General features: G+C 37.0%; 1 protein-coding gene across 1 annotated transcript; it reads right to left on the reverse strand.

Moving 5' to 3' along the window:
• Positions 1-1,070: 1,070 nt before the first annotated feature.
• Positions 1,071-38,310, reverse strand: LRRC63 (leucine rich repeat containing 63; the record flags this gene model as incomplete). The annotated part of the gene is made up of 10 exons (XM_084234888.1): positions 1,071-1,230; positions 5,300-5,539; positions 8,269-8,352; positions 9,893-10,029; positions 22,584-22,682; positions 27,992-28,152; positions 30,213-30,269; positions 30,725-31,021; positions 31,361-31,450; positions 38,223-38,310. The coding sequence occupies 10 exons, from the start codon at positions 38,308-38,310 to the stop codon at positions 1,071-1,073; spliced, it is 1,413 nt and encodes a 470-aa protein (XP_084091014.1).
• Between the last annotated feature and the right edge of the window lie 26,834 nt (positions 38,311-65,144).

Consider the following 65,144-nt stretch of genomic DNA (forward strand, 5'->3'; position numbering starts at 1 on the left):
ATACAGTATATACTCTTGGAAAGGATTTTCTATTTTTGCTTAAACTCGAAGTCTCAAGAAGAATATAAGCAGCTCAAATTTATTGAAATCAGTAGTCAGAAAATTTTTCTTCCTGGTTTGTTTTATCTTGGCTTTAACTAATAATACAAAATGATAAAGCCTGACATAAGGTACATTTTCTGATATTCTCTACTGATAAATTTAAACCCTTTTATTTCATTCAGGTAAATTAGCAATTACATTTTGTAGCTGCAAATAAAAGATGTGCCATATGTGAAACCTATGTCTTCTTAAATTATTTGTATCAAAATGTTCTTTTACCTTCCTCTTACCTAACACTAGTCTAAATCCTTGAGTTCTACTGTATGTGTTTGTTACTTTGTAATGTAATTTTGCAAGATTTACTTTATTTTCTTGCCAGGATAATACTGAAGGCCTGTTGAATGCTGATACTAGCTTATGGAATCAATCTTTATGAATGAAGGGAAGATAACTGAGAGATTGTACCAATTTTCTAATAATTCAAGAAACTAAATAAGGGATAGGAATTAATATTTTATTTTCAAAAGCAATTCAAATTGAGATGTCTGGCACTGGGCAGATTACCACAGAAATGCACAAACATTGAGAACTTGGGTACATGGCTTCGAAACCACATGAGGCATAAACCCCACAAATGATCTTAAAATGTGATCTTGTCACTTGGATATTTGAAAAGGCCAGTTGTCAAACAAATCCTTTTTTGCAAAGGAGTCTAACATTTTTCTTTTTAAGTAAGCATGCGCTGAAGGAAAAGTAAATATATATCAAAATGTAAAGACCTTTACTAATCCTCTTTGATTATTCTGCAACAATTCCACAACAATAACAAACTTTCATAAGGAGCTAGGTTTAAAAAGAGGATTCACAGGAGAAACACTTAAATCTCCCATATGGAACCTATACTCTCAAACAAATTAATTACAATATATATACATTTTAATGGTTTAGAAAGTGGGACACATAGTGGGCTCATGGATGATCACATGGCACATCCACTTAGAATTGACTGCTTCTCTTTCAGGGAACTATTATTCGAAATAAATATTTTCCTTTACTTTTCTATAGCATGAAGAAGAACAGACATGAAACAAAACAGGAAGGTCTGTTGCTCCAAATATATCATAGAATTGGATGATGCGAAAACCTTCACCAAACTTGGGACCCAGGCACCATTCACATCTGGATGTGCTGCAATGGAGGAAGCATCAAATCATTATTTAGTAAGTTTCTTCTAAAAGAAAGACATTTTGCTCATTCTGTGTAAAATCTAAGGTAGTATAAAATATGGCCTTTATCATTATTGATCTTACCAGCTAATGGAGGTGCTAAGATATATACAAGTGAAAAATTAAATAATGAAAAAATTAAGTTGATATATGTATATTAAAAAAGATTTTTTAAAACAGAGAAGTGTAAATGCATAGCAAGGACCACTAAAGATAAATCCCAAAAAGATATTAACTGTCCTTAAACAAGAAATTTAAATTTCTGTATTTTCCAAGTTCCCTTTTACATATAATTATATATTATCTTTATAACTCAAAAGTAATTATGTTGTTTTAAAAATAAAGGGACTATAATAGCCTAAGTGTAGGATTAGTGTCCTTATATATTTTCAAATGCCCAGAAAGCCGATAAAAACAGATATCGACTCAATGGTACATTCATAGTGGCACATAACCAAACTATCCAGAGAAGAAACCCAAATGTCCAGAGAACACTGAAAGTAGAGCTTCTCAATCTCTTTTGTAATCAGGAAAATAAAAGACAAAATAGCAAAGAAATACCATTTCACAATCATCAGATGAGCTTAATGTAAAAATTGACAGTACAAAGTTTAATGAGGTGAGAACCATTAGAGAATCTTATACTTGTTTGGTTGGGTATAAATTGGTGTAATCACTTTGGAGAGCAAATTGGCAATTCCCATGTAAGTTGAAAATGCACATACTCTCTGACCTGCTGACACTTGTATTATTTGCATAATGAGATATACTTTAAGATGCTCATTACTAACATCTTGGAAATAGTGAAATATTGGAAACAACCCAAATGTCTGTGAGCAAGAAAAAGGATAAATAGGTTATTAAATATTCATTCTGAGAAAAAAATTATGACCTAGAATTGCAAAAAAAAAAAGAGTTGAATTTAAAAGACAAGTTGAAAAGGACATATTTCAGGATAGTTTAAAGCATGAGAAATAGTACTTCATATTAGAGTTTTTTTTTCCTGACACCAGCCAATTCTCAATTCTCTGCAGATGACAACTAGACAATTCAGTTCAGTCTGACACTAATTGCCTAGAGTTAGTTTCAGACTCTAACAGTTTAAAGGCTCAGTCCCACATGATTGCCCTCACTTTGGATACATTTGCAAAGATCAGTTCTTCAAGTTACCCACACATCTGTTTGACTTGGCTACAAATTGGGAGTTCCCTACCCCACACTTTTGATAATTTGCTAGAACAACTCACAGAACTCAGGAATATGCTGTACTTTCATATTGTGTAGTTTATTAAGGAGGATGCAGATGAACAGCCAGATGGAGGGAGGTCTGAAAGGACCCCCAGTGCAGGAGCCTGTAGAGTTGGGGGAAGCCACTCTCGGGGCATGGGATGTATTCACCAATTTGGAAAATCTCTGAACTCTGCCATTTAGGGATTTCTATTTAAGTTTCATTATGTAGACATGATTAGTTAAACAAATGGTGAGTGAAGTCAAATCTCTAGTCCCTCTCTCCTCAAAGATGGAGGGGTGAAGCTGAAAGCTCCAAGTCTCTAATCAAAGATTGATCTTTCTGGCTGCCAGTACACATCCTGAAGCTATCTAAACCCCTCTCCACCAACATCCAAGTTACTTTACTAGCATAAAACCAAGTACTTTTGAAAGCGCTTTACAATTGGCAAAAGACATTCCTATCACTCCAGAAATTCCCTGGGTATTAGAAGCTCTGTGTCAAGAAATAGAAGTAAAGATTAAATATATTATCTTTAACTATCCAGTTTAAAGATTTAGAGCGGTTACCTCTGGGGAGAAAGCAAATGAAATTGGAGAAAGGCAAAAGGCAGCTTTAACTGTATCTAATATTTTATATAAGAAAAAGATATAAAGCCAATATAACAAAATAAGATTTGACAAAGCTATGAGGTTTTTCAAATACTTAATTCTATTCACTATATGTATTACATAATGGGAAATTTGTCAATGACTACTTTATAAAGGAAATTATCAAGATATGGTACATACCGTAATTTAAGCAGGTTGAGTTCTGAATCAGATTGAGGCATTTGAAGCCCATCTCATGGAAACAAAAAGTAGAATGCAGGAATTCACAGTGATTTTTTTGTCCAATATAAAGTTTTGATATATATCATGAGAGCAAACTGAGCTATGTGTTCTCCTATGCAGATTAATTTGTCTTTCCTTGTATTTAATAGCAACTTGAATTACTTACTCTATCTTTATAATAAGTCTCAGTATCTGGTAGACAAGTCCTTTACATTTTACCTTTTTTTCAGGTTTGTCTTGGCTATTTTGGAGTCTGCTTCTCCATACACATTTAATGATCAGTTTATTAAGTTTCTCAGAAAATTCTATTGGAATTTTGATCAGAATTATATTGAATTTATAGCTCTTTTTGGCAAGGATTGATATATTTTAGGTATTGAATCTTATCCCTAAATCTGTACCTCTCTCCCACTTGATTCAACCTTATAAACTTTTTTTAAATATTTTTACTGTTTTTCTTCATAAATATCTTACAAATATATTTCACTTAACATATTTCTAGGTACGCCATATTTTTCCTTGCTATCACAATAAGTATTTTAAAATTACATTTCTCATTGTTTGATGTCTGATTATAGTGCCATCTTTTTTCATGCCATAGCATAGACATTGTTGTTAATATCCACGGAGATCATCTTTGTTTACCTATATGTTTTTCAACTTCTTTTCCCTCCATTTCTTTTTTACACTTTGGTACTTCTTTCTGGAGTCATTTCTAATGCACATTCTTTTCAAGTTTCTTTATTGAAAATCTGTGAGGAGTAAATTCTCTGTTTTATTTTTTTATGAAAATACTATTCTTTCTCCATTGTTCTTGAAAGTTTTTCTGGAAAAAATAGTTTTTCAATTATCATTCTACTGATGCTGGTGACAATTTGTTGTTTTTTTGTAAGTCACTTTTTTCCCTACTGGATGATTTTAAGTCCTTTCTCCATACTTAGTATTCTTCAGTTTCATCTCAGGTTATTTTATGTAGGTAAGACCTTCACGTTTCTGTGAATTCACATCTTCTATTACCTCTGAGAACTCATAAGCACTATTTCATTGAACTGACTCCCAATAGTCTCTCTACTTTCATTTGCCATGACTCTTAAATGTATGTTAAATGTTCTTTAATTATCCACATCCCCTTCCTATATTCACAATAATTTCTTCAGATCTTTCTCTGTGTGTATATAATTGTTTGCTTAACCCATGCACCAAATTAATTTCAAATACTAGAATTTAGAATTTTATATCATTAAAAATGTTTTTATATTTTCCTGGTCATATTTAATGCTTTTTATTTCTTGAAAGATTTTGAAAATTATGTTTTATTTCTTTAAACACAAAGTAAGAAATTGTAACTTAAAAATTTGTATTTATTGATTTTTTTGCTGACTTTTAATCTTGATGACTTATTTTCTTATTGCAATGTTCTGATTTATAGGAAATATATGTGTGTATATATATGTATGTATATATAAAAATATATGATACATATCAAATATATACCCCAATATATTCCTCATATATATATTTGATCTTCATTCACAGTTCCTGACTCACAGCTCCCAAATTCCTAAGTGTTGAGAATGATTGTTAATTTGGTGATTTTTGAGGGACACACCTAAGATGGAGGCTGGTTGCCAGCAGAATCAGTCATGTGATTAGGAGGTTGGAATTTCTAGTCCCACCCGCTGATCTTGGGGGAGAAGACAGAGGCTTGAGGTTGAATTCAAGTGCCAATGGCCAGTAAGCTCATCACTCATGCCTAAGTAATGAAAGCTCAAAAGGAGGCCCATTGGAGAGCTTTTGGGCTGGTGAACTGAAGAGCCAGGAGGAGCAATTTGAAAAAGTATGTATGTGTTTGGTATGTAAAGTGAGGTACATGTGTGTGAATAGTAAAACTATCATCTGGGCCTGTAATGAATAACAATTTAAATGCTTAGAAATGTATTTTGGTTAAAAGGGCCCCAGAATTTGCTTACCATTTTAGCAATTTTTGAATTTCCTCTGGGATCACGTCGTAATATTTAAAAAGATTTCTTTTTAAAAACAAGAAAGCAGTAAGTTGAGTAAGTTTCTGTGGATTATTCAAAATGACATCTTTCCAAAAAATAGGATGAGTATAATTGTTCTCAAATTGGATTTTTTTAAGGTTAAGCATCAATATTCCAGGTGGAAAACTTCTCAGGTCATTCCCATTAATGGCTAGTTTTGTAAGTGACCTGCAAATAAAGGAAACATAATATGAAAGGCATACATGCAATTTAGAATACCAAAGTAAAATTTTATCAATATTCCTGAAAATTGGTATAAAATTTAGTAATAAAATACAAATAAAAGAAATAGAAGTATTTCTTTACAATCAAGAGAATTAACTTTAAAGGTAACTAAACCACTATATTTTTAGGCAAATAAGTATATTTGTGTGAATAATAGCATGAAAACAAGTATTTTTGGTTTTGTAACATGTCATCACTATGGAAAAAAGAAATAATATTCACAAACACAGCAACAGGAAGAAATATGTCATTACATAAAATATAGTATGATACAAAAAATACATTTTCATAGACATTAAATAATCACACTTTTTTTATTCAACTTCAATCAAGACTGAAATTGAAGCTTTTCAAACTGCATTATGTGCTGTGTTATACTTTGACTTTTCATCAACAATGTCAGTTTCTAATAACTCATATCTTTATACCTTTATGCAAAGAAAACCAACATTGATTTTCTCATTTTATACCACTTGCCTTAATGGTACTTTAAAAATATTTTCGGGCCTCCCCAGTGGTGCAGCGGTTGAGTGCTGGGTTGTGAAGCTGCCCGCAGCCTCGGCAGCGACGGTTTGATCCCCAGCTGCACCCTGGCCACTAGAGGAGGGTCCCACATGGCGCGCAGACCTCTCCTGCCGCCCGCTGCTCCCCTCAGCAGTGTACTTCAGTCCTTCTGCCTGCTCTGCTCCCCGCTTTGGCTCTGGTGAATTCTCTCACCCTCCAGCGCTTCTGACTGTACCCAGCGCTTGTATAAATAAATAAATAAATCTTTAAAATAAATAAATAAATAAATAAATAAATAAATAAATAAATAAATAAATATTTTCGAGTCACTTGTCGCCTTTCTAATTCTGCCTATTTCTGCAAAATAGACAGAAAAATATCTGTTCATGAGGGACATATAAAAATCAAATCAAAAGCTGGTTCAACTTGTCAACTATACAAGTACTGAAAAGGTTGATAGATGAACTTAGGCTTAAGATAACCTTATAAAAATGCCATCAGGGGACTCTAGATTCTCAGTTGCAGTCTACTTTCATATCTCTTATCTACACAATTCGAGCTCCTTAATTGTACTTCCTTCTGCTATGGCCAAAATATAGTCAAACTGGCATAAGGTACCATAAGAGGAGAGTGCTGCGAGAGGAGCAGAGAGAAGGCTAGGGAAGTAAGAAAGACAGGAAAAAGAAAGACATGGAAAAGTAAGAGAAGGAAAAGGAAAAATAAAAGAAGCATGAGCTAGCATCAAGTTGTCTCAAGCCCCTCATTTCATCCTCAGCCCTTCTCTTTTCGTGCCTACGAATCCCGCGGGTCGGGACATTCCCCCCCCCAAAAAAAGAAAGAAATGGGAAAATGAGAACATGCATAAATAGGTAAAAACAAAGTAAAGTGGAAGGCAAAAACTAAATATATTAGTGATAACAAATGTTAACTAGCTGAATTGCCTATATTAAATACAAAGATAGTCACATAGGAAATTAAATAATTGATATAAAATAGAAAAACAAACATAAAATTTCATTTTAGTGAAGTTTATGCTCCTGGAAAACTATACAAAATCAGGTAAAACTCTATCAGGACTTATAAATCATTTGGTTACATGGTTTGATTTTAAATTAAAGAAGTACATAGCTTTTCTCCAGTCTTTTCTGGAGAATGAAATGAAAACCAGAGAAAATATTCATTTATAGTAGCACTACAATTACAAAGTACTTAGAAAAGGTTAATAAGATAAAAATCTTGTATGAAATGGGTCATATAGTCTTATGAAGAACATAAGAATTGAACAAATAAAACTTGCAATTTTTTGATGAAAGGATTTATTGTCAGAAATGTAAGTTCTGATAACTTTAATTTTTATATGTAAATTCAATGCAATTCCAATTAAAGTCCCAACTTTGTGCTTCTGTGTTTTGGGGGTGGAATTCTCAATCTAAAGAGGATAGTTAAGAGCTATTATTGAAAAATAATCTCCCAACTTGATATTAATAATTATTCTAAGATTACAGTCAAAATAATATACTGACAAAAAGGAACAGATATGAACATCAAAAAATTTTAAGATATTAATATGAGAAAAAACAGAGCCTAGCAATGAAATTATCCTTTGTATTACTTGTACTTGTAGATGTATTTCCTTATGAAAATAAATAAAACCACACAAAGGAAAATGGACAAAATAACTTGTCATTCTATTAAGTGGTCATCGTAGCTTCCCTTTAAATATTGAAAACGGTATAACTTTAAAATATTATATACCAACCATTCAAATTACATTTTGGTAAACTTTATGCCTCATGTAAATTTACTCCATTGCAATCATCACGGAATATTCTTTTTTTTTTAAATTTTGTCTCTTTTTAAGATTTATTTATTTATACAAGCACTGAGTACAGTCAGAAGCGCAGGAGGGTGAGAGAATTCACCAGAGCCAGAGCGGGGAGCAGAGCAGGCACACTGACGAAGTACACTGCTGAGGGGAGCAGCGGGCGGCAGGAGAGGTCTGCGCGCCATGTGGGACCCACACCCAGTGGCCGGAGATCGAACTGGCACCACAGAGTCTGCGGGCAGCTTCACAACTCAGCGCTCAACTGCTCTGCCACCCGGGAGGCCCATCACGGAATATTCTTAAGGTCATATCATTTTATACATACTTACTACTTCCAAAATACCTGAGTTTCTGGATTTCATTTGGAATAAAATCAATGCTATTGTAGGAAAGATCAACTTTCTCAAGATGGGACAAGGAAAAAAACCTTAATTGGAAAAAGAAAATTAATTGTAAAAATGAGTATTTATACTGGACATAATTAAAGAATTAAGTATGTGAGTAAATAGTATGAAAATCAAAGAATTAATACATGAGTAAATAGTATGAAATAGAGAGAAACTTTTTCTAAGATCTTGGAATTTAGATAGACTTCTTTTTATTATAGATAACATGATTACAATGAAAATTCCTAAAAATTTTTCATTTATCCATTAAAACCGGTTTGAAATGTTTTAGAGTAGATAAAACCTCATCTACAAGGCCACCCAAGAAATTCCTCACATTTGGGAATGTTTTTCCTGGTGTAATGTTATGATAAGTATATGTGTAATTTATACCAGTGATAAGTATTGTGTGAATGATACTCTTTTAAGTGACTGAGTAGTTAGTTCTATATAGTACAAACATGAATTTGGATGCACTTCCTTAATTACTATGCAGATTTTATTTTGTAAAATGTTCAACTACTTAAGAATCCCTGTTCCTTTACCCATAACCTACATTCAGTTTTTTAAACTCAAATTGGAAAAGATACCTTCTTTTGGCATTTGGTTTAAGATTTTGGTTTAAAACTTTGATTCAGAGTTAAATAATTAGCTGTCCATATGTGGGGGAGAGTCTGTGATATTTGGTCTTCATTCGCAGTTCCTGACTCACTGCTTTCAAAAACCTTGGACTTTCTTAAGTGTTGAGAGTATTAAAAGTGTCTCTTAATGGGCCCAGATAGTATCAGTGGTGGTTCCTTGCTTCATTCCCTGGAGGCTCAGCTACAATAACCCATGTAACAGCACCTAGAGACTCCCATAGCATACAGTGAAATTAGAACACCCCTTGGACATCAGGGACCAGTTAGACTGTACCAGAGGGAAACAGAGGAGATCCATGCTTCATTGAACACGAGGTGGGTAGAGAGAGACTCCTGGAGGCTGTGGCTTAGTGTCAGAGTCTGCAGTACAAACTATGGTATGACCGCTTGGTCAGCCACTTGACCAGTGGTCCTGGAAAGGAGGGATGGATGGTTTGGAGGCACACACCCTTATCTGAAGGAAATTTGTGTGGAAAAGCTGAGGGATTCCTGATGGGATATCGTCCACAATGAAAAGAGAAGGACGGTGAGATGGATTACAAAATCCCTTGCCACCCTTTAGGTCTGGTGCTGACCTTGTGGAGTGCATTGACAGCAAGTACTAGCAGCAGAGTCGAGATTTCCTAATTCAAAGTTCAGTGCTTCCCCATACCCAAAAGACTATTAAGTGATAGGTGTAAGGTTCTCATATGAGTCTTTTTATATTGTGTTCATTTAATCCACACTGAGATTATGAATCTCTACATATATATTCACTAGCCTTATATTAATTGCCATCTCTGTAGCTGGTGAAATTATTTTTAACACAATATTAAAAAGCAAATAAGCTAACTAGAACAGAATAAGAATTATTAAAATTGCAATTTTCAAAAAAAATTGATGAACTTCTAAATAATAAACTGTATATTCTATGTTTATAATCTCAGACTATGACTCTTACCCAGGTGGAAGAGTAGTGATAAAATTAAAGGCTATGTTGAAAATTCTAAGGTACTTAAGTTGTTCAATTGTAGAAGGGATTTCTTTGATAGGATTATTTCTCAGAATCAGTACTTGTAAATATTTAACACAAAATACCTGAGGAACAGAAAAGAGAAATAACACAAGTAGAATAATAAAGTATGCAAATGCCTTTTTGTTACATTTTATAAACCCTTTGAACTAATGTAGTAAAATCAGGGTAGTAACTTTAATTGGCTATATTATTTATCTCAACAAATGCTTTGGTAATAACTGATCAACATTAATATGTACAATATAGTAAGATAATGCAACTACTATATTCATACACCCATGACTCATGAATGATCCCAATCTAAATGGGAAATTCATCCTGTTTTGATCAAGCTCATGGTTTCATAATAAGCAATTACTCAAACAGTGAGGGAGGAAGGAGATACCTGCAGAACCAGGAAAATAAGTAAGTAACCTTAGTAATCTGTGGAGTGTCAGCTATCATAGCCATATTGTTTTACTGTGGCATCATAGTAATTTCATGTACACTGATTTTTCATATGAAGTGTAAAAAAAGAATATTCCATTTAAATCTGTCATCTTTGCGTGACTAATATATTTTTTGCTCTCTGGTGAATCTTCATAAGGTGTACATTAGCTCTCTTGAACAAATTAAGCCTTTTTATATTCATAAGGATCTAAAATTGGTAGAATAGTGCAGGATAATTCTTGTAATCAGAAAGTATAAGCCTTCCAATATTGTTTTTCCTTTTCAGCATGGTTTTGGCTATTTGCAATTCCTTTCATTTCCATATGAACTTTAGGATCATATCAAATTGGGGAGGGGGAGTCAAGTTGTAATTTTCACAAGCATTGCAATGAATCTATAGGTCAATTTGGGAGTATTGTAATCTTAGCATGTTAAAACTTCAGATTCCTGAATTTAGGATTCTTGCCATCTAAGTATATCTCCTTTAATTTTTAAACAATGTTCTACAGTTTTCACCATAAACATTTTGCACTTTTGTTAATCTTACTCCTGAATATTTTATTATTCTTTTTTGTGGAAATAAAGTCTCTCTCTCCCCTTCATCTTCTTTCCTCCTTCCTTCCTCTCTTACCTGTACCCTCCCTCTCCTCACTGTTCCCCTGCCTCTTCCCTCTCCTTTCTCTCCTCCCCTTAACTCTGCCACTATCTTCTCCTCTTCTTTCTCTCAGAGGTAGTCACAATCATTAACTACATTTTGTGGGATTTCTTAATTAAAAGTTTTTCCCCTCCACTATCCCTTATATTCTCTTGACCCTTTCTACCTTCCTCCTCCTTAACCTCAGAAAACTCACTTCATTTATTAGTGTCTCCAAGTTTTTATAGGTATTTTACTTTGTCAAATCATCTACACTGTAAACGTCCAGTATTTGTCTTTGTCATTCTGATTTGTGATACTGCACATGTTTCCCTCAAACTACTTCCATTTTGCTTTAAATAGTAGCATTTAGTCTTTCCTTATGGCTGAATAGTATATCATAGTATGGATTGTTTTTGGTATTATGAAGAAATTCAACAGATTTTTGTATATTGATGTGTGCTACAACCTTGCTGAATTCAAACATTAGTTTTAATGGTATTTTTTGTGAATTCCTTAAGATTTTTTTTAAATTAGTATTTTATTTTATATAATTCTTACATCATTTTTCATTTTTGTACAATGTATGCATTATCATTTTGGTTATATTCCCCATACAATTGCACCCCCCTTATTTAACCCTAGTCCTTCCTCTCCCCTTCCCCCTCCCCCCCAATGGTGTGTCTCTGGTTTATAGTTGCTTGTTGATTTTGATTTTTACTTTGCATTAATTAGTCTTTTTCCTGGTCCCTTATTTAGGTTTTCTAAATTCCTGCTATGAGTGAGATCATCCGTTATTTGTCTTTTTCTTTCTGACTTATTTCACTGAGCATGATCCCTTCTAGCTTACCCAAATGACACAGAAACATTAATTTCAAAGGACACCGCCTGCACCCCTATTTTTATAGCAGCATTATTTACAATAGCTAAGCTATGGAAACAACCCAAATGCCCAAAAATAGATGACTGGATCAAGAAGATATGGGATTTCTTTAAGAGGGGCGGAGCAACATGGCGGCGAGGAGACGCTGCGAGTAAGATCTCCCATTAAAAAAAGTTAATAGGGAGGAAAAGCGGCAGGTCCCAGTGAGAACTGGGACACGGAAGATAAACAGACGACTCCAGCAAACTACCCGAAGAAGAAAGCTGCCATTAAAGAGGATTAGAAGGGAGGAAAGCTCAGAACCCTGCTCCCCTCCCCCGCCCACAAAGTCGGCACTCTCCGACCGGCAGAGAGGAGGGAAACAACAAACCAAAACGGCCAACAAGAACAACGGACGCAGCAAGTGGGAATGTGAGTGGAAAGGAACTATTTCAGCCACCACACCCCGTGAACGGGAGCTGTGGAGAACCCTGCAGGATCCACCGCGGAGGTGAGCTCCAGGCGCCATTAAAGAGAGCCCCGCCTCCCCAGGAGGAGACCAGCACCAGCACACAGCCCCGGCCGCCCGGTAAGCTTGCGTGGAAAGCGGCGCGCTGAAAAGGCAGACGCGGATCCGGATCGGATCGCAGCTGCCCAGGTCCCCGCGCCTGCGACCTAGGCTTGCAGGGAGACGCGCGGAGGCCCTCCCTGAGTGAGCAGGAACCAGGCGCCCAGGCAGGGGAGCGGGATTCAAAAGACGCCATTCCCGCGCCACTGATCTAGGCTACAGCCCGCGTCCTGGAACTGAGGGCTTTGGAACTGAGACCCGGGGCACAAAATTAGGGGCGTGGGTTCCCCACGACGGTGGGGCACAAGGCAGACACAGCACCCCAAAGCCGTTGAGGTGTACCATACCATCCCCGCTCTGCTCCCTGTCCCACGGGGTGGAAAATCAGCTCCCAAAGGGCTCTAGGAGAGATCTCTGGCGCCACCTAGCGACTTGAAGCCAGCAGAGGCTCCTGAAGGAGCTAGTGGCCAGCTGGGGAGTTAGCCCACACCAGGCCCCTTCCGAACAAGTAGTCTGAGCCCACAGGGAGAGCGAGCACCCACAGCCGGGGCAGACCAGGCGTGCAGAAGAGTGTGCCTGAGACCAGACGCGCAGGGAGTGTGTCCCACATCACCATTTTAGAACAGGGACATTTCTTCAGTAAAGACTACCTGCAGAAGGCTTCCTCAGGAGCCAGAGGTGAGCGGGGGAAGTTCGCCCACGCCAGACCCCCTCTGGCCTGCAGTCCAAGCCCAGAGGGGGAGCAAGAACCCACCGCTGGGGCGGACCAGGCGCACAGGGGAGTGTGTCCCCATATCGGCATTTTAGAACAGGGACCTTTCTCCAGTAAAGACTGCTTGAAACTGACAGATGACTCCTGGAGGAACCAGAGGGGAGCAGAGAAGCCCACCCAAAATGCCGGCCAGTCCCAACAACACAGTGTCCCAACGCATACGGCAAATTAGAAAACAGACAGTAGGGAGGAGAAGAACCACACGCAACCTAGCAACTCTCCAGAGAAAAAGCACACCACAAAAAGAAAACCAGCCCCCAGATTGCAACGACAATAACTTGGAAAAATTTCTGAGCCTTCCAGAAAGAGAATTTAAAATTGCCGTGATTAAAAAACTGACAGAAGTCATAAAGGAAAACAATGATAAGGGAAAAATAATCAACGATCAGAAGAATGCAATTGAGTCCCTAGAGAGGGAAAACAATGGTCAGAAGAAAGAAATTGAGTCCCTAAAGAGGGAAGTAAAAGAAATGCAGGAGATCAAAGAATTAATGGAAGAACTAAAGAATTCTGGGAAAAGCAATGAAAGCAGAATAGATGAAATGGAAGAACGAATAAGTAATCTTGAAGACACAGAAATAAAAAGAACCAAAACAGAAAAGGAAAGAGAAGTACGAAGGAAAAAGAACGAGGAAAGACTTTGGGAACTATCTGACTCCATGAGGAAAGGAAATATAAGAGTTATAGGAATACCAGAAGGAGAGGAGAGAGATGTAGGAACAGAGAAAATATTCAAAGAGATAATTGAAGAGAACTTCCCAAATGTGAAGAAGGAGCTGAAAATTGATATACAAGAAGCAAGAAGAACACAAAACTTCCACGACGAAAGGAAAAATACAGCAAGACACATAATAGTAAAGCTCCCAAGAATCCAGGACAAGGAAAAAATAATGAAGCTGGCAAGAGGGAAGAAACAGATAACATTCAAAGGAAAACCAATCAGGCTGACATCAGACTTCTCCGAAGAAACACTACGGGCAAGGAGAGAGTGGAGGGACATAGTCAACAGACTCCAAGAAAACAGATGCCAACCAAGAATACTCTATCCCGCAAAGCTCTCCTTCCTCTTTGAAGAAAGAATATGGACCTTCCCAGACAAACAGAAACTCCAGAATTTCATTGCAACTAAACCCCCACTCCAAAAAATACTACAAGGAGTCCTAAAGCCAGAACCTCAGAGGGACGAATAACAATGAAAGAAGGCCAAAAAAAAAAAAGTTATTAAAAGAATAAATAAATAAAATCAAAGGAAAGACAAACACAATGGCAAATACAGATGTTAACATATCAATATTAACTCTAAATGTAAATGGACTAAACTCTTCAATAAAAAGACACAGAGTTGCAGCCTGGATTAAGAAACAAAACCCAACCTTTTGCTGTCTCCAGGAAACACATTTAGCTACAAAAGATAAAAATAGGCTCAAAGTTAAAGGATAGAAAACAATCCTACAAGCAAATGGACCAAAAAAGAAAGCAGGAACAGCTATACTTATATCAGATAAAACAGATTTCAAACTCAAAAAGATAAAAAGAGACCCCAATGGTCACTACATTATGATCAAGGGGACAATACTTCAAGAAGAAATAACACTCATTAACATATACTCACCAAACGAAGGAGCACCAAAATATATCAGACAACTGTTGTCCTCTCTGAAAACAGACATCAGAGAAAACACATACGTAGTGGGAGACTTCAACACACCACTATCAACAATGGATAGATCAACAAGACAAAAAATAAGTAAAGAAACCAAAGCTCTAAATAAGGACCTAGAGCAATTGGGCTTAACAGACATCTATAGAACACTAAACCCCAAAAAAACGGAGTACACATTTTTCTCAAGCGCACATGGATCATTCTCCAGGATCGATCACATACTGGGGCACAAGACAAACATCAACAGATACACCAAGATTGAAATCATATCAACCATCTTTTCTGACCATGAAGGCATCAAACTAGAAATAAACCATAAAAAGAAGGCAAAGAACTTTCCTACCTCATGGAGATTAAAAACCACACTATACTGGAAGACCATTGGACTAATGAGGAGATCAAAGAAGAAATTAAAAAATTTTTTGAATTGAACGACAAGGAGGACACCAATATCCTAAATGTATGCGATGCAGCAAAAGCAGTAATAAGAGGAAAATATATAGCAATAGAAGCTCACATCAAGAAGCAAGAAAGAACGCGAAGAAACAACCTAATCTCGAAGCTCAAAGATCTAGAAAAAGAACAACAAAAAACCCCAAAACCAGTAGAAGAAAAGAAATAATAAAAACCAAAGCAGAAATAAATGAAATTGAAACTAAAAAAACAATCCAAAAGATCAATGAAACCAAGAGCTGGTTCTTTGAAAAAATCAATAAAATAGACAAACCCCTAGCCAGGCTCACAAAGGAAAAAAGGGAGAAAGCACAAATAAACAGGATCATCAATGAAAGAGGAGAAATCACAACGGACACAGCAGAAATCAAAAGAATAATCAGTAACTACTATGAACAGTTATATGGAAACAAGTTTAACAATCTAGAGGAGATGGACAAATTCCTACAACCCTACAATCACCCAAAGCTAGATAAAGAAGAAATAGAACACCTAAACAGACCAATTACAATTAGCGAAATTGAAATGGTAATCAAAAACCTCCCCAAAAACAAAAGCCCAGGACCTGATGGATTTACAAATGAATTCTACCAAACATTCAGAGACGAATTAGTGCCTATTCTTCACAAACTCTTCCAAAAAATTGAGAAGGAAGGGACAATACCAAACACGTTTTATGAAGCCAACATTACACTAATACCAAAACCGAACAAGGACAACACAAAAAAGGAAAACTACAGGCCAATCTCCCTAATGAACACTGATGCAAAAATCCTCAATAAAATTTTAGCTATCAGAATCCAACAATGTATCCATAAGATAATTCACCACGACCAAGTAGGATTCATTCCAGGGACACAAGGATGGTTTAACATCCAAAAATCAATCAACGTTATCCAACACATCAACAAAAAGAAATATAAAAACCATATGATAATATCAATAGATGCTGAGAAAGCTTTTGACAAAGTGCAACACCCATTCATGATAAAAGCCCTTGAAATTCTTGGGATACAAGGAACATACCTCAACATCATAAAGGCCATCTATGACAAGCCAACAGCCAGTATCATTCTCAATGGTGAAAAGCTGAAAGCAATTCCATTAAGATCTGGAACAAGACAAGGATGTCCACTCTCACCACTGCTTTTCAATATAATACTGGAAGTTCTAGCCAGGGCAATAAGACAAGAGAAAGACATCCAAGGACTCCAAATAGGAAAAGAAGAAGTCAAACTATCACTATTTGCAGACAATATGATATTATACATAGAGAACCCCAAAAACTCCACAGAAAAGCTAATTCAACTCATCAATCAGTTCAGTAAAGTGGGCAGGATACAAAATCAACACGCAAAAGTCAGTAGCCTTCCTATACACAAACAATAAATCTGAAGAAGAAGAAATCAAAAAAACCATCCCTTTTGTTACTGAAACAAAAAAAATCAAATATTTGGGAATAAATCTAACAAAAGAGGTAAAGGACCTATACAAAGAAAACTATAAAACACTGTTAAAAGAAATATAAGAAGACACAAAGAAATGGAGAGACATCCCCTGCTCATGGATTGGAAGAATAAACATTATTAAAATGGCCATCCTTCCAAAAGCAATATACAGATTCAATGCTATTCCAATCAAAATTTCAATGTCATTCTTCAAAGAAATAGAACAATTATTGATGAAATTCATATGGAATCACAAAAAACCCCGAATAGCCAAAGCTCTCCTGAAAAAAAAAGAAGGGAATGGAGGCATCACACTCCCAGACTTCAAACTATACTACAAAGCCATAATCATCAAAACTGCATGGTATTGGAACAAGAACAGACATACAGACCAATGGAATCGAATAGAAAATCCAGAAATAAACCCACAGATTTATGGTCAACTAATCCTTGACAAAGGAGCAAAAATATGCATTGGAGCAAAGAAAGTTTGTTCAATAAATGGTGCTGGGAAAACTGGGTCGCTACATGCAAAAGAATGAAGCTTGACCACTACCTCACACCATACACAAAAATCAACTCAAAATGGATTAAAGAACTAGACATAAGACCTGAAACCATAAAATATATAGAAGGAAATATAGGCAAAACACTACGTGATTTGCACATCAAAGACATCTTTACAGACACATCACCCAAAGCAGTGATAGTGAAGGCAAAGATAAACAGCTGGGACTACATCAAATTAAAGAGCTTTGGCACAGCAAAAGAGACGATAACAAAAACAAAGAGAAACCCCACCAACTGGGAGAACATTTTTGCACACAACACTAATGATAAAGGACTGATCACAAAAATCTGCAAAGAGCTGATGAGATTCAGCACAAACAAAGAAAATAATCCAGTCAAAAAATGGGCAGAAGAGCTAAAAAGAAACTTCTCTGAAGAGGAAATGCAAATGGCCAACAGGCATATGAAAAAATGTTCAACATCACTTGTCATCAGGGAAATGCAAAGCAAAACTACCATGAGATACCATCTTACACCAGTGAGAATGGCACATATTAAAAAAACTAGCAACAACAAATGTTGGCGAGGGTGTGGAGAAAAAGGAACTTTTCTGCACTGTTGGTGGGAGTGCAAACTGGTCCAACCACTGTGGAAAGCTGTGTGGAGATTTCTGGACCTACTAAACATAGAGCTTCCATATGATCCAGCAATTCCACTCCTAGGTATTTACCCAAAGGACACAGAAACATCAATTCCAAAGAACACCTGCACCCCTAAGTTTATAGCAGCACTGTTTACAATAGCTAAGCTTTGGAAACAACCCAAATGCCCAAAAATAGATGACTGGATCAAGAAGATGTGGTACATATATACCATGGAATATTACTCAGCATTCAAAAAAGATAAACACATGCAATTTGCAGCAACATGGATGGCGCTGGAAGGGATCATGCTCAGCGAAATAAGCCAGAAAGAAAAAGAAAAATACCGGATGGTCTCAATCATAGCAGGAATCTAGAAAACTTAAATAAGGGACCAGGAAAATGAATAACTATAAGAAAGTGAAAATCAAAATCAACAAAAAACTATGAACCAGAGACACTTTTAGGGGGGCGGGGGCGGGAGGGGAGGGATTGGGGTCAGAATGGGGGGGCTGCAATTGTATGGGGAATATAACAATAAAATTTATAAAAAAAAAAAAGATATGGTACATATACACCGTGGAATATTACTCAGCATTCAAAAAAGATAAACACATGCAGTTTGCAGCAACATGGATGGAGCTAGAAGGAATTCCTTAAGATTTTTATATACAAATAATGTCATCTATAACTAGAGATAATTTAAAGAACTCTTTCCTTTTAAATCTAGAACACTTTTATTTCTTTTTCTTACCTAATTGCATTGGTTAAAAAGCTAGTACAATGTGGAATACAAAGTAGTAAAAATGAACATTTTCATCTTGTTCCTCATCTTAGAAGGAAAACGTTCAGTCTTTTACCATTAAGTATGATATTAGCTATGAGGTTTTCTCTTTGTGGCTGCCCTTTAAGAAGTTGAGACTGTTCCCTTCTATTCCTAGATGTTGCTTTTGTATCATAAAAGGATGTTATATTTTGTAAACTGTTATCTGCCTCTACTGAGGAAATAGTGTAGTTTTTCCCCCCTTCACTATGCTAATATGGTATATTACATTGATTATTGTTATTGTTTTTGTTTTTGTTTTTGTTTTTTTGCTATGTTTCACCAATCTTGCATTCCTGGGATAAAGCTCACTTGGTCATGGTGTAAAACCTTTGTTGCTGAATTTGATTTGCTTGAATTTTCATGAGGATTTTTGCATCTGTATTCTTGTTCTGTAGGTTTTCTTTCCATATTTTTGTCTAGTTTTGTTATCAAAACATTAAAGCAGGGACTGTTTCTTCCTCTATATTTAGAAGAGTTTGTGAGAAATTATGTTAATTTTTTTAAATATTTTTATTTATTTATTTACACAAGAACTGGGGTACAGGCCAGATTCACCGGAGCGTGAGAGGATTCACCAGAGACAGAGTGGGGAACAGAACAGGCAGACCGACTGAAATACACTGCTAAGGGGAGCAGCAAGTGAAACAGGAGAGGTCTGCCATGCCATGTGGGACCCTTGCCGGTCAGCCAGGATCAAACCATTCTCTACTGCACTAATCTCTGCACAATTTTTATTGTTATCTTTATTCCTTTTGTTAACTTGCCCTTTATTTTTCCCTAATGGTTTCAATGGAGAATTAGGTTATTGATTTCCCTTTTTTAACATAAACATTCAGAGCTATAAAATTCCCTCTGGATACTGCTATACATATACCCTATTCATTTTGGCATGGTGTGTTTTCATTTTCATTCATGTCAAACTATTTTCAAATTTCCCCTTTGATTTCTTCATTGAGTCATTCATTAATGAAGGTGTTGTTTAATTTACATGGATTTAATTGCCATATACTTTCAAATTTCTTTTAGTTATTAATTTGCAATTATATTCTATATGTTAAAAAAATTCTCTGATTTTTATTTATTTTTAATTTATTGATATGGTCCTACTTGGGAAATGTCCTATATAAATTTGTGATTGTGTATTTTGTTACTGTTGGTTAGAGTATTGCATAAATGTCTATTAGGTCTCATTGATCTATAGTACTGTTCAAGCCTTATATTTCCCTGTTGACCTTCTGGCTAGTTGTTGTATGCATTATTGAAAATGGAGTATTGAAGTATCTAATGATCTAATCTAACTATTATTCTTGAATATTATATTTCTCCTTTCAATTTTTCAGTTTTGTTTCATGTACTATGGAGTTCAATTGTTAAGTATTTATGTGTTTATATTTGCTGTGTTATCCTAATATATTGACGCATGTCCCCTTTTATCTCTAGTAATTTGTTTTAAAATCTATTTTTTTTATATTATAATTACTCCAGGTTCCTTTTGGTTGCAGTTTGCATATCTTTACCCATACTTCTATATTCAAACTCCTTTTTTCTTTCGATCTTAAGCAAATCTCCTGTAGATAGCATATCACTGAAGCTTGCTTCTTTTAGATCCAGTTTGATAATTTGGATCTTTTGATGTCTTCACATCCAATATTATTATGACATGATTGAATTTATGTCTGCCATTTTACTATTTAATTTTCTCTTTTTGCCTTCTTTCGCATCAACTAAATATTTTCTAGTGTGCCATTTTAATTACTTTAAAGATATTTTTCATTATATTCTTGAGTTATTTTCTTAGTTATTGTTTTAGATTTACACTTATCAAAATCTTAAGATTTACACTAAATACCAGTAAGCTAAGCAAATGTTGTTCTTTTTTTTTTCTTTAAAGAGGCATGTATTTTTATTTATTTGTTTATTTGTTTATACATGCACTGGGTACAGTCAGAAACGCGGGAGGGTGAGAGAATTCACCAGAGCCAGAACGGGGAGCAGAGCAGGCAGAAGGACCGAAGTACACTGCTGAGGGGAGTAGCGGGCGGCAGGAGAGGTCTGCGCGTCATGTGGGACCCTCCTCCGGTGGCCGGGGAGCAGCCTGGGATCGAACCGGCGCTGCAGAGGCCGCGGGGAGCTTTGCAACCCAGCGCTCAACCGCTGCGCCACTGGGGAGGCCCCCCCTTTTTTTTTAAAGATTGATTTATTTATGCATACAAGTATGGGGTGTAAACCAGAGGTGCGGGAGTGTGAAAGGATTCACCAGAGAAAGTGGGGAGCAGAACAGGCAGATCTACTGAAATACACTATTGAGGGGAGCAGTGGATGAGACAGAAGAGGTCTGCTGCGCCATACGGGTTTCTCCCTGGCCGGCTGGGGATCGAACTCATGTTACAGTGGCTGGCTACAGTAGCTTGACAGCAGTCTTCAATCCCTGTGTCACCAGGGAGGTCTGGAAATGTTGTTCTTAAATAGCTCTATTCTCTCTTCCTTTTTGTACTCTGATTGTGATATGTATTGTATCCATATGTATTACAGATACAACAATACATTATATAATTATTACTGTATATAATTGCATGTCTTTGAAGGAAACTGAGAGATGAAAGAAAACCAATTATTAGATACAAATAGGGCTTGTTATATTAAACTTCGTATTTACCATTTCAGCTTCTGTCTTTATCTGTCCCAAAACCATTTCCTGTCTCTGATTTCACCATCTTGAATTTTCTATGAAATTTGCAATAATTCCAGTTACCACATTTGTTCTCTGCTCATTGCAAATACACTTTGTTAATAACTTGGCTCATTATCCTACCTCCAGTACATCCCTTCCAAGTTTGGACACTACCATCCTTGTTGGTATATATACAGTATATACCTGCATTTTAATAGCAAGTTCTATTGAGTTCTATCACTTTTAAAATTGTCACTTTATATTTGACAACCGAAGTCCTCCTTTTTATTTATACATTACTTTTTAGTAAATAGAACATTCTTTGGATTCTACACAACCCTCATCTATGATTATTTAGAAGAAAGGTTAAAATTAACATGAATAACTAAAATCCCCATTATTCCTTGGGAATTCTGGTCAACTTATGTTAGTCAAATTAATAAAAACTGGTATTGTGTGTTAAGAAAAGAAAAAATAATTCTAGTGAAAATAAAAACAGCATCATCAAGAAATTATGGAAAAACCATTTTTAATACTATGTATAAAATATAACAAATCCATTTACTAAAAATAATTCGTGAAAGCCAATTCACAAAATAACCAATTACCCAGTGACCTGTAAAGCAATGAGTTTAGAAACTGAATACATAATAGTTCATTTATTTTAAATGATATTTAATTATCTCATACCATATGTGATTATCCTTGATATGTTTTTATAAAGCAGAATATGCTATTTATTTCAGTCTATTATCATTAAAATTTTGTCACAACAACATATTTTCTGGTCATAAAATTTTTTTAATAAAGCTTTTGAGCAACACATCGTTAGGCTTATTTTAGATTTTATTTGGAGTTAAAAGAGTAAATTAATTACTTTATATACATTATACTATTTTGAGAAACATATTTAAGAATATAGTTATTAACTGACTATGGCACTGTCCTTGAGAATTATATCATGGAACTTCCTAAAAAAAAAATATATATATATATATATATAGTTCTTTAGACATTTCTGAAAATAAGTCTTCTTGGATGCAATATAAAATATATAGTAATGCCAAGACATCTTAAGAGTCTAACTCTTATTATAATGAGAAATGATTGCAATATATAATATAAAAAAATGAACTCACTTCTGTAGGAAAGGAAGAGATATGATTAAATGACAAATCAATATATACCAGTTGGAAAGCCAAAGGTGTTAAGTCTGGACAATTGGAGATAAAAAACCCCTAAAAGAAAGTGACAAGAGATAATAAGTTAATTACTAATAATGCACAAAATATTTTTTACAAGAGTAAATAAAAGAGCACATAATCTAATCTAAGTGAAAATCTTTGACCCAATACACTAACTAGTCTGTGCTCACCTTCCATTAGTTTATTTTAGTCTGTCATCTTAACAATTTCTTAAATATGCAAAGGAAGAAACAAAATAGAAAAACTACTAAGTATTTTTATATGTAATAACTATAGTGTTTTATAGATATAACAGGCATTATTTCAATTATTAACAAGCAAACACTTACTGCGTGTCTACAGTATGCCGGAATATAAATAATTAAATCTTTTATATTTAATTATCTTTTCACCCCATTATTTTCATGTCTCTACTTCTATTTCTCTGTTACCTTTCTATTAATCTAACACCTATCTAAATTATCTTGCTTGAACATGCCAATGTCTGATTGAGAAAGTCTTATGCCTTGATATAAACTAAATATTTGTGTGCCCCCAAAATTCATATGTTGAAACCCTCATCGCCAATGTCAGTAATTTGGGAGTGAGAACTTTGGGAAGTAATTAGGATTAGATGAGATCTTAAGGGTGGAACACTCATGATGGGATTAATGCCCTTATAAGAAGTGGAGGGGACCTCAGTACTGCCTCCCTCAGACTCCCACCCCCTACTCCCTACTATGTAAGATCAGCTATGAATAAGAGTGCTCCTGCTAGGTACTGATTTTGTTGACACCCAATCTTGGAATTTCCCAGCCACCAGAACTATGAGAAATCAATGTTTGTTGTTTATGCCATGCAGTCTGTGGTATTTTGTCATAGCAGTCTAAATTAACTAAGACCTGCCTAGTACCTCCAGTATTTTCAGTGCTTCAGGAAAGTCAGAACATTTGTTTCTTAAGAATCATAGAATTACTAATGATGAACCAAAGAATTCTAATGCCAGGCAATAAAATCTCAGGTTTATTGTGAAAGGAGGCATTGCTGTCAGTGCATTAGGCTTTGGCATGTACTATATAAGAATGAAAAGTTCCTGGCTAAAGAATCTTGGAGTTGACAGAACTGGTTTTAAGACTGACTTATTATTAAAGTATTAATATTTGTGACTGTGTATATCTTCCTAATAGACAAAACCATGTGTTCTTGCTTCCTGTCATTAAGCATTTTTCTCTTCTCTGCATCACTAGTGATGCTTTAAATTAAGTAGCAGAAATATATCTGTTACAGTCTCTAGTATTTCCATATCAGTGTGTTCAGATAACTAGTGCCTTTACATTTCCTTCTGTCTGGAGACCTCTTCCCTATCTATTCCAGTGAATTAACTTCTCACTTATAATCACTTGTAATTAACTTCTCACTTCTACTTATAAGTCATCCAACCGAGACTTCCCTGACCAACCTATCAAACTAGTGCTCAATGGATAGACCCTCTTTCTCTCCCCTTGCTTTGTTTTTCTTCATACCTCTTAGCACCACAGGCAGATTATGTAAAAAATATGTATGTGTGTGTGTATATATGTATGTGTGTGTATATATATATGTGTGTGTGTGGGCTCTCACCCCCACTAAAGCTTATAAGTTCCATGAAATGGGCATTTTTTCTGTTTTGCACACTGATACGAAGTGAAATATATAGCTTACTGCTGATACCTCGTTGGTTCTTAATAATAATGGTTGAACAAGTGACCATTCTAATAGTAATGGGCATTACTAGTGCCCAGATCTTGGCTTCCCCACTAAAAATAACAAAGGATCTTTGGAGAATCCTGGGAGAAATGACTGTTCCCAGGTCTTGGGTAGGGAGAGTACAGAATAAATCTGGAAGAACAATGGGGGTATGTCAAATGGACACTGAAATCAACTTGAATGAACCTTTACTAATGAAATCTGGGACAACCTGAGAATAAAAATAAATTATGGTGTAATAGATTACACTCATTAAATAAAATGGTGATATAAATTAATGAATAAATAAATTGAAGGTCTGGTAAAAGGATTATTTGCATAGTTTCAAATTACCACATTCTACTTATTAAATACAAAGGGGAAAAGAGTAATAGTGAAGAAAACTTGCAGATAATCACCTTAAAGACAATATTAAAGTGAATACCACTAATGAGGGGATAAATTGAAGCTCTGCATCATCTGATCAGATAGAATGAGAAAAAGCTTTTGAGATATTAATGCCAAAGGTGAATGACTTATGTCTAATCATAAGAAAATGAGACAAACCCACACTAATGGACATTTCACAAAATAACTTTCTAAAGTCTTCAAAATTTCAGTCACAACATCAAAGAAAACTGAAAACATACTAGCTTGAAAGAAACTAAAACGACTATATACAATGTGTGACCCTGAGTTGGATACTTTTGTTACATTATTGGATAAATTGGCAAAATCTGAATGTGTTTCTTTGATTGGGTCAGTAATGAGAAAAGTATTATTTTCCTGATTTTGAGGGCTGCTCTGCGGTTTTATAGAAGAGTGTATTTGCTTACAGGGAATATACACTGAAGTATTCAGAGATAATGGAACATAATGTCTATAGTCTTTTGCAGTGTCTTTGTCTTCACCTTGTACCTGTGTTATACTAACAGCATAGACTGTGTTAGAGGTAATTTTATGATTAATAAAAAAAATGTGTATTTCTCATTTTTCATCCACAGTTCCTGGCTCATAGTTCCCAAAACCCTTGGAATATTTTTAACAGTAAAAATAATGGGAACATCTTTTGTCTTTTGTCCACATTTCCTGAAATCACTTCAGAGTCATAAAGAAGAAATATGTGTCATTTTTCATAACAAGTCCCTCTCTACCACCACAACTGGGTTTATGTTAATGAGGTAATTTTTGGAAAGTATCTAAGGATGGGTTGCCAGGAGCACCAACCAAAGACTAGAGAACATTTAGTCTCTCCAGCTTCTCCCTCCTGGCCTCTGGGAGGGGAGAGGGAATGGAGATTGAGTTCACTTATCAATAGTCAGTGATTTAATCAATCATGACTAAGTAATGAAACCTCCATAAAAACAAAGGGCCAGGTTTCAGAGAGCTTCTGAGTTGATAAACTAGAGGAAATTTTGGAAGCATGGTGTACCCGAGAGGGCATGGAAGCCTTGTACCATTTTCCCAAACCTTGCCCTATGTCTTCATCTGGCTATTAATTCATACCCTTTAAAATCCTTTGTAATATACTGATAATCTAGAGAGTAAATAGGTTTTCTGAATTCTGTGAAGCACTCTACAAAATTAATCTAATCCATGAAAAGGGTCGTGAGAACCTTTAATTTATAGTTGGTCAGAAGTAGAGGTAACACAGTGGATTTGTAATTGGCATACTGAGTTGCAGGGTGGGGGTGACTGGAACCTCCAATTTGTATCCAACTGGTCAGAAGCACAGACAAAAACTGGATTTTCAATTGGCATCAGAAGGAGAGGAGAATGTTATAGAACTGTCATTTACCTGCGCAATCTGATGCTATTTCTGGGTTGGCAGTGTCATTATTAAGTTGAACTATAGTAAATCCAGCTAATTTTCAGGAATTGTTTGGTTGTGTGGAGGAAAATACCTGTATACCTAACGGTGGAATTGGGTCCTAAACACTTTAATAGGTATGCCCCCCTCATTTATTTTCTGAGTTTGAGAAGTAAAGATGTTTTCTTTAAATGATTAACAAAATTCACCAATATAGCCATCTCATCATGGACTTTTCTTTGTGAGGAGGGTTTTGATTATTCAATCTCTTTACCTGTTATAGGTCTGCTTAGATACCTATTTTTTGTTGAGTCATGTTTTATAATCTGTGTTTTTCTAGAAAATTTTCATTTATATATCTAAGATATATAATTTGTTGAACTACAGTTGTTCATTGATTTCTTTAATAATTCCTTTTATTTATGTGAGGCCAGTAGTAATGTATCCATTTTCATTTCTGATTATAGTTATTTGTATATTCTTTCTCTTCTAGTTTCCTTTAGTCATTTGATCATGTTTAAGACAGCAGACTTGAAGTCTTTTTCTCGTAAGGGCAGTGTCTGTTCTTCCTTAAAGACAATTTTTGTTAATTTCTTCTGTTAATGGGCCATATTTCTTGCTTCCTTACCTGTTCCATAATTTTTGTTGTTGCTGAGATCTGGACACTTAATATTATAATGTGGTAACTGTAAAAATCATATTCTTTTCCCTTGTAAGGGCTTGCTTTTTTTTGCATGTTGTGGGCTAAACCTGTTGGTTTGCTTAATGAATTTTTTCTGTGCTATATTTGTTAAGTTCATATTCCTTTCATTTTGTTGTCTTAGGAATATGCTCCTTTAACTTATGTTTAGTTAGTGTTTTGACAGAGTTCCTTGGACAATAGAAGAGAATTTGAGAGAGAGTGAGAGCATGCAGGAATAAGAGAGGGAGAGAACAATACTTCCTCCAGTCTTTTCAGATTGGCTTTATGAAAGGACATCCTGTCAATACTTAGACCATTTAAAACTATGCATTAACCTTCACTTTCTGCTTGGGCTGTACCTGGAGATTGGCCAGAATTGAAAGATTGGGGTCTCCTCATTTCTTTTCTAAGAATGCATCATGTCTGAACAAGCATGTGGCTTTCTAAGCCCCCAGTATACATGGGTATTTTTGAATGGCCTGATTTCCTGAAAACACTCCCCAGGCACCTTTTGATATTTTTGTAAATTTCTTAGGAGTTTTAACTTATTTTAAAATAAACTAGTATAAATATTTGAGGCCAAAGAATTCTTGATATTATTCCAAGCTTAGCTACTTGATTGCTTGTATGACATTGTGCAAGTTACTTTCATTTGGGCTTCAATGTTTTCATCTGTAAAATGAAGATTATACCTTCCTTGAAGAATTGAAAGTTTTAAGAGTAAGAGTAATATTTGCTTTGCACATAGTGGGTGCTTAATAAATGGTAAACTGTATTGTTATTCATCATATTGAGCTTGTGTTCAGTGAAAAGCTAGCTTGGTGCTAGACTTGGCATCAGGGTTAAGATTACAGGTAACTTAAAAATATATCTCTGCACCTCACTTTTCTTATTGTGCTGGGTAATAAAATAAGTATTATAATTATTTTGGATTGAGCATTTTTTAAACTTAGTTGGTGGAATGAAGACCAGCTAGGAGAAATAGGGTTAGTAATGCCATGTGAATATGTGAAGGTGGTCCTGGGAAATTTCTACTATAACAGAAAAGACCCCTTCAATATCATGGCAACAACTTAAGTTAGAAAACATAAAGCAAAAATAATTGATAATATAATAGGAAATTGTCATTAAAAGAATTTAGCATACCTTAAGACTAAGTGCATTTCTTTCATACATTTGACAGGTTAGTAGGGCCAGGTTGATCATAGATAGTACCGTTTCATCTTGTGTTGCTGCAACAGTCTTATAATGACCAGAATGCAGGGATTGTATCAATGGCTCATTTCCTTTTCCAAATATAGTGAGGACTAAATAAATAGGACAAAACATCAAATTTAAATGTGTTACCACTTAGAGTAAAAGTTAACAATCATCATAAATTGTTATTATAAATAGATTAGTTGTATATCCTTTGGATGAGATTCCCATCCAACCCCGTTATTTCTGTTCTTCAAACTGGGTTTTGTTTGTTGTTGAAAATTAGATAGCACAATTGTCGTGGGAGAAATAGTGGTCTCAAAAGTCCTGTGGTTCCTGTAGTGAACAGTACTATATTGTGTATTTGACAGTTGACAGAAGGGTAGATCTTAAATTTTCTCAACACAAGAAAAACATTGTAACTATAGTGGTGAAAAATGTTAACTTATTGTACTTATTTCACAAAATATACATATATGAAATAATTATGTTGCACACTTTAAATTTATACAATATTTTACGTCAATTATATCTATTAAAACTGGGGGGGGAGGAAGAAAGTTCTATTGTTGGTGTGTTCTGCTGGGTATAATCTCCTATTAAGCACATCTATTATATCATTACTATGTAACGCTTTTTTTTTATTATAGAATTTTGATTCTTATTTTAGAAACAAAAATTTCAATTCTCTGATAAAATTTTCCAACATTTTTTCCTTAACTATAGTAATCACCTTTTTAAATCCTTGTTTGAAAAGTTTAATATCTGATTGAACTATGTTTATTTCTATTAGTTTTCAGACATTTAACCTATTTTTGAAATATACTTTGTGAATTTTAAAAATTTAATACTGGATGTTGTGGATGAAAATTTTAAAGGGTGTGGATAATGCTCTAACATGTCAGATTTTCTTCAAGTAAGGCAGAAACAATCACTTTGACTTATCAAGATTGGTTTTGAGGTTTATTAGGGGTAACCAATTTTTATTTTTCCTTTCTTCTAGAACATCATCCTTATTCTTAAGGCACAGATCATTCAGATCTTCATCTGCAACCTCAATATGTTTACCAAGGCCTATAAACTTTGGCTGAAGCTTGGACTCCAATAACTGTCTGCTATGCAACTAAAAACCTATGCTTAGTTTTTTAGGCTCTCAGCTGATGTTCACTGTGTTTCTTAGAGCCTTTTCTTGCACATGCACAGCTTAGAAACCAGCTAACACCCTTAAAGCAGTTTGTGTGCAGATATTTGGATTCATTTCCATTCTCTTTGAGATTTTGCCCCTCATGTCCCAGATATATTGGCAGCTCTGAATTTTTTTTTCTTTTTTTTTTCCCTCTTTCATGGCAGCTCTGAAGACTTATCGCTATCTCCTTAATTCATGAATACTACCACTTTCTACTGATGCTCTAGTCTCCCAATATCACAAATGCCCTCAGGCAAAAGCCAAGGTAAATGTGGAACTAATTCATGAGTTTACATCATTTTAAGCATTATAGCCACTGAAGTCATGCCTACAAATGGTTACTCTCTAGTACCTATAGTAGCTTTTTATACATTTTGGGTATCTTTAATAGTTTTTTAGAGAAAGGGTTTGTCTGATAGAAGCTACTCAGTCAATCATAACCAGAAGTCATCAGGTTATTTTAAAATCTGTATCTTATAATTCTAATAACTGGAACTTCTTTGGCTATATTTCTACTACTTTCTGTTTCTGCTAGCTTTTATTTACTCTAATTTTCTTTTTGTATGCCTGGTGATTGTGAATTCTGCACTATAATTTAAATTTGTGAAATTGTTTATAGGAACAATGTGAGGCTTAGGATGAAGAAATCTTTCTGTAAAGGTGATTTTCATTTATTTCTGCTAGGTAACTAAGGTCAAAGAACTTAGAACAGCATCTGGCACAGGCAAGTCATTAACTCTCATTATTTCATGCCTATATACCCCAACCAGATTAAGAATATTCTATCTTCTGTGTTCCCAACATCCATATAAAATTTGGTTTATAGTCAGTACTTTAAAAATAACTGCTGAGTAAATGTCTTAAGGAACTGAAAATGAGATCTATATGTGAATCACATACATACATAAAAGACAAAATCAAATTCTTTTTTATAGAGAGATTATCTTACAGTTTTTAGAATAATAATGCAAAGCTAGCATTTACCTTCCTGTTGGATTGACTTGCGTTTCCTTGAGGCATTTTCATCAGTTACCTGACTTTCTAGAAAAAAGAAATAATGGGGTAACTTTTGGATATTGTGAAAATTCACTTTGAGGGTGTTATGATTTCATTATACTCTTATGTTCATTTTTTAATGAATTGAGATTATTCATGGAAATGTACCCATGAAAGCATCCATCACTGGCATTCTGCTTCTGCAGTTCATCTAGATCACCTTCTAAATGATTGTTCATTCTCATCCCTCCTTTATATTAGCTTTTATGATTTGGAACTCCCTTATCCATTTTCACCACCACTACCTGAGTGGAGTACCCAGTGTGGCCCTGGCATATTTACAAGGTTAGGACATCTGTTACTGCATACTGGCTCATATATTAAATGTATAGGCAAAAATTCCCACCCTTCCACCTTATAAACCCATTAAGGGAGCACAATTTGCGTACTTTCTCATTTCTTTTTTCTACTTGTCCCCAATCAATTTTAGGTTGGAGTACCTATCATAGATTGTTTTTGAGGTTTCCTCTGCATTTTTGCTGCTGGTATGGTCATGAAACCTGAAAAAGTAGTCATTTTTAGGACCGCTGTACGTTTACGTTGGCGACTTTGATACCAGTTTCTTTCCAGTTTAGCAGGTATAGTTTTTGATGGAGGAGTTGGCACTGGTGCACCTGTATATGTCAGAGGCGGCTTAAAAGCATCAGTCATATCTGCTGATAAATGATACTGAGAATGAACTTCCTTGTGTTTGGGAGAGGTGATTAGGGAAGAAACTTTTGAAGATTTGGGTGTATCTGAAGAGAAAACCAACAAGTTCATTAACACATTCTTCACAGAAATACTTTTTATTTTTGATGGCTCTTCTTTTGATTTTTTTGGACTTGTCTCTTGTCTTGTTCTTTGCCTAAAATGTTTAGGTGAAGTTGAATGAATAGCTGGGGGAAATATAGTAGTAATAGCAGCGGTTGTAGGAATAGCAGTAGGAGTAGTAGTAGTAGCAGTCTTTGGAAAGTACCAGGAGACCTTCTTAGACTTTTTGGGTACTGAAATAGTAGTCATTCTTTCTTGCACATGATAATCAAGAAGGATATTTTGGATATTGACAGGGGATCGTGACTGATCTCTTGACACACCATCAAGAAAATGACTTTTATCCCTTTCAGTGGAAGTGGTTTCATCATGAATGATCTCTACATGTGGTGGTTTAATTTCACTTGTCTTGGCTAAACCAGAAAAAGAACAAAAGATTAGATTATATTTATCCAGGTATCAGAGACAACGTAATTTGTTTTGTCTTAATTAATATTAGTGAATTTAATTAATATTAATGAACCTTAATATTAAATGTTAATTAGCATTCACAGCTTACTTTTACCCTTTCATATTATAAAAACATTTCTGTATATACATTTTCAGCTATTGAGGCTTGTTTAGCTGACTGACTGAGGTTAACTTTGAGTGAACAACTGGAGAAGTAAAAAAGGCTAATCTGTATTAGATATAGAAAGCATAAAGAGCTACTTTTAGAAGAATGGAATTCAAGGACCAAAGGGTGGGCTATAAGGCAGATTTTTGAGCAGTTGCCATTAAAACTCTGGCAATATGGATGAGTATCAATGATTTTGTCGAATTTTTCTATTTTTTTATCATTTATTGCGTCCTCATTTAAAAGTTCTTTGAGCAAAGGTTTTCCTTTCTCCCTCCTTCCTTCCCTTCTTTCTTCTTTCCCTTTCTCTCCCTTCCATTCTTCTCTCCTTCTATTTTTAAAGGATGGTTTATTAGGAAAAGGACAAAGAAAAAGAGAGACACTTGTATAGTAACAGTGGGCAGGAGAGCTGCCTTTTGCCAGTGCAGAAATTATACTAATATCTACATTTCTTTTCAATGTCAGATATTGGAACAATGTGTCTTTTCAGCATAATATTCTTTTTTTTTTTTAAGATTTATTTATTTATTTATTTATACAAGCACTGGGTACAGTCAGAAGCGCGGGAGGATGAGAGAATTCACCAAAGCCAGAGTGGGGAGCAGAACAGGCAGACAGATGAAATATACTGCTGAGGGGAGCAGCGGACGCAGCAGGAGAGGTCTGTCACGCCATGTGGGACCCTCACCAGCGTTTCGCTGCCCAGCGCTCAACTGCTGCGCCACCAGGGGAGGCCCATCAGCATAATATTCTTACACTGGTAGGAAGGTACAAGTTCATTTAGGATAGATCAATAAGTATTATTTCCTCTTTTATCTCCAGAAAAAGCCCTGCTTTCTTTGGTACCTCTCTCTACATCAAATATACTTTCTCTTTCTTATGCAACATAATGTTACAGACTTTTTCTGTTGTCTCAGTTGAGTATAATAAATGATAAGGACTTCTGCTTTCTAATAAGGAAAAAATATTCATTAGGCAAAACTTGCAGAGAGACAACCAAAAGAAGTCCAGCTCTCCCACCTTCTCTAAATGAGAAGGCTAGAGATTGATTTGGATTCAGAAAGTTTTCCTCTGAATAGGGCTATTGGAGTGTTATGTGTTTCTTTCTCCCACCCCCTGCATGGTTGCTAAAATGGAATATTTTCCCCACTTTAACCCATGTGAGGGAAATTTTCAGATAACCATTTATAGAAAATAGAAGTCTATACCAGAAGGAGAAAACAGCATCACATTATTGCCCTGGCCACATTCCCTCACTGGCACTTACAGATGTATTAGCCCACCCAGTACTAAAAAAAATTCTTGAAATTTCATGACCTGTATTTCTGTATTTCAGGGGGTACAGACTTGGATTTCCTAGCCCACCTTCTTAGGATGTTGTCTTGGTGCCCGATGTTCCTGTTGGTCAAGCTAAAATGTAGTCAGGAAGGGGGCCTTTTACCATGACAAAAGTCTTGGTATAAGGAACATACTGGAAAAACCAGTATCTGCTGAAGAAGGCAGATATTATGGCTAGATTTGCATAACCAGCTAGACCACCTTAACAGAAAGTTAAGTATAAACAGGAACTAGAGATAGGATGTTTTGATCAGAAGCAACAATGGACGCCCCCCCAGGCAACAGCCCCTATTCACTCCCCCCAAGCTTGTGCCCCGACATTTATGTATCGCTAATACACATCCCCACCATTATGCACCCCCAGTCCACATCCCCACCATACACATTCCTCCACATACTTTCCCACCTTCCCTGAAACTGAATTTCCTTTTGATGTTTCTTAGAGATTTCATATCCCTGCTTGCATTACTCTTCTGTTCTTGAATGCTTTCTCTTTTCCCATAAAGGCTCTTAACATATCAGTTATTTTCAATTCCCATAATTCCAGTATGTGTGTCATAGCTAAGTGTGGTTCTGATACTTGGTTTTTGTTTTTTTTTTTCTTCTTCAGTCTGTATTTTCTCTAGTCTTTAAGCATACTTTGTAATTTTTTGTTGAAAGCTGGGCATCATGTATCATGTAATGGAACTGAAGTAGTTGCTTAAGTTTCCTTATTATTTTTTCTCCTCTCTTTGGGCTTCCCTAAAAAAAATCCTTAAATCAGGTCTGCATCTTATATCTCTCTGATTTAATGCACTTATTATATTGGAGCTTGCTGAAGTAATACGGTATTGGGGAAAGGAACTGTTCTATAATCTTGTGATTAAATATGATTTTTAGTGGCCTGATTCCCTGGGTTATAACTTTCAAAAGTATTTCTAAGTCTTTTCCTTCTCCGACATGAAACAGAATGGCTACAGGGTCTACAGTTGACTAATTTACTCTTCCTGAAGATCAAATGACTCTCAGGTAACCTAACTTCCTCTAGAAGACAGGACGTTTTAATTGAGAATACTTTGGGGGTGTTTAAAAATGGTTATTCTTACTCCTCCTGGAGGAAAAATCAGCAATTTTTTTCTCTGATATTCATGAGAAATTGGTGTGACTTCTGAGGGTAAGACCCACCACAGTGTAAAGGCCCCCATAAGATTGGATTCTCCTGAGTTTTTAATTCTCAAGTTAGTCCATACTCAACATCCAGCAGATTGTCAAAATTAGCAATTAAATGACTCAGGCATCCATCTTCTGATCACAAAATATCTACTCTTATTCTCTACATTTGCCTGTTTCTCCAGATTTCAGTGTGGTAATTTTCTGTCACCTGAATTCTCTGATGGATCTGAGAAGACTCATTGAGTATCAGTTTGTTCACTTTTTTCTTGTTAAGTGACTACCCTTTATATTTTCAAGCTGAAACCAGAAGTCTTCTCATATTATCTTTTAAATCATTGTGACCTGGAATTTATCACCTCTGCTACTGTTACCACAGAATTCTTACTGATATCTTATTACTAAGTCCATTGATACATAACATTACTTATGTTTATATGACAGCCTCTTAGCATTTAATATTTATATCCACTCTCCTATTTAGAATATTCACTCTGCCTTGGGCTCCCATAACACTATTCTAATTTCTCCATTTCTACCTCTCTGGCAATTTATTTTTCCTTTCTAGGCAAATCTTTCTTTTTCCTAAGAGTCTATCATCATTCCTCTTCTCTTAACTCATTTTCCTTCTACCATAATTATTCTAAAATTTGGCTTTTAACATTTAAAGATTATCATGCCCAAAACAAACTCATCAGCAGCTTCTATATCCATTTTCTCATAAAGATACAGCTGCAATCAAGTCATAAAGATACACAGAGATATGTACACACACATACACACATGCACACTTACTTGATTCCTCCTAAATTAGTTTTCAGTGACTGCTGTAACAAATTTCCACAAACTGAACTTAAAACAACAGAAATGGGGCCTCCCCGGTGGCGCAGCGGTTGAGCGCTGCTTTGCGAATCTGCCCGCGGCCTCTGCGGCGCCGGTTCGATCCCCGGCTGCTCCCCTACCACCGGCGGAGGGTCCCACATGGCGCGCAGACCTCTCCTGCCGCCCGCTGCTCCCCTCAGCAGTGTACTTCGGTCCTTCTGCCTGCTCTGCTCCCCGCTCTGGCTCTGGTGAATTCTCTCACCCTCCCGCGCTTCTGACTGTCCCCAGTGCATGTATAAACAAAACAAACAAACAAACAAATAAATAAATAAAACATGCCTCTATTTAAAAAAAATAAATAAATAAAATAAAATAAAACAACAGAAGTGTATTTTTTTGTAACATTAGTGGTGGATCTCAGACCTGAATTCACATCTCTTGAACTCCCTACCTAGGGCATTTTGCATTGTTCCAGGTTGCTTCAAGTCAGTAAACACTTGCCAGTCAAGTGAGAAGTGTTACACTTTTAACAGTTTACAGCTAAACCCTGGTTTCATAGTCTATAAGGTGCTTTCACCAGGCTATTACATTTTAACCTTTGTATAGTTAAGTGGTCAAAAAAAAATCCCAGATTTTTTCTTCTGATTCTTATTACCATCATCCTAGTCTACATCAGCTTAACCTTCCCCTTGATTTTCTGACATAGCTTTCTGAGATTTCATCAAATTATCTGAATTTTATGAATGATAATTCAGATTTCTTGGTTTGGTATATAAAAATCTTTCTGAACTGAATCCACTTCACCTCACCTAGCTGTGTGATGACTCATGAATTTCCAATGAGAACACAGTAGGTAAGATACTCCAATTATTGACAATCACGAAGGCCAAATGCTTATTTGTAACTTCATTTCTTATGTCACACTGTGAAATGCCTTCTCTTACTAACCAATTTAAATCATTTTCTTCTTTTGCAGACTACCTTACACATTATGCAATCCCTCTTTATTAAAACGACCCATACTTTTGTTCTAGCTCATTAATTCAACAAATATTCAATACCAAGTGCTAGCTATACTCATAGTCCTGCAGTTTTATAACCACACAGCACAAAACTTACTACCTGCAAATATCTCACAACTTGGTATATAGAAACGAGGAAGGCAAACAGTTGTACTAGAGAATGATAAATGCTCTGTTGGGGAGAAGTGTGCAGATATGATAGTACAAAGTATGTCATTCTGACTGGGTGAAGAAGGAAAAGGTGCTTAATCCTTTTTCAAATAAGGAAACAGATCCAAAGAAAAGGATCACTTATGATCATAGAAAATTGATGGTAGAGCTGAGATCAGGTCTCTCAAATCCCTGGTTTCTCTACTCTTCCTTAGAAGAAACGGCCCCACTTCTCCCTCTTCCAGTTTTATGAAAACTTTATGGCAGCTTCAGTATCTCTAATACTGAAGATCCTGAATTTTCTATCAACGCTTTATCATTTAACCCTAATTTTACAGGTTTTGTGATCACATCTGTTGTTACAGGGATTTTAGCCACAGTTGATTGTTGTCTTACTATAAATTCAGTAACTTTAAATATTAATGTGTTCATTCAACAAATATCTGAATATTAACTATGTCTAAAGTACTCTGCCAAGAGCCTTTAAAGACATAGGATTAATAATAGTAAATATTATATATACTCCCAGATGCCAAAAGTAGCAGAGCTCCCCACAAAAAAGGATTACCCAGTCCAAAATGTCATTAGTGAAAAACTGTAATAGAAGATAGACTTCAACTAAACGATGAATGAAAAAAACGACAATGGAAGACTCTATAGTGAGCAGCATGTCTACATAACTGTGGGCATTATTATTATTACCACAGAATAAATTGTAAATATAAAAACATACACCATTATAGGAATGTAGAGATAACAAAAATTGATAGGGAAAGTAGGAGAGGAAAATTAGAAGTAGTACAGGTATGTTGATATACACATCTCTAATAGCCAGGGATCGAAAGGTATTAAGTTAATATTATAAATCAACTTTTAGGCTAAGCATATTTTCGCAGTATAAATACTGACAATGAAGTAATTAATACAATCAACTAAAGATAAGTGGTAGAGGAGCCTGAAACGCAGAAGAAATATTCTAACTTTGTCATCACTTATAATTAAGAAGTAAATAGCATATACAGAAACGGGATTAAAGGTATTAGGTAAAGTTATAGAAGTGGCTCACTTTTACTTCATTTCTACATTATCAGAGGGTAATTTTATATTGTTATATATTTGATCCCACTAGCAGGTAATTAAGAAGAGTGGCAGGGTCTGTTTTCTTCACTATTATGTCCTCAGTTCCTAAGCATTGTGTTCATGAATACAGTCAACTCATGGTAGCTCTGTTCTATAAAGTCTAACACGTTGTCTAACACTGAGCCACTGATTCTAGGGAAAATACAGTTAGGTTCCTGCAAAGCCTCTGGTCTCAACATTGTCATCAGCTAATCCATACATGTTTTACCTGTATTCCTATTTAAAAGACACCTTATTTAACATATATTGCTGATTCAACATTGAACAAATGGCCATCAGTACTGTAATTCATGCCTGAGGGAAGATTATCTAATGTAGGTACTTTTTCTGTAAGGCACAATCACAGCCTTCTTTTGCTTAGGAATGCAAGAGAGCACATCAGCACTATGCTTGGGGGCCATTTTATATAGTGAAATCAGCAGCAGAAAGTACATTCAAAAAACATGGTACCAAATACACAAGGAAAAGGGCAGTTGTTTGCAGTATGAGAGCTGAAATAACATGTGGGTATCTTTGACCTCAGCTGAGAACGTGTTTTCACTGTTCTGGGAATACGTCCATGATCCATCCAGAATTACCAAAATACTCCTTTCCTGCACATAATTTCAATTTACTACAAAAGGAGTGAGAGAGAGGTCTATGTACTGCTCTGAAGTATGCTTCATAATATGCTGTTGAGTTAGAAAGATAGATACAGCATGATGTACTGATTTCGGGGTTACAAAAATTTAATAATTTAATATATTTACACCCACAGAATCCACAGAGGAGGATTGACTGTAGAATTGAACTGGAATGTTATATCCCCTTACAACAGCTATTTTTAAGTTACTTGTTATTAGTAAAATTAGTGAAAGACTAAAATTAGTTCTTATTATGATGCTAAGCTGCACACATTGAGGAATTTCTATGAAAAATAAAGTTAATTACGTATCTGATTATACATACCTTTATAAACTCGCTTTGGAATGTACAAATGCAGTTTAGGGAGTTTTGGAGGTAAAGGTCTTCGAAGAAGTGGTGGGTAGCTTTGCATTTTAATTAATTAAAAGCACTGTTTTGACAACTGTTGGTTAAATGACAGTTGAAAAGTTTTTGAATATATTTGATTTGTTGCTGAAAAAGAATTCATTGAAACTAGATTACACTTTAATGAAAATCACTGTTATACTATTATGAGCCTAAACAGAATTCCTATAAAAAAGACTGTACAAGACTAATTCTTTAAGATTTCTAGAAAGAATCTAGATAAAATTTAGTTTTATAACTAATGCAAATTTTTAGAATACATATACCATAAGCAGTCAGGTTAACTCTGAAATTTCCCCATGTTAGCAAACAATAGTCTGGAAATAGAAAATCAGCTAGTAAACTGATTTTCCAGAACAGAAGAAATGATACTCACTTTTTTCCCTTTAAAATGTTAAAAGTAAAAACTATGAAAAAAGGTTTTTGGTCAAAACAATGAAGTTTCCTCCCTGCTAGCCTCTGAATCACACATTATCTAACCCATTAACAGTTTTCTTTCTGTAACAATAATTTATTTTAAATCCCAAGCACTATATTCAGCTTTAACTAATCCAAAATTAAGATGGACTTCAATATAATGAGATTTTCCAGAGTCGCTGTCCCAATTAATACTTTTGGAAATGATGCCAGTAGAGAGACCCAAAATTATGTGTTTGGTTTGCAGGTCAAACATCAAAGTGGCTGGCACATCACGATTCCATTGACAGCCTCGACCCGGATGCTTTGGAGCTGTTCAAACGGACCGATTCATCCTCAGAAGGTAACTTTGCGCTCAAGGTACTCTCCCTGCTGTGTACCACTTGATGCCGGTAATTTTCCTTTCCTACGCGCCGAAGAGACGCCCAGAAACGTACTCCTACGCTCTCCTTTGGGGCAGTCAGCTGCATCTCAAGATAGCCCAAATTTCGTCTTTTTTCTCCTTTCCCTTGGAATTTAGGCAGGTAGGTAACGGTAAAGTGAGGTCGCGAGTGTTCCCGCGGGATGCTGTTTGGAAAGAAAACCTCCAGGCGACCCCTTCCCACCCGCACCCCCGCGCCCCCTAACCCTGGGGACGGTGCGGCCGGGGGCCAGAGTCGGGCCCCAGCACCCGGAAGCCCAAAGCCCCGCCCGCCCGCTGTGCGCGGCGCCGGAGGGGCGGGGCCCGCGCTGGCGGGAGGGCAGGTGAGCGGCCCGCGGCCGGGGGAGGGCGGGGCGCGGGCCCGCGGAGCTGCGCGGAGGGTCCCCGCCCCACGGCGCGGCGCCCACTCGCCTCTCTCGGCTGCCGAGTGGGCTGCCCGGGAGGCTGCGGGCGGTGGGGCTGGAGGAGAAGCCCGCTCCTTGCGCAGCAGCTGTATGGAACCCGGTGGTGACAATCGTTTTTACTCTTCTTGTTGTTAAAGACAATTACCATTGTTAGTTACTTACTTTTCTCGATTTCACGTATGTCTAGGGTCGGGACTGGCATTCTTTAATCATGCACTTTTGCGGTACCGGGTCCCTTGCCAGTTTTGCAGTGCCGGGTAAAAGGGAACATTCTGTTTTCTTTCTCTTCCTTTAATGCAACCTGTTTTTACTTTCTGATCCTTTAAAGTTCCTGGTTGAAAGGGAATTGTGTAGGACTAGGGGCATTTTAAGAATCCAAGTGGGTTTTTTAATAAACCCATTTCTCACTGCCTTCTAGGCATATGTTCTGATTATAGCGTTGTAATTTGTTTCATAATGTTGATGAACCTGCATGAAAATACAGTGACCGATGCATCGCTTGTTTTTGCTTATATGTGTATGTTTCTCTGTAGATTTCAGGAGAAAGCACGTTAGAGAACTCAGGTGGATGTGTCAATCCTGGCTCATAGTAGATGAAAATTCCTTACCATCTTGTGGGGTTTTGTTTGTTTTTCAAGTACAACTGTAGGAACTTTAGTAACAGGTGTTGGAGGATACAAGACTTAAGTATAAATTTTTCTAGCATTTGAGATTGTTAAGTGTATCTCCCAAACCGAGTTTCCCCTTATTTTCCTTAGGAGCAAGCATGTATTTTAAAACAGTCCGCGAAAAAGTGGAAAAGTAAAAAAGTATTTTTTCAGACTGGAAAATACCCTGAACCTTGTTTTCTTTTAGAGTGTTGGCATGTGGTTACTTTTCCTGGTAAGATTACTGTGTCTTTATTAGACTGCCACCCAAGAACACGAATCTTCTATTTTTTTTTTACTTTTGCCTATATCTACTTCATAGCTTCTCAGAAAGACAGGAAAACTGACCACAAATATCAGATCTGGTTGCTAGGTTTCATGTAAGTAATATTTGTTCTGCGTATTTTGTAAGTGTAAAAAATATATTCTTGATCATAAAAAATGTTCAGTTTCCAATAGATAAATTGAATTAGAGTCCTGTGCTCTTAAAAGTAGTTTGAACTATGACTGCTGGGATTCAACTAAATCAATGCTTGACTTTTAAATTTTATGCTTAGTATTGCATAGTCAAAATCAAGAAAATGTGCTTAATATATTTATTTTTAAATGTTTTGTCTTGGAATCAGACATCAGGCTTCCCTACAGATTTCTTTTAGCAAGTATCAGGCAAAACATGTTTAATATATAAAATCCTTAGGTATGAATAGTGTGTCTTCTAATACTGCTATAATGAGAAAGTCCTGAAAATTAAATCCATGACTTGGTGTATTTTATCAGTTATGCTAATATACCGTACATGCTTCATCTATGGAGAAGATATACAGAAGTAGGCTGGATTTTATTATTTATTTATTTATTTATTTATTTATTTATTTATTGATAGCGGCATGCTTTATTTATTTGTTTGCTGGTTTGTTTGTTTGTTTTGTTTATACATGCACTGGGTACAGTCAGAAGAGCAGGAGGGTGAGAGAATTCACCAGAGCCAGAGCAGGGAGCAGAGCAGGCAGAAGGACCGAAGTACACTGCTGAGGGGAGCAGCGGGCGGCAGGAGAGGTCTGCGCGCCATGTGGGACCCTCCTCCATTCACCAGAGCCAGAGCAGGGAGCAGAGCAGGCAGAAGGACCGAAGTACACTGCTGAGGGGAGCAGCGGGCGGCAGGAGAGGTCTGCGCGCCATGTGGGACCCTCCTCCATTGGCCGGGGAGCAGCCAGGGTTCGAACGGCGCCACAGAGGCCGCAGGCCGCTTCGCAACCCAGCGCTCAACCGCTGCGCCACCGGGGAGGCCCAGTAGGCTGGATTTTAAAAGCACAAATCACATTTGATGTGGATTATTTTTCATTTCGGAAAATATTGCTGCTTGAATTTCCTTTTTAAAAAATAATTATGTCACTTTAAATAATAAAGTTCCCTTTCTGAATTTAAAGGTTGGTTTCACCTAATGTATGGTACAGTCAGTACCTATTTATTTGTCCCATCAACTTTGTAATTTGGCAGAACCCTGTAAAGAAGCTTGTCAAACTGAACCATAATGCTTATGCTGTATTAAGGAAGTCGGGGTAATGGTGAATGCCAAGGTTATGTACATCCTGTGCTGTTTTTTTTTTTTTTTTTTTAATGTTGCTAAAATGAGATAAAAGCCTTATGCGAAAACATCTCTAGGCACAGCAGGTAATGCTATTGATTTTTCTAATGAATGGGGAATGCTTAGGGACTCTCAGATTTGCTGTTGTGAGAGGACATGTCTGTTGTAATGATGTATAAGTTACTAGAAATCTTAACTATTTTCCACATACCCCTCTCCTCTTCTTTACTTATCCGTTTATCTGTTTTCCTTTTAAACAGGACAGAAGTTTACTAAACAGATTGGTCAGTGTAGATTTAATCTAACATTTTCCCTTATGAAAATAACTGGAGAAATGTATGTTTTTAATGCTCTTAGTAGTTTTTAGAAGTTCTTTTTAAAAAAATGAATAGTTATTTTTGAGAACACATTGGGTAAACTGTTCAGACCCCTGCAGCACCCAGGGCACTAACATACTTCTGAGAAAAGTATTTTCTTGGCTTGACTTTATCTGATCATTAAATCATGTATGCTTGGAAATATCTTAACTCTTCACCAATCGGTGACTTGAAGGTATACATTTATTTCACATGATTTCACACTGTGGCGTAGAGAACAGTTTTATATTTCCTTCCATGTTAATAAAGATATTTTGAGGAAGCTTCTTTTCTTTTTTTCCCTCATTTCTTACTGCAAAGACAAAAACTTCATTCCTTTTATTTTTTGGCCAGTTATTTTTGTCTTTCAGTTGGATAGTAATTTCCTTTCTTCTTTTTGAACTAGAGATTAAGCCTGGAATTCCTTTCAAAAATGTCGTTACTAAGGAGAAAATGTCATGCAACCTGTAATAATTTTTTTTAATTCACAAACATAATGAAAGATCATATTTGTAAAGGTATATTCATGAGTTCAGTCATTCCAGAGAGAGCTATTGGAAGCCACCTATGTCTAAGGCAGTTGGTAGATACTAAACTTTAAACTTTACTAAGACAACTTAACAGTGATCCATTTGAGGCTTTACAATTTTAGACATTGAGATTAAATTTTAAATCATTTTCAAAGGATTTACCTATTTGTATTTATAACTAAGTTTAAGAAAATTTTTTTTAATTTTATTTTTTTAAAGATTTATGTATTTATACATATAAGAACTGGGGTACAGGCCAGAGTTCTGGGGGGTGAGAGGATTCACCAGAGACAGAGTGGGGAGCAGAACAGGCAGAACTACTGAAATACAGTCTCCTCTCAGACTGTCAAAAAAATGCTCTGCTCTAGTATGGTCCTACATTCTCTCACTGATCCTTATACACACCTGGTCTGCACAGGAACTTTGAGACAGCTCATACCTGAGAGAGTCCAAATACAGTGATCTAAGGAGACCTTGACTCGTCTTCCAGGTGAGTGGAGTCCACAGCTGCTGTTAGCACTGACTGAGCTGGACTGAATCCATGATGAATTTCAGTCAGTTCCCAAGTATGAAAGCTGCATTGTTCTCAGTGTCCTTCAGACCAGCTGGTGAACCTAACAAAGTTTGTGGAAAAAGCAAAAGGGGCTAGCAACGCCAGCTGCTTTGTATGGCAAGAGGAAAAGGTGCTCCAAAAGTACATGATCTTTCTCAAGCTTTTTCTAATGTGCACAACACCTTTGGGAAGATTAACCGACTGAGACCTTGGCACTGGTAGAGATTTAGTCTTAAACTTACAAGGTATGTGTGCCATGTCATTAAGGTATATGAGCGGCATGCTTTCTATCCAGTTCTCCAAAAAGACCTGTAGTATTTAGAACCATAGGTAAGCAGAAGTATTTTCTAATGACTTACTCTTCATTCTAAGGCAGATAGCAATTTATGACCATAAACAGTAAATATAATGGATTTGATCTTCAAACCTGTCATTCTGCCTTATCCTCATTGTTCAGATTGTTTTATTCTTATAGGTAATGAGGATAAAATATGTGTAGGGGCTGAGGGTGTGGAAGAGCAGCGATTTCCTGGACATGTAATTGTATTCACTATATTGATGAAGAACTTGTATTTCTGATACCACAGCTGGACAAATAGAAATATAATTTATGCTTCAGTATCTCACAGATAATATAGCATAGTTTTGATAATTCTTTTTTTAAAAGATTGATTTATTTATGCATACAAGTACTGGGATGTAGACCAGAGGTGTAGAGGATGAGAGGATTCACCAGAGAAAGTGGGAAGCAGAACAGGCAGATCTACTGAAATATACTGCTGAGGGGAGCAGCAGGTGAGACAGGGAAGGTCTGTTGTGCCATGTCAGGTAGCAACCTGGCAAGGGATCAGGGATGGAATTCTGCTGCAGTGGCTGGTGCTAGCTTGATACCGCTGTGTCTTTAACCCCTGCACCACCAGGGAGGCCCAGTTTTGACAATTCTTCAAGATTTACAATTGCAGTCCCCTACCTTTGTTTGATGTCCCAGATTTGATCAGGGTTGAAATTAGTAAATTTCAGGACATTGCTCCATTCCTTCTACCTGTCCCAGGTAGCTACCTGTCTTGGAGGTTTGGAGAAAGTTCCTCCCTTTCCTTTGCCAGTTATTCCATACGAAGTAATATCCTCCAGTGGAAGAGGAGCGGTGTCCAGTTCTATTCAGTAACCACGGGAAGAATAGATTATGGGGCTTTGCTCTTCTCTTCACCGAAGTTCCAAGCAACGTTTGACATATTAATAAGGCTCTGTGACTAAAAGAGATTAGCATGTAAACCACAAAACTGGGTGTTTTTAGATGCTTTCAACCTCGACATTTAGTTTGTACTTCTGCTTCTCCATTGGATGGTACCTTGCACTAAGTAATGGAAACTTAGTCATTGCTGATAGGATACCTTTCTTGCACTCAGGAACCCCAACACCACATGACTTCCTCCTAACCTACCTAGAGTCAAATTCATACAAATACAATTCTAGTCACTACTTTCATCAGAAGCTAAGGAAACCAGAACATTCCCTTCTTCCCTACCTCCTATTTCCCAAACACAGACTCACGGCATTAAAAAGGATTTTCTTTCAGAGGATTTGTAACTTGGGGTATCGCTTTACCCAGGTGATCTACTTGGAAGGACAAAAAACATCTTATCAGGTACAGTCTGTGGTTATTCTCAGTACATAGTTGTGGAACACTTGATGTCCCCAGAGATGACAATAATGGGGTCAGTGAGTAGCTAAAACATGGTGATATAAAGTGGGAACATGAGTATAACAAATCTGGTTTGCTGCCATTTGCTTAGCAGAAATTATTTAGTTAGGAACCAGAAGAGCCAGTTTTCTAATCTTGTACAAATGAGCTGTAAAATAAGCCTTGGTGAATTAGAACAGCTGTAAGTTTTAAACTCACACCTGAGGACTACATGCAGCCCAGCATGTTTCTTTATATGTGTATTTTACTTATTTATACTTATTTTCAAGGGAAAAGAGTCATTTTCAAAGAGAAGTGTTTTATGTTAGATATAGAAGTATTAGAGCATGGAATACTTCAAGAACTTTCTACAGTAGTGGAGGTGTGCATTTTTAGATATCACAATTCTCCGAAAGTATTATTGACATGTTCTGGCTCAAGAAGAAAAGAATCACAGAGAGGAAAGTCTCCTGCTGAATTGGAATCTAGGATTTTAGCTGCTTGCCCTTTATACCTCCCCCCAAATGACTTCTGCCCTTTAGAAATACTGCTCAAAGATTAAGTCACCTTTCTTCCAGGTAACTCATAGTAACTCTCTGAAGTAGAAGTATTTTGCGTAGTTGTGAAACACTTGATGTCCCCAGAGATGACACTAATGGGGTCAGTGAGCAGCTAAAACACTTGATGGAGTCAAGATGAAGCACAGAAAGTTATTACCTCTGGCTCCCCACAGCCATAATCAGAGATGAGATCAAGATCCTCTCTCCTGGATACAGTAAACTGCTCTTCATAGTGGTTTTATATTGTTTGCTTTTAAACAGTAGGTATATTTCTCAAGTGTGATCATGAACTTTGCTTAAGAATTATTACTGGTTACTTCAGGATAGCTCCATCCTAAATCTCCAAAGGCCGATCCAAGGGAATTGTTAGAATTGGTGTCATCTGTCCTACCAATCTAAAACTGAACTAGGACTCAGGACTCTCTAGCTTCAGCTGGCTAGTCTGTGAAAGTCTGTTTCCTCACCTTTAAGCCTCTTTCCATAGTTATGCTCTTATTCAGTTACCAAGTTCCATTCGTGAGCTAGAAGGGAACTCTCTGGGGTGTCTTTTATAAGGACACTAATTCCAACCTCAGTACTGTAGCATTCCCCAGATGTCCCACCTCCAAATAACCATCACATTGGGGATTAGATTTCAACATTGAAGTTTAGGGGAGACACAGACTTTCAGCTATGGCAATAAGCCATAGCTTAGCTAGAGAAGAAGTTGGGTAGATTGCAACATTCTAAGATTGCAAATGTTCAGTCTGTGAGGAACTTAGTTGTCAGGATTTTGACAAGCAGAAAGATTTGGAACTGAGAATCTACATTAAGAGATGAATCTGGAATTGAGGCCAAATTGCTCCCTTCATTTTCAAGGGCTAATGAGAAAAGAGCCAACTCCTAATAAATCATGAGTTTGTGCAGTGAAGGCCAAATGAGGTTACTGAAGGCAGCAGTAGTTCAAAGAAAGCAAAGTGGGAAAAATAAGCTACTGCAGAGTGTAGTAGACACAGTGGACACAGAAGGATCCATACCACAGGATCAGTACCACATTCACAGGGCAAAAAGTGATTTAATTCCAGAAAAATCACCACTGTCCTCATTAAAATAATCTGATTTATTGTTCGCTTGAATTAAATTTTTTAAAGTACTTTTACATTCATAGATAGATTCTGATTGTGTTATTGGTTTACCCTAAATTTTTTATTTGCTTATATAATAAAGTTGGCCCTTGAACAACTTGGGAATTAAGGGAACCCACCCCAATTAAAAGTGCAAGTGTAACTTTTGACTCCCACAGAACTTACCTGTAATATCATCCCTTGTTATACCCAGGGCTTTGTTTTAGGACCCAGATACCAAAATCCTAGGATGCCCAAGTCTACAGGTTTTACATTCTCAATAGCTGAGGTTGGTTTGAATTTCTGAATACGGGAACTTGCTAATAGCAAAAATCTGTGTGTAACTGGACCCTTGAGATTCAAACCCGTATTCAAGGGTCAACTATAGTTAGAAGCAACTCTAGAAATCTAGAATAATTTTTTGAGATAGTTATTCATGTTAGAGGACTTTTGGTCTGGTTGATTCCCCTCCTTTTACAGTTATATAAATTGAAGATCAAAAAAGGTTCATATAGGGCCTCCCCGGTGGCGCAGCAGTTGAGCGCTGGGCTGTGAAGCTAGCTGCCCAGCTGCCCGCAGCCTCTGCGGCGCTGGTTCTATCCCTGGCTGCCGGGCGAGAGTCCCACATGGTGCGCAGACCTCTCCTGCCGCCCATTGCTCCCCTCAGAGGTGTAATTCGTCAGTCTGCCTGCTCTGCTCTGCTCTCCCCTCTGGCTCTGGTGAATTCTTTCACCCTCCCACGCTTCTGACTGTACCCAGTGCTTGTATAAATAAATAAATAAATCTTTAAAAAAGAAAAGGTTAATATAATAGAATTGAATGTTAGTATTGGCACTTTCAGAGTATATGCTCTGTGTTACCATCATGCTAAGCCCTCTCTGTGCATCTCATCATTCTTTGTAGCTATGCTAGGATGTGAGTTCTATATCCTTTTTCTAATTTGCTAATGAAGAAATAGAAGTACAGAACTTAAACTTGACTACAGTCAAAAGTCCATAAACCTAGGAGTCAGCTTTGGAATCCAAGCCTGTGTAATTCCAGAACATGTATATTTTTAATTTTTAATTTTTAAAATTTGGTTTATTGAGATAGTGTTGATTTGCAGCACAGACTGTGTTTTAGCAATATAGGTGCACACTTATGCAAATGTATGTTATCACACCATTACCACCACCAAAACACCAATAATATACCATTGTCTATTGAACCCCTCTACCCTTTGTTCACACCTCTCTCCCTTTCTGGTAGCCCCATTTCTTAAGTCACATTTCAGGGGATTTTTCTTGGTTCATTTTTATCTTTTTGCTTTGTTTATATTCCAGGTATGAGTAAAATTTCTGGCATTTTTCTTTTTTCCTTCTGACTTAATTATTTGGATTAGCATAATCCCCTCCAGTTCCGTTCATGTTGTTTCAAATGGCAAGATTTCACCTTTCTTTATAGCTGAGTAGATTTCTATTTTGTATCTATACTTCATTTTATCGACTCGCCTGTTATTGAGCACTTAGGTTGTTTACGTAGTTCAACTATGGTAAATAATGCTGCAGTAAGCATAGGAATACATACATTTCTTCACCTTACTTTTTTGGTATTCTTTTGTAAATAACTCAGAAAGGAATTGCTAGATCACCTGGTAGATCTATTTTTTTGGTATTTAATTATAAGTTGGATTGCTTTCTAGAGTTCTCTCTCTTCTATCTTGTTTGCACATAGGAATTCAGCAGGTTTTTGTATATTAATTTTGTAGCCTGCCACTTTACTGATTTATTGTTTCTAATATTTTAATAGTTAGGGTTTTCTATGATTATTATGTCATCTACAATGACAGTTTTATTTCTTTTCTATTTGGATTTCTTGTATTCCTTTCTCTTACCTTATTACTTTAGCTAGGGCTTCTAATACTATGTTGAATGGTAAGAATGGGCATCCTTGTCTTTTACCTGATCTTAAAGTAAAAGCTGCAAGTTTTTCACCATTGAGTATGTTAGCTATGCGTTTATCACAAATAGCTTTTCTATGTTTCTATGTTCCGACTATCCCCACTTTATTGAGAGTTATCAAAAATCACTGCTGAACATTGTAAGATGCTTTCTCTGCATCTCTTGAAATGATCATATGATCATATGATCATATTCTTCCTTTTGTTGATATGGTAAATGAAATTAAATGATTTGCATATATTGAACCTTTTGTGCTTCCCTGGAATAAAGATCACAGTGTGTAATCCTTTTAATGTATTGGTTTGATTAGATTTCATTGAGTGTTTTTGCATCTGTTCATCAGGGATATTGGTAAGTAGTGTGTGTATGTGCACACACACGCTATATCTTTGTCTGCTTTTGATGCCAGGGTTATTTTGGCTTTATAATACATTTGGAAGTATCCCCTCTTCTTTTCTTTTTTTGGAGAGTTTGAGAAAAATAGCAATTCCAGAGCATGTGCCCTTAACCACCTTGCTATAGCAACTAGCATTGGCTATTCAGGTTGATGCCCAGTGAAATTTAGATCGAGGATTTCTTGACTTGAGCACGTATGTTTTCTACCTCCCCTTTGGCCTCCATTTCTATGAAAGTATATATCTGAAACCACAGAATAGCTCGTTATCCTATTGTATGGAAAATGTTTAGGTACAACTACCATATCATTATCATCTTTCGAGTTTCATTTGGAAAAACCTTTGACTTTGTGGAAGCCCTGGAATGGATTAATTAGATTTAATTTCATTTAACTTTATGTTGGACATATCACCTGTACCACACACCAGGTATTAAGATTTTAGGCCAGATATTGGTCTAATAGGTATTTGCTGGATGGCAAAATGAAAACCTAGAATCTCTTTTCTACTTATGAACAGGTTATATTTCAGGGATACTTACATATTGTATAAGGACAAAAATGGATTTTTAAGAAGTATTTCCACTGAAGATTGGTATAAATCAGTCCTGTCAAACTTTAAAATCATGTCTGTTTCTCTCTTTTGAGATCATATGTAATCTATTACTTCTCTGTAGTTTACTATCTTTATAGGTCTGCATTGAAAATCTATTGAGTTAGTTAAGTATTCTTTTTGATGATATCTGCAACTATTTTAAATTGTACTTTAGCTAAGGTACTCACTTAATAAAGTAACTAGCCACCTACTCTGCACCAGTGGAGATGAATGGGGTGGGAGAAAAACTGCACAGTGCAGTGATCACCCAATTATCAATTACAAAGGAAAAATGGTAGTTCTACAATGGAGGATCCTACTCTGATATGTTGCTCTAAAAAGGACACATAACTTACATGGATTTATTGCCAAAAATACATATTTGAATCAAATTGTGAGGAAATAGATGAATCCAAACTGAGAGACATTTTCTTTGTTCTCAAAAGCATCAAGCTGATGAAAGACCAACTGAAGAATTGTCCCAGATTATAAGAGAATGAGACATCACAACTAAATGGAATATGGGATCATGGAATGGTTCTAGACAAATAACATTTAATGGACAATTTGCTAAATTTGAAAGAGGCCTGTAGTTCAGTTAATGTGGTGGATCACTGATAATTTTTGATATTAATAATTATATTATGGGGGCCTCCCCGGTGGTGCAGCGGTTGAGCGCTGGGCTGCGAAGCTGCCCGCAGCCTCTGCAACGCCGGTTCCATCCCTGGCCCACCAGCGAGGGTCCCACGTGGCGCGCAAATCTCTCCTGCCTGCCAGCTGCTCCCCTCAGCAGTGTATTTCGTCCGTCTGCCTGTTCTGCTCCCCACTCTGGCTCTGGTGAATTCTCTCACCCTTCCGTGCTTCTGACTGTACCCAGTGCTTGTATAAATAAATAAATCTTTAAAAAATAATAATAATTATACTATGGTTATGTAAGATGTTAACTTTTGGGGAAGCTGAATGAAGGGCATATGGGAATTCTTTCAACTAATTTTGTGCCTTTTTATAATCTCTAATTTTTTTCAAAATGAAAAACTAAATAAAAAAATATTTTAGAAGTTTTAGTCATTAGCCTTGAATATTGTTCAGCCATTATGCCATATTCCTCTTCACTCTTCCAAACTCTAGACAACTTTTTCATAAACTCTTCTTTCTCTACAATCCTTAGATAATTCCTTCCTTAAACTCATTCATTGTGAAAATAGAAGCAATCAAAAGAATTTCCACTGGTCCACCTTGTAGCACTTGTGGCCACTTTTTAAGATACTTTCTCTCCTGTCACTGTGGGTCAGCTGTCCCTGTTAGTCAAAGACAAGCCCTCTCCTTGCTTACTTTTCAAGAACACTATGCAAGAATATTGCTTCAGCAAAACTTCTCTCTGTCTTTTGTGTTATTTTTTTTTCCTTTCTGCTGGATAATTTCTGGAATTACAGAAACATACTGTTATTTCTCCTATCTTAAATAAACAAAAACTAAACCTCTTGCATTTACTTCCCCCTTGAACCAACTTTCTCAATACTTCTTCCTTTTACAATGAGTCTTTGGAAATATTTTTACAGTTGATGTCTTAGTTTCTTCCTCCTATTCTTTTGGGAAAACACACCAGTGGGACTCTTTCTCCATTACTCTATCAAAATGTTCTTACATGATTACTGATGGCCTCCATTTTTGATATGTAGTAATTAATTGATTCTCTATCTTTATGTGACCATCAACATTTCTCAGGGATTGATTTGAACTTCTATCCTTGAGAACTATCTTTAGGTCTGTAAGTCCTAAATTCTACCAGGCCTGGTAGAATTTCACTTCCACATTACCCTACTCTCTCATATGTGTGCACACATACTACTGCTGCTACTACTACTACTACCACTACTACTACTACTACTGCTACACACAGATTTCTATTCCTCTTTTATTTATATTCCTGCTTTTATTTTTCTTCTCCCTAAGACTTAGCACTATTGAATATGTACTTAGCTATCTTATATAGCGTCTGTCTCTCAGCTTTAATGTGAACTCTATATCAGGATCTTATTCATACGCTATTTCCAGTCTTATTCATATGCTATTTCTATTACCCCTGATATTACCTGGCACATAATAAATGTTCAATAAATATTTGTTGGATGGGCAAATGAATGCATGACTATACACCAGAATCTCAAAACAAAGTTTGATAAAAACAATGGAATCATCCATGTCTTTTAGCAACTTCTAGCAGGAATTTGTCATGATATGTTAATTACTCAAATTCCTAGCATTATTAACACTGGGCATCTACTATTTACCATGCCAAAAATTGTCTCCTAAATTTTTGCTGCTGCTGCTAATGATAATTGCATAGATCAAGACCATTTAAATATTTTACATGTCTTGTTGCTAACCTTTCAGTATCATTCTTACATTGAACCTTTCATCTCATATATATCAGTAATATTCATCATTTTTTTTACCATGCTTAAGTTTCAATATTTTCTCTTTTTGTTTCCATTGAATCTGCATGTCTCTTCTCTTCAATTCTTTCAATATTCTTGAGTCTTTTGTATTTATATTTACTAAGTTTAATAAAGTTTGTGAACCTGCAATAGCATCCATATTTCTGTACGAACACAAGCAAATTTGCTGTAGACAAGAGGTTCTAAGTTAGTAATCCCTGGATGATTCAGTTTACAGATTAGCCAAAATATTCATTTTTTAAAAATTCATTGCCAATATTTTAAAAATCAGAGGATTTCACATGAAAACCAAGATTTCAGGTTTCTCTTGAAAATTAATCTGCATTCCTTCTGTCCTGGCTTTAAACAAGAGATATTTTCTAGTGTATGGCAGTTCCTAGCCCTTAAGCCCAGCCCTTTTCATTTAGTTTCGCTACCCTCCTGTACATATTTGAGGTTGACCCAAACCATAAACCAGGAAATGACTTAGAAATTAAAACAACCTTTTATGCCCATTAACCACCCACTAGGGAAGGCAGAGCAAGCACACTTATTCTGAAATACTGCTTTCTGAGGACTTATACAATCAAAGTTTTAAGTTCAGAATTTTCAGTAAATCTACGGAAAGCAGAGATAGTATGGAGAGGCCATGATGCTTTCATTCTGGTCCTTTTTTAATTTATCTTTTTCATGTGCCCCTTATTTATTGTGATTTAAAGAGGAAAGCTCAATGAGGAGATGAGGTATTCTCTGTTCCATGGAGTTCATAAAGGAGTAGGAGGACCTCTCAGACTGAAACCCTCACTATGTTGACATAGTGAGCACTCAGCTTAAAATGTGTGGCCACTTGTGCATGTGTTTGTCTCCATTTCTGGCTACTATAAATTCATCTAAAAGAAGACGTCTGTTGATTAACAAGTACTCAGCTATGAAAAGTACATAGCCAAAGTGCAATGGAAAATAGAACTGATTTAATACCATTGTGGTTTAATACTCTTGTCTTTAGTTTAGAAGCAGAGAGACAGGATAAGATGCAAACTGTCAGAACCTAGACTGTGAACTCCACAAGCATAGAGAATATGTCCATCTTATTCCTCCAGTATATTCTTGACATCTGGCAGTGTCGAGAAAGTAGGATGAATGAGGAAATAGTAAATGAATTTGGGTGTTGTGAACACTGTGGCAGAAAAAAGTTCAGATTTGCTGGTCACTACCTAGGTCTTGCTAGGAAAGATCTTACACATTGGTATATATGAAAATGGATTATTAATATTCATGTTTGGTTCAACGAATGTCACTTTAGCTATGAATTCTTTTTCTTGAGTATGATTCTTCTCAAAATGGACAGAATTTAAAGTGCATATGCTTTTGTCTTTGTTAATGTTAATCTTTACTAAGTACAGAAAAACAGTATTGTAATATAGTCCTTTATTATCTAATCTAGTATAAAATAATTGAAAGCTAATATATTTTCTAAATATATTCCATTTTAGCACCTGCTGAAAAATTTGTTAAATTGGCCTTTTTCTTTCTCCTCCTCTCAATGTTAGCTAGCAGGCCTTGAATTTCTGCTCATTTGTTTCTAAATGCTCCTGCTAAAACTTATCTCAATCCCATACCTTTATAGTTACCTCATGCTGATGAGGTCCAGTCCCTTATCTTCTGCCCTGATGGGGCCCCCACATCTCCAGTTGCATGGCTTGCATTGTTCACAGGCCAACTCTCCTGTGACTATTCAGTGGTCAGGTGGATTCCATCCTTATCTTCTCTCAATGCCACATTTCTAGTCAGGATATCACTGTTTCCTAAATTCCTCAAGTGATTAACTTTGTTCTTGCTTAACTCTTCTTTCCTGTTTATCCTTTGCAGACAGTCAACCTCTGACATATCTCAAGCCCATCTCGGCTTCCGTTGCCCCTTGCCACTATCCCACGCCTGGAAGTTATTGCCCCATACCTTGTCAAAAACCAGGACTTCCTAACCTTATTAATTTCCAGTCACCTCCCATTCTATTTCATTCCTCTTCCAACATGCTACTCTAAAATCACCCATTTCATTCTACCACATAAGTTCCCTGTGAGTCTTTACCTATTTGTTTTATGTCTTCCTTGGCACTTACACAGTGAATATTTGCTTAGTAAATGAGTGATTGAAATAAGGAAGTAGTGTCACATGAATTCATTGAAGTTATGCTGACTGTCCTTAGATCTAGTATGCAGAGAATTTGCAAGTGATTCATATCTATATTTAAAGAATGGAGAACTTGAGCAGCTGCAGATAAACAGTAAGAACAAAACCTTTTTTTTTTAATATTTCATTTTATTTTTTAATTATTTTTTACATCTTTTTTTTTTAAGATTTGTTTATTCATACAAGAACCAGGGTACAGGCCAGATGCCTGGGAGGGTGAGAGGATTCACCAGAGACAGAGTGGGGAAAGAACAGGCAGATTGACTGAAATACACTACTGAGGGGAGCAGTGGGCAAGACAGGAGAGGTCTGCTGCGCCATGTGGGTATGTCAGCTGGCAGGGATTGAACCTGTGCTGCACAGGCTGCGGACAGCTTCACAGTGCTGCACTCAACCGCCTGCGCCACCAGGGAGGCCCTCATTGTTCATTTTTAAATAATATTTGCTTCCCCCCCCCCAGGTGTAGTCCCCATAGAATTTCCTTCACCCAATGCACCTGTGCACCATCACCTCAGTCCCCTGTGCTCTTCCCTCCCTCCCTCCCTCTGATCCCTCTCCCTCCTTACCTGCAGTGTGTCTCAGGTTTATAATTGTCTGTTTTTGCTTTGTTGTGTTTTGTACTGTTATTATTTTTTAACACTGTTGTCTTATTTGGTTCCTCTATATTCCTCCTATAAGTGAAACCATCCGATATTTTTCTTTTTCCTTCTGACTTATTTCTGAGCATAATTCCTTCTAGCTCTATCCACGTTGCTGCAAATGGCATGAGTTTATCTTTTTTGATTGCTGAGTAATATTCCGTTGTGTCTAGAACAAAACCTTTTCCTCTCAATCTCAGTTTTCTTACTTTAAAAAGAGTATATGCCACCTATTGTCATGGGTTTTCTAATAGTATTAAATGTGATATGATAAAGTATCCAGTATAGGGTAATAGAGGTTGACTGAATGAATTTGAATTGCCATAATGAAATACTTAAAAAGTAATATCACAATATAAATCACAAATTGCAGATTCAGATTCAATTAAATTTGGCACTAGCTCAGACCACTGTGTTAAGTGTATTATCATATATTATCTTATTTATTCCTCAAAATAACCCTGTGATACAGTGCTGTTTTCTCCAATTTACATATAAATTCAGTTGCGGAAAGGAAAAATGCTTGCACAAAATCCAGTACAGGTGCTGGAATTAAGGGTTTTGTCCTAAGCTTTCCAATTTCAGGCATTTTAGTTTTCTATGTATCATGCTTCTCAATCTTTTTTCTTATTCTTATTTTTATTTTTTTATTGCATTGTTAAAAAGCTCATGACTTTCCATTTTAATATGTAAGTCACACCTTTTATTATTTTCTTTTATTGTCTTATTATTTTAAAATCTTTGTCCTTGTATTTGAATTTTTGCTTGTTGGGAACATCTCAAACATTATCTGAGCAGCAACAGCAGTATATCTGTTTACAAAAGTTGAGGAAGTTTTGTATTTTCAGCAAAGGAAGGTGACGGTAAATGGTATACATTCACTTCAGTCTGTTTTAATGACTATTAGTGAAAATGGGTTATAAAAAGTCAGTGGTTATCTAGGGAGTTGTTACAAAGGTATGTATATTCTCTACTCAAATGAAATGGTCAGAGCCTACATAATATACTGAATTTGACATTTTGATACTTAGAAATATTTCAAAGATAACATTTTTATGTACTTGACATTTTATGAAAAGGAAATTTACAGCTATGACTAGCCCTCTTCCTTTTATAATCTACCTGATGATAACAGCTATAATTAGCTTTCATTGCACTGTTATCAGATAATGTTAGTAAAATTAGCATTAAATTGGTATAGTATCAGTCTTTATATACAGCTGGTTATATAAATTCTCTGGAAACATGGGTAGAGAATGAATTTTAGATATATATTTAAAATATCTAATTACCTTGTTTTTTGGTTTAACTTTTAAGTGTCATATTATTTATAGAATCATTTTACCTTCTCAGCTAATCAAATATTTACTGAATTTGTACTATAAGCAATAAATTGTGTGCTAGGAGAAAATACAATTTCTTTTCTCCAGAAACTGACATTTCATTTGGAGGTATGCATCACAGTGTTCCCACACTGTTAATAGATGCTGGTCCTTCTGTCTGAAATGCCCTTCATCACTCTTTCCTCTCCTTTGCTGTGCTAGTTTCTACTTACTTTTGGAGACTCAACTACACATTCTCCTAAGATGCCTTCCTGCCTGCATATCCACATCCATGTTTTTGGTATCCTATCTCTCTACCTCAGTATTATAATTGCTAGCATGTTTCATAACCTCTAAAATTGTAAACTTCTTCAGTGCATGAGCCTTTTGTTTTCTAAGGCCTTGCGACATGGCAATTCCTAGTAAGAGCTTGATAAATGAATCAAGACATATAGATGTATACTCATACAGATTAAATGAAAAGAAACATGGCATGCAATAAATACCAAGAATAGCTTATAGTCAAGCATTGTAGATTTGCAGAATAGAAGGCAAGAATAGATTGATGGTCAGGGAAGGATTCTTGGTCAGGGTCAATTTCATGGGCATGTAACCCAAGGCACACAGGACCTCTGTGCTCTGAAGGGCTCCATACTCGACTCAATGCTCTGTTGTCACTGTCTAAACATTCTTAATCATTTTTTTAACAAAGAGATCATTTTTTCATATGACTCTGGGCCCACAAATTCAGGTGGAGGTACTGTGTTTGGTTCTAGGGGAACGTTTCATACTTATGGAAATGAGTGGGGAAGGCAGGCAGGGAGAGCCCAGGAAACTTACAGGTATGGTGAGGAGTATGCTGAGCATGTGAGAGGTCATTAATAGTCCAGCTCAACCACCAGACAGCTTATGTTGCCTAATATGAGACCTGAAAAATGGATTGAGGGAAAGTTTGACCATTATCCTGAGAGTAATGAATAATTCCAGGTTACTGGTGAGCAAGAGAGTGATGAGAGGAAGAGAAAGCTTCAGGAACATGGTGGTGGTACACAGGCTGGATTAAAGAGTAGTGAAGTGGGAAATAGGAAGCTGGTCCAAAGCCCAAGGTTATGGTAATAATCAGCATTTAATAAGGAGAAAGAGGCAAAGAAAACACAGTATTGGGAAAGACTGAGGAAAAAATAGATGCAACTTTGACTCCACGAGGAGTCAAGGAATATCCCAGACTATCATGAGCCAATGATGCACTCTTAGCTGGACTAAGAAAGTCAGGGCTAGAGTAGAGCATAGTTTATTTGTCAGAGGATTAGTGAGTTTTGTTTTAGATGTTTGAGGTGATAATTGGATTGCAAAGTAGAATTGTTCATTTTGCAATTAAATATAAGTAATTGCTTATAAAGAAGAAAGTTTGAAAAAAGAAAGGATGATTAACAATGTCAAAGGTTGCATTAAGACAAGGACACTGAAGACTGAGTGAAGTCCTTTAGGTCATAGTTTTAGGAGTGCAACCTAATAATGTTGTGTGGGAATTGAAATAATGTAGAATTTCCTAAATTCACATCTTCCCCAAAGCCACCCCTAGTGTTTCCTGTTTCATTGAAAGGTACCATTCTCCACCATCTTTTCCCCACCAGAAATGGGGGTCAGCCTTGACTCATCCTTCTCCTTTATTCAATCAGTCCCTTTTTATCTTTTCTGCCTACCAAGTGTGCTGAGTCTATCTATCTTTGTCCCACTACCACTTAACTGTGTGAAAGACAGAAGCCTCTGGAATGATCCAATCTTCATCCTCCCCATCACAACTCTAACCTTTACCATCTCATTCTTATTAGTGGTAGGGAGATTTTCCAGGTCTGCTTGTGCCACTTTCTTTCTTTCTTTCTTTTTTTTTTTTAAAGATTTATTTATTCATACAAGCACTGGGTACAGTCAGAAGCATGGGAGGGTGAGAGAATTCACCAGAGCCAGAGCGGGGAGCAGAACAGGCAGAGTGACGAACTACACTGCTGAGGGGAGCAGCGGGCCGCAGGGGAGGTCTGCGTGCCATGTGGGACCCTCGCTGGTGGCCGGGGATCAAACCAGCGCTGCAGAGGCTACAGGCAGCTTCGCAGCCCAGCACTCAACGGCTGCACCACTAGGGAGGCCCAGATTGTGTCACTTTCTATTTAAGACCCTGTTATGAATTGTGTCCTCACCCCAAAACATGGAAGTCCTAACACCAGTGCCTGTGTATGTAACCTTATTTAGAAATAGGACACTTATAAGTAATCATATTAAGCTGAGGTCATTAGGCTAGGCCCAAGTCCGTTATGACTGTCTCCTTGTGGAAAAGGGAAATTTGGATACTAACTCTATAGATCTGGGTGATGTCTCTGTGACCTAAGAATACCAAAGTTTGCCAGCATATCACCAGAAGCTAGAAGATGGGCATGACATAAAGTCTCCTTCACAGACCTCAGAAGGAATAAACCCTGCTTACACCTTGATTTCAGACTTCAGTCTATTCTGATTTCAGACTATTCTCCAGAACCATGAGACAATAAATATGTTATTATAATAGCCTCACCCCCCAACTTGTGGTACTTTGTTAAAACAGTCTTAGGAAATAAATAGAGCATCTAAAATTTTAAAATTCCAGTTATGAAATGAAAATCCTAAATATTTCTGGAAAGAAAAAAGAAAAGACATGCAAGAAACTATAGTCAGGATGATATCGGACCTTTCAAAAGTAAAACTGAAACCAGGAACACACTGGAACAGTTCCTTCAAAATTTTAAGAGATTTCCTTTGTGGACTTCCAAAAATGCGGGCAGATTATGTATGTTTTCAGCTAATAATATCTCAAGAAATTGTCACTCTTTCTGAGGAATCTATAGTGGATATGCTTAATGAAATAGAGAAGTAGACCAAGAGAGTAGACAATACGTGATCCATAAATAGAAGATCCAGCCCAGAGGGAAAAGAAGGGAATTCCCAAGACAATGGTGAAGGGAAGCTTCTAGATGATAGTTGGGCGATTGGTGAAGGGAAGCTTCTAGATGATAGTTGGGCAGTAACTAGTCAGGAGGATGAAGGACTTTAGGAAGGCAAAAAGAGAAACATTGTTTTCATGATACTTAAAATTATATTGTAACTCTCATGGGAAGATTGGTACAGAATTAGTAATAGGTATACATAAACCTAGCAAATGAAAAAATATATATAGAAAGGAAATATAAATATACTTCTCTGCATAATTCAAGCTATGACTATTTATATAGTCATTGTAAAAGCTCAGTGTTGATTTAACTGAAAAAGGTTATGCGCTATTAGAGAATGGTAAGTGTGTTAGGTTAGCATGCTGGAGAAAGAGGGTGATATGTTCATCTCCCGAGTAAAATTAAGAGTGAAAGAAAAAAAAAAAGCAGAACCTTAACAATCAAGACATAAAATTCTAGAAATATGAAGCAGCAGAAGAAATAACTAAAACTATTTAAAATAATTGTTTCTGGGGAATGGAAATCAAAGGTAGAGGTTGAGTGTGTCAGGAGAGTGGTGTTTCATTAGAAGCTTTGAGCTAATATTTACCATCTAAAACTATATTTAAAACTTATTTTTATATGTGTTTTTATATTTAAAACTTTTATTTAAAAATTAATGAGGGCCCTCCCTGGTGGTGCAGAGGTTGAGCGCTGGGTTGCAAAGCTGCCCACAGCCTCTGCAGCGCTGGTTCGATCCCCGGCTGCTCCCCGGCCACCGGAGGGTCCCTTATGGCACGCAGACCTCTCCTGCCGCCCGCTGCTCCCCTCAGCAGTGTACTTCGGTTCTTCTGCCTGCTCTGCTCCCCGCTCTGGCTCGGTGAATTCTCTCACCTTCCCGTGCTTCTGACTGTACCCAGTGCATGTATAAATAAATAAATAAATCTTAAAAAAATAAATAAATAAAATAAAAATTAATGAAAACAAGAGTTCAGCAAGATGGCAGCAGAGTGAAGACACTGCACTGGCTTCCTCCATAGATTTGCAGCCAAATTACAACAAAACAAAGACAACAATCCCTGAATGATAAACAGATGACTATAGCGTGCAGCAGTAGCAACAGCACAATGGAAAGGTGGGAAGATGGAAAGACTTAAGAAAAACTGCTATTAAACTATTTGGAGCAATAGTAGAGCACTATAACACATGAGAGAGAAGAATGGCTGTGTACAGAGACCTTCTGTCATTAATTCAAGGGCACACATCCCCATTGGAGACTTTAAAAACCAAGTAGTACACTGGAGAAGGGGGTGCACAGAGTTGGGGTGTGGGACAGAGAGGATACACCAGTGGAAAACTATAGGAGTAAGTGTGTAGAGTATGATTACTCGCTGAGGCTGAGGCTCCCAAACTAAAATAGCTGGAGCCAGAACAGATGGGAAGAGCCAGATTAGATCACCTGTGTCTCTTCATAGAAGGAGCTATTATTTTTTGCACCCTAAGGGTGTGATTACCTGCCTTACCCTCAGCCAATGTCAAAACCTACATAGCAACTAGGTGAATGCTCTCACTAGCCAGAATTTGAAATACCTGAGTCTTATCAGGAGCTAGTGCCTCTGGATAAGACTATACTCACTAGTGAAGAGAACAATTCCCAGCTTGTGGCCCTGTCTTAACTATAGTTCCCAACCAGAACTAATGTACTGCTCAACTACAGGCTTGAGGTTAAGGCTGGCACAAGACTGTTTAGATACCTTTGACCAAAGAGGTTGACCTAGGGGAGGGGATCACTATGGGTCCCCACCACTTAACTTGAGTACTTACAGCACTGTAGGAAACTTGAACCCTTGATGCTCTCTGGATGCAAACTTTCAGTGCCCTATGGCCCCAATTTCTTTCTCCCTATCACCCCTCTCCAGCACCAGTGCCCCGGCCATCTGAACAGGTACAAAATCTATGAAATAATAGATACCTAGAGATCCTGGTTTAAAAAAAAAAAAAAACGATTATACCTAGCTCTGGCAGGAGGAGAATAACGTTCGTTTTCAAGACAAGAAAAGCAAAACCCCTATTGCAAACAAACAAACAAACAAAAACCCTAAAAATGAAGATACAGAAGAACCTCTCACAAATTTTGGAATCAAGAACATCTCAAGAAAAGTCTCAATCCAGCAGAACTGCAGACTATGCCTGATACAGAGTTCAGGCATAGAAAACTTACAGCTGAGAACTATCTCATTCTGGACAAATCAGACACCCTGATCTAAGAGGCCCAAAGATTTCCAAAAAAAATAATACCTGATGACAACCTCCAAGAGACATAACTAAACTGTTAAAAGCTAATGACAAGGGCAGAATATTAAAAGCATTGAGAAAAAGATGAGTAACCTGTAAAGAAGTACCTCTTACTTTGTCTAGGGACTTTTCGGTGGAAAATGTAATTGCAAGAATTGAATTGCAGGAGATATTTAAAGTACTTGAAGAAGAATATTTCCAACTAGGACATTTTATCTTGCAAAACCATCATTCAAGAAAGAAGTAAGGTATTTCACTGAAAACAAAAATTAAAAGAATAAATCAACACCAATCCAGACATGAAAGAAATACTAAAGGGGCTATTATAAAGCAACAGTAAAGCAAATGTAGTAGTAACAAACACCTGTATCATACAGTGTGGAGGAGGAATAGAGTAAAAGTGTGCTACATCAGAATGAGTTTGAGATCAAACAGTCCAACTGGCCACAAAAGTATTTCATCCTGGAACTGAGAGAAATGGAAGCATGTTATCTGACATTATGCTATAAAACAACAGTAATTACAACATGATATTAGAATAAAAATGTACATAATGATCAATAGAATCAAAAGCCCAGGAATATACATACCTAACTGTAGGGTTAGGACTGGACACAGTGCAGGTTTTCTAGGATCCAGCAGACCAGTAAAGGAGGAGTCAGAGTACTCAGTGGCTTTTTGCAGGTCTTTTATTGGGATTTAGCGGGTACATGGCAGGCAGAAGTGCTGGGGGGCCGGGAGGCTGGCAGTCTTCCCAGCCCCCAGCAAATCTTCACTCTATCTGGGCTCTCTGGCTTTCTCTCTGCTTCTGCTTCTCTTGCTTCTCTCTTGGCTTCTCTTTCGGCTTCCGCTGCTGCTCGCGTCCCCGTGATGCCGCCCTTAAAAGCACAGTCTTAGCCCAGGTGAATCCCATCTACCTATGCCCACAACCTATTCCAGGTGCCCACCATCAGGCATGCATTCAGGACCGCAAGGATCCGTCATCTATCCTGATGGCAGGAGGGCAGAAAAGCCTGACATTTTTCCTTACCCTACAGTCCACCCCCTCAGGGTTTTCTGCCATATAATCTACATATATATACAATTTTCTTAGCAAACATAAACAATGCAGCCATGGCCCACAAAAGCAAATACATCACAATATAACAAAATACAACAGAACACAAATAAGTCCAGGCAGGGCCCCAACCTAGTGCAAAAGACAATTATTGGTACTAGCAGATGAGCCACCAAATATGCTGCCAAAGGCACTGCTCATACAAGGGAGGGGAATCACTCACGGCATCTACTGTAACATACCAGGAGCCGTCGGGCTTCCTGGCCTTCTCTGGCTGTAGTCTCGGCTACAAGCCACACACCACATCCACCCCCAGGATGCACTCACTCTGGGATTGGCGATTCTATTCTGTTGGGGGTAATCACCAACCCTCAGGGTTTCTGTCTGCAGTCACTCCAACATTCGGCCTTCATAGCCACCAATGTGATTCGCAGACCCCTGCACTCAGGCCAACCCACTGCACAAGCACATGGGTCGGAGATCCAAACTCTACATGCGGCTTAGGCTCCACCCCAAGCCACGTTCCCCACCCGTCCCTCAGGGACGGGTTCCTCAGCTCCTCACCCTCACTCGACAATGAGCAGGGCATCACCCACAGGTGATTTTACGAGACTCACAGGTCTTCAGCATACCCAGGCTGCTTAATAGTAGCTCACGTCTTCCCAAATTTAGCATCAGCACCAGCTTTTGCCTTCTCGGTTGGCTTTTCTCCTCTGCCTGGCTGCTGGGCATACACAGGCTGCTTTTGGCCATCAAGGCCAACTGGCCACCCCCAGATTCTCAAAAAACATAACCTGCCAAGGTCTTCTGCCTTCTGGCGGGATTGTCAGTCTAAGTCCATCAGTCCAAGTCCATTAGGCCTTTCCACCAGCACTGGCGAGCTCCGAATCGTGGTCCTCTCTTCTCCGACAATTCTGCTGCCTCAGGGGTCGTTGGCTGGTCCTTTTGGGTGTTGTTGGCTGGTCCTCTTGGGCATCTCCTCTTCCAGGCATGGTCTTATTCCATAGCTCCCGGACCGTGTCCACCTTCTGTGCCTTCATGCCACCTCCAACGTCATCACAGGCAAACACAGTCTGTTACTCTTTAGTCCCTCCAGGTCTTCGGAGGGCTCCAATACCCATCTGCATGGATCATCCTGCCAACTACGCCAATTGTAGGGTCAGGACTGGACACAGTGCAGGTTTTCTAGGATCCAGCAGACCAGGTAAAGGAGGAGTCAGAGTCCTCAGTGGCTTTTTGCAGGTCTTTTATTGGGATTTAGCGGGTACATGGCAGGCAGGAGTGCTGGGGGGCCGGGAGGCTGGCAGTCTTCCCAGCCCCCAGCAAATCTTCACTCTATCTGGGCTCTCTCTGGCATTCTCTCTGCTTCTGCTTCTCTTGCTTCTCTCTTGGCTTCTCTTTCGGCTTCCGCTGCTGCTCGCGTCCCCGTGATGCCGCCCTTAAAAGCACAGTCTTAGCCCAGGTGAAACCCATCTACCTATGCCCACACCCTATTCCAGGTGCCTGCCATCAGGCATGCATTCAGGACCGGAAGGATCCATCATTTATCCTGATGGCAGGAGGGCAGAAAAGCCTGACATTTTTCCTTACCCTACACTATGATGAAGGAGCCAGGACCATATAATGGGGAAGGGAGAATCTCTTTAACAAATGATGCTGGGAAACTAGAAAGCCATATATGAAAGAATGAAGTAGGATTACTTTTTAGCTCTACCCACAAAAATAAATTTAAAATGAATTAAAGACTTAGATATAAAATCTGCAAGAAAAAGATATGTAGAAAAAAAATACTGACAATATGTTTCATGGCATCAAAAATAAAGATGTTTTTGGAAACTCAACCCCTGCAACAAGGAAAATAAAAGCAAAAATAAACAATTGAGATTATCCAAATTTGAGAACTTTACACAGTAAAAGGAATATATATATATATGTGTAATTTAAAAAGATACCCTATGGAGTGAGTGGAATTACTCACATATTACACAACTGACAAGGAGTTAATACCCAAGATATACCAAAAAACCTTACTTAATTTAACAATAAAATACCCAATTAATACATGGGCAGCAGATCTGAACAATTTATTAAAAAGAATATCCAGAATGCCAATGGATACATGGGAAAATGTTCGTTATCACTTTTAATAAGGGAGCCACAAGTGAAAATCACAATCAGATGTCATCTCACCTCTATGAGAATGGCACATACTAAAAGATTCTCAGTAACAAGTACTAGAGAGAATGCAGAGAAAGAGGGACCTTATTGTTGGTAATAATTACCTTGAAAAAATGAAAATTCAAATACCGTATGACCCAGCAATCCCATTTTTGGACATAAATCCAAAGAATCTGAAACCATCAACTCCAAAATTATATGTTCTACAATATTTGTTCCAGCATTGTTTACAATGTCTGGATATGGAAATAACCTTAGTAGCCACTGATATAGGATTGAATTAAGAAAATGTAGTATAGGCCTCCCCAGTGGTGCAGTGGTTGAGCACTGGGCTGCGAAGCTGCCCGCAGCCTCTGCTGTGGTTCGATCCCCAGCCCACCCCTGAGGGTCCCACATGGTGCACAGGTCGCTCCTGCCACACCTGCTGCTCCCCTCAGCAGTGTACTTCATCAGTTTGCCTCTTCTGCTCCCTGCTCTGGCTCTGGTGACTTCTCTCACCCTCCCGCACTTCTGACTGTACCCAGTGCTTGTATAAATAAATAAATGAGTAAATAATAAATCTTTAAAAAAAAAAAGAAAA

This window comes from Talpa europaea (genome assembly GCF_964194135.1).
Source record: "Talpa europaea genome assembly, chromosome: 6".
Classification (NCBI taxonomy): Eukaryota; Metazoa; Chordata; class Mammalia; order Eulipotyphla; family Talpidae; genus Talpa; species Talpa europaea.